This window comes from Hyperolius riggenbachi, chromosome 1 (genome assembly GCF_040937935.1).
Source record: "Hyperolius riggenbachi isolate aHypRig1 chromosome 1, aHypRig1.pri, whole genome shotgun sequence".
NCBI classification, from domain to species: domain Eukaryota; kingdom Metazoa; phylum Chordata; class Amphibia; order Anura; family Hyperoliidae; genus Hyperolius; species Hyperolius riggenbachi.
Genome location: NC_090646.1, coordinates 179,742,106 through 179,810,583, shown reverse-complemented (window position 1 = coordinate 179,810,583; position 68,478 = coordinate 179,742,106). Strand labels below are relative to the sequence as shown.

The 68,478-nt window shown below is 44.7% G+C and overlaps 1 protein-coding gene across 1 annotated transcript; it reads left to right on the top strand.

Moving 5' to 3' along the window:
- Positions 1–13,057: 13,057 nt before the first annotated feature.
- LRAT (lecithin retinol acyltransferase) lies at positions 13,058–61,540 on the top strand. The gene is made up of 2 exons (XM_068269540.1): positions 13,058–13,640; positions 61,213–61,540. Exons 1-2 carry the CDS (start codon positions 13,107–13,109, stop codon positions 61,363–61,365), a joined length of 687 nt encoding a protein of 228 aa, XP_068125641.1. The 5' UTR covers positions 13,058–13,106; the 3' UTR covers positions 61,366–61,540.
- Positions 61,541–68,478: the final 6,938 nt, after the last annotated feature.

Below are 68,478 nucleotides of genomic sequence, written 5' to 3'. Positions count from 1 at the left end.
TTAGTCCTTGGTCCTACAGATAACACTCAAATGTGCATGTCAAGCCTGACTTTTCTACTCCTGTCCTGAATAAAGCTTTATGCTTCCTGACAGCCATTTTATCATGGATGACCAACAGGTATCATTATTTTTACTTAGATATAAGAGAACTAATCGCCCCCTATTCTTTGAACATCTAGCATCTGAAAAGAAGAATCCATTTTCATATCCGCACAGAGACACGGTCTTCGAGTCATCTCTGACTCTGCACTCTACTTCACTCCAGACATCAACAACATCTGTAGTGCCTGCTACTGTTACCTCTGCTATATTCCCAAAATAGGTCCTTCCTATCTCACCAACTCACAAAGTCCCTGGTAGAGGCTACCATTATCTTATACCTTTATTTCAACAGCTTCACACCTGCACCTCTCCAATCTATCATACATGCTGCAGTTGGACTTAGCTGGCTCACTACTCCTTAACTGCTGCTCCTCTCTGCAAATATCTTCTCCTCAATCAAATTCAAGCTACCATGCTTTGTCTTTTTATCACTACACTGCTCCTTTCCCACTTACATATATCTGAATCCATATATAAATACACCCCTACCTGCCCTTGAGGTTTCACCAATGATCTACTAATAACCTTTAATCTCTTCCCATGTGCTGCTAGTGTGGCGCCAGGCCTTGGACTAGCCCACTTTGAGGCATTGATCTACAGAGTGGAAGGGGGGGGGGGGGCAGCTAGACACAGACTTCTTCTTTAGATTGTAGTCCCTTATAAACTAGTTGAGCTATAGCTTCAAATTATGCACTAATGACTAGGCATCCTCTTTCTTGTCCTGCGTTTGTGCTTATTTCTGTTATGGCAAGTATGCCAGGCCCTTCTGCAACAAACCTTCCCTACACCTTCACACCACCACCACCATGTTTTTATTGTGATAATCTGTGTTAACTTTATGCCAAATGTAACAGGACCCGTTCTTCCAAAAAGTTCCACGATTGACTCCACAGAACATTATTCAAAAATGTTTTAATGGTAATCAAGGGAGGAGGCTATATATAAAAATGAAAGGTCTGGATGTTGCTTTGTAAATAACATGTACCAATCATTCTGAATAATTATGTATTTTAAACACATTAGTATATACACCAAAAAGAAAAATATTGATAGTTCAGGTGAAATATTGGCATTTTTCTGGCAAACGATTTGTTTGCCCCTTTATAAACTTCTCACTAAATGTTATGAATACGAAAAATGTATGACAAATACTTTTAATGCAATCAACGCTATAAATCGCAGGGCCACATGTACTGTAAACTATTGAGAAAAATATTGAAACCCCGACATAGGCATGCTTTATTAATTAAACCTTTTTCGTTAAATAAAAGCCTCCTGATCTTCTGATGTCGATTGAAGTCTTCAGAAGCCTGACTGAAGACTCTTCTTCCATAAGAATGATTCCTGGCATCTGTGTTGATTATAGTCTCTTCTCGCTCGCTTAGAGACCAAGTAGTGTAGGGGGCTAAAAAGCCATTTGGTTTGACCACTCTACCACCTCAAATTACCAAAAGGACTATAAAGATGAGTCATAGCTACTACATTACCTATGACCCCATTTAATATTAATCCATCTTTGCTCACATGGCACTGCTTCTTTGCATCTTATGGAGTCTTCTTTGCTTGATGCAAGTCTTCATTGATGTGATTTGCTCAAAAATACTTCAAAACTACTCCTAACAAAGTCAGGGGAGCAATTGCAAAATCACTAGGTGAAATAAAGCCCTATTGACAAACTACCTTTTTTATTTTTACAAAAATACTTAAGCTGCAATTGAAGATCTAAGGTCTTCAGCATAAAAATGTTGTCTTAATGCACAATCTCCATCTTCCTTCTTAAAATTTCACAGCAAGCTGACGACTCAATGGACCCATACACATAATTACCTATTTACCTGCCAACACCACTGGGTCAGTGGTATACATGAAGAGATCTTATGCCCATCAGCAAAAGGCATACTTCATTACCAGGGCAAACCGTAAAAAAGTTAGCCACTGACTTTTAGACAAAGCATCCCCCAGATTGTTGAAGGAAGGTGTTGGTGAAAGGCTTGAGGAGGACAGTTTAACCATTTGTCACCACCCTCTAATTTTGGGCATAAATTGATGTTCATTTGATAATATGTTGATGTTCAGTTCTTTTTTAATTGATTTACAAGAAGAAAGACCCTTTGAACTTTCCTGCAGTAAAACCTTAAACAAACCAGAAACAGTGAGACAGGTTGAGATAAGTGCTTCAGAAAACAGCACTGTAGCTGACCAAGCTTGGTCGGAGAGCTCAGAAAAGCTCTTTTGCATAGATAACAACTGATGTTTCTTAACTCTTGCTGTACTGGAAACAATATAAGATTCATATTTTTGCTACTAATGTTCTATTTCTAAGCTGTACTACACAGCTTAGTACACAGCTTAGGGGGGTGGGGACAGTGTAAAGATTAAGGAGGTTGGTAAAACTTCAAGTAGCCCATTTTATGTAAACAAAATTGGTAAATGTGGTGGTAAAAATAGAAAGTGCATGATAACCAATGCTCGGAGCCTTGCAAATAAAATGGACAAACTAGAGTTCATTCTGAATGACAAAGGCTATGACATTGTGGGAATAACCGAGACATAGATGAATGAAAGCCATGACTGGATAGCTAATTTAAAAGGATACAATGTGTTTAGGAGGGATAGAACAGGGAAAAAAGGTGGAGGGGTTTGAGTCTTTGTTAAGAATTCTTTTACAGCTGTCCTCAACGATGAGATGGAGGAAGATTGCGAAGATGTGGAGTCCGTTTGGGTAAATATTCATGGTGGAAATAAAAGTTGCCAATTGCTTAGTGGGGTATGCTACAGGCCACCTCATATTAATAAAGCTGCAGAACTGCAATTACTACAGCAGATTGAAAAAGCTGCAAGTAAAAATGAGGTCATTGTTATGGGCGACTTCAACTTTCCAGACATTGACTGGAGTATTGAGGCTACCCATTCTGGTAAAAGCAGCAGATTTCTGGCAGCACTACAGGACAATTACTTGACTCAAATGGTAACGGAACCAACTAGGGGGAATGCGTTACTGGATCTGATCATTTCTAATAGACCAGATAATTGTGAGAAAACGCGGAAAAGCCGCCGCGGGTACTCAGAGCAGGACGGCTGTTTCCGCGTCCAATGCGGCGGATTCCGCATCTGACGCGGTGGTTTGCACGCATAGGCCTACATGTGTCAGCGTGGCTGAACGCGGAGAAACCGTCGCATGCTCGGATGGCGGTGCGGCTGGTTCCGCGCCCTGCACAGCGGATACATTGCAAAGCATGTCTGGTGTGGCTGGGACTGATAGTCCACACAGATTCAGAAGGACGCGCGCGCGTGGAGAGGCAGAACTTTTATGACAGCCAGAAGGGTGTCAGCTGACCAAGCCGGTCAGCTGACAATTCAACCATTTCTGATTGGTCCAGCACTTAGGGGAGGCGCTGGAGAGCGCTATAGTATATATACTGGGTGCTGGTCATTGTGTCAGTTGTGTCTTTATTGTGCAGAGGGGGGTCATAGAGTACAGAATTGCCCTAAGAAGTCTGGAAACGCTACTGCCTAGGAGTAGTTGGGGGTAATACCCTAGGCGTACAACTTTTACCCCTAGAGGATAAAAGATTGCTTCTTCCGTGTACGATTGCATGTGAAGATAAATCTGAAGTCACTGAGGCCTTCGTTGATTCGGGCTCAGCGGATAATTTTATGGATTACGAATTTGCTAAAAAATTAGGTATTCCACTCACCCCGGTAACACCACCTATCCAGGTTACGGCAGTGGATGAATCCCCCCTGCAACGTAGCCGTCCTCTGTCTCAGACACTAGAGGTGGTAGTCACTATAGGGGTGCTGCATAGGGAGAAGTTGCATTTTTTTGTGTTACACATGACAACCTCCACTATCATCCTTGGTTGCACCTTCACTCCCCTCAGATTAATTGGGCCACTGGTCAGTTAACAAGCTGGTCAGCCCATTGCTTTCATCATTGTTTAGTGAAGGTGACCTTGGGTCAGACCAGGATTCATGTGGAGGGAGTACCGGAACAATATTCTGAATTTTCAGATGTGTTTTGTCCCAAAGCTGCAGATAAACTACCTCCACATCGCCCCTTCGATTGCCCCATCGATCTCCGATCTGGTTGTATGCCCCCTAGAGGTCATCTCTACAATTTGTCTGGGCCAGAAAAGGTGGCCATGCGAGACTACATTTGTGAAAACTTAGCTAAGGGTTTCATTCGCCCTTCCCGGTCGCCTGCCGGAGCAGGTTTCTTTTTTGTAAAGAAAAAAGACGGAGGCCTTCGGCCATGCATTGATTACCGGGGCCTGAATAAAATCACAGTAAAAAATCGCTATCCATTGCCTTTGATAGACGATTTATTCACTCAGGTCACCAATGCTAAGATTTTCTCGAAATTGGATTTGCGGGGTGCATACAACCTGGTGCGGATCAGAGAGGGCGATGAGTGGAAGACAGCCTTTAACACACCCGATGGGCATTACGAGTACCTGGTGATGCCCTTCGGGTTGTGTAACGCCCCGGCCGTCTTTCAGGAACTCATTAACGAAGTATTCAGGGAGGTGTTGGGTAAATTTGTCCTGGTATATCTGGATGATATACTAATCTTCTCAGATAACCTCTCTGAGCACAGGGCTCATGTCAAATTTGTGCTGCACAAGTTAAGACAGAACATGCTTTATGCTAAATTGGAGAAATGCATTTTTGAGGTAACATCTGTCACTTTTCTGGGGTACATAATTTCCACCTCGGGCCTTTCTATGGATCCTGCCAAAGTCTCTGCTGTTCTGGAATGGCCTCAGCCAGTGGGACTAAAATCTCTCCAGAGATTTTTAGGATTCGCTAATTACTATAGAAGGTTCATAAAGGGGTACTCCACAGTCATCGCACCCCTCACCAGTCTCACAAAGAAAGGGGCAGATACCAACCACTGGTCTCCCGAAGTTCTAGCTGCTTTCTCCACTTTAAAAGAAATGATTTGCTCTGCACCCATTTTGAGACACGTCGACACCTCCTATCCCTTTATTGTGGAGGTGGACGCCTCGGAGGTCAGGGTAGGGGCTGTGCTGTCTCAGCGTTCTGGGTTGCAGGGAAGATTACACCCGTGTGCCTATTTCTCTCGTAGATTTTCACCAGCAGAGAAAAACTACGATATAGGCAACAGGGAGCTCCTAGCCATTAAATTGGCCTTCGAAGAATGGCGTCATTGGCTAGAAGGAGCAGAACATATGATTACCATTTACACTGATCACAAAAATTTGGAATACATTGAGGGGGCTAAGAGAATGAGTCCCCGTCAGGCTAGGTGGTCACTGTTTTTCTCGAGATTCAGATTTGTAATTACGTACACCCCGGGTAGTAAAAACGTTAAAGCAGACGCTTTGTCCAGATGCTTTGAGCCAGAGACAGCACAGCCCTCAGACCCAGAGACTATTATCCCACAGAGAGTAGTGTTGGCAGCCACAGAGACCTGGAAAGACTGGATGGAGACTTTAAGTCCCTTCCAGCAGGATGTCCCTGAAGGAAAGCCTGAAGGGGTGATGTTTGTACCACTGCCATTTCATCTCCAGATACTGCAGATGTTTCACTCCCACAAAAACGTTGGACATCCTGGGGCCACCAGAACACAGGACCTTGTTGCTAGGTGTGCTTGGTGGCCTTCATTGGCAACTGACTGCAAGGAGTATGTTAGAGAGTGTGCAATTTGGAGGGCATTTTGTCATCAAATGGGCATGGAACTGTCATTTTCGTCGGGCTACCACCCACAGACCAATGGTCAGACCGAGAGAGTCAATCAGTCACTGGAACAGTTTCTAAGGTGTTATGTTGCGGACGCGCAAAATGATTGGGTCAAGTTCCTGCCGTTTGCAGAGTTTGCGCACAATAATTTGAAAAGCTCTTCCTCTGGATTCTCTCCTTTTCAGGTGGTAACTGGAAAGCTGCCTAAGTTTTCCCCACTGCCAGTAGCTTCCACTCCGTTTCCAGCTTTGGAGGCTTGGCAAGAGTCATTTAAGAACATCTGGGGAATCGTGAAAGGGAATCTAGAGAAGGCCTTTCAGAGTCAGAAAGGTCAGGCTGACAAGAAACGTTCCATAGAGTGGAAGTTCCGGCCAGGAGACCTGGTTTGGGTGTCCACCCGTCATTTGACTCTAAAACAGCCTTCGCCCAAGCTAGGACCCAGATTTGTGGGCCCTTTCTCAGTAACCAGGAAGATCAACAATGTTACTTATGCCATTGATCTTCCTGCCAGCATGCGTGGTGCAGGTCATTCCATGTATCCCTGCTTAAGCCAGCAGTGCATGTGGGTTCCACTCCTCCTCCTGTGATGGTGGATGACCAACCTGAGTATGAAGTAGAAAAGATTTTAGACTCACGGATTGTACAGAACTCAGTACAGTACTTAGTTCACTGGAAGGGTTATGGCATTGAGGAAAGAACATGGGTACCTGATTGTCGCATGCATGCGGATAAGTTAAAGAAGGAATTTCACGCCCTACATCCTGAGAAGCCGGGTAGGAGCTGTCCGGAGTCCACTCCTCAGGGGGTGGGTACTGTGAGAAAACGCGGAAAAGCCACCGCGGGTACTCAGAGCAGGGCAACTGTTTCCATGTCCAATGCGGAGGATTCCGCATCTGACGCGGCGGTTTGCACGCATAGGCCTACATGTGTCAGCGTGGCTGAACGCGGAGAAACCGCCGCATGCTCGGATGGCGGTGCAGCTGGTTCCGCGCCCTGCACGGCGGATACATTGCAAAGCATGTCTGGTGTGGCTGGGACTGATAGTCCACACAGATTCAGAAGGACGCGCGCGCGCGTGGAGAGGCAGAACTTTTATGACAGCCAGAAGGGTGTCAGCTGACCAAGCCGGTCAGCTGACAATTCAACCATTTCTGATTGGTCCAGCACTTAGGGGAGGCGCTAGAGAGCGCTATAGTATATATACTGGGTGCTGGTCATTTCTATGGTGTCTGGCGTTGGGATCACTACGTGGTAGCACTCAGACCTTGTCAGTATCTGTGATATTTTCTGTGTTATTACTTCAGACTAGTTCCAGGGTGTTGATGATCAAGGAACTCACACCCAAGATTAGGGAACTGTATTACCATTCTGTTATACTTCAGACTAGTTCCAGGGTGTTGATGATCAAGGAACTCACACCCAAGATTAGGGAACTGTATTACCATTCTGTTATACTTCAGACTAGTTCCAGGGTGTTGATGATCAAGGAACTCACACCCAAGACTAGGGAACTGTATTATCTCTCTGTTATATATCAGACTAGTTCCAGGGTGTTGAAGATCACGGAACTCACACCTAAGATTAGGCATTGTTATTATCTGTTATGACTTTCTGCTTTCCTGACCACTCTCTTGATCTCTGATTTGGTACTTCACTATAACTGTTACTCTGTTGCTGAACCCTGCTTGTCTTTAGATTCCGTATCTGTCTCCTGTCTCTGTTTCTGATCTGTTTGTCTGTTGCCGACCTGGCCTGTCCGACCTCGAGAACTATCTTCCCTGTTTGGAGATAGTTCACAGACCTGTCAGTGACACTTCACCATTGGTGTCACACATACTCTGGTCCTTCCCACTTTCAGCCTGGCTCCGCCCCTTGGGGAGCATCAGACCATTGGAAGGAACCTGTTCTCTGAGCAGTATCTCTTACTGCCTGGCACCCGCTATACGGGTGCTCCCCTCAAAGTATTACTGTTGCACAAACACTTATATTTCTCAGGTGTCCAGAGGTTAGAAATATATCTGATTATCGGTGATACTGCAGATCATCAATAATCGGGTATATATCTGTATTCTCGGTGATACTGCAGATCACCGATGATCAGATCCTCTCTGTGTTACACCGATCGTTACAATAATGTATCAAATGTGCAGGTTCAAGAACATTTGGGAAATAGTGATCACAACATGATAACGTTTGATCTGGTGACTGATAGGCCACGGGGCAGCGGGACCACTAAAACTATGAATTTTAGAAAAGTAAAGTTCAATCAAATTAGGCAGGCACTAAGTTTGGTGAACTGGGATAATGTACTACAAGGGGAGGACACTGAAGGGAAATGGCAAGCTTTTAAACGTATTCTCAATCAATATTGTAGTATGTATATCCCATATGGAAACAAAATGTCTAGGAATAAAAAAAGGCCTCTATGGATGAATAGAAAGGTTAGAGATAAAATGAAGAGGAAAAAGCATGCCTATAAGGTCCTAAAACAGGAGGGGACCGAGGCTGCACTAAGCAATTATAAGGAGTGCAATAAAAATTGTAAAAAAGAAATTAGGCTGGCAAAGATCGAAGCTGAAAATCAAATTGCTAGGAATATCAAATCTAACCCAAAAAAGTTTTACAAGTACATCAACTCTAAAAAAAGAAAGGTTGACTGTATAGGACTCCTAAAGGATGAGGGTGGGAACTCAATGGTGGATGACCAAGGTAAGGCAGAGTTATTAGACAAAAAAGTGTTCCTTGCGCTTTCGCTCCAGGCAACCTTGACCAATCGGATCCAATAAGTCACTAGTCCACACAAGGCAATCGCAAACAGTGCTGCTCCGAGTCTGGGAGTGTGCAAAAAACATCTAAAAAGGAAGGAGCGCTCTCAGTGCGTTACCAATGATGGGACTTTTATTGCACATAAAAATAAATACTTACAAGATGGTAGAATTAAAAGCGCTTATCAGCGGGTAAGCGACCCGCTACACCCCTCTGCGGCAAGGTTGCACGCGCTGTGGCCAGCAGCAGCGTGTCCGATGGAACCAGGGAGCTCGTCTTGCGAGGCGGTGGGCGGGGCCTATGGTCGTGGTGCGTGTGACGTCAGATGAAGGCGCAGAGCGCCGAAACGCGTCATGACGTCACGCACCACGACCATAGGCCCCGCCCACCGCCTCGCAAGACGAGCTCCCTGGTTCCATCGGACACGCTGCTGCTGGCCACAGCGCGTGCAACCTTGCCGCAGAAGGGTGTAGCGGGTCGCTTACCCGCTGATAAGCGCTTTTAATTCTACCATCTTGTAAGTATTTATTTTTATGTGCAATAAAAGTCCCATCATTGGTAACGCACTGAGAGCGCTCCTTCCTTTTTAGATGTTAAAAGGCAGAGTTATTAAATGCTTTCTTTGCTTCTGTCTTCACAAAGGAAACAGCACTGTTGCAAATTACAGAGGCAGAAGAGTCTCAATCTTCTAACTATAGTATTAAATACTTAACGCAGGAAGAAGTGAAGGCAGGACTAAATAAATTAAAAATAGACAAGGCACCTGGCCCGGATGGCATGCATCCTCGGGTCCTAAGGGAATTAAGTTCAGTTATAGATAAACCCCTTTATCTTATCTTTTGTGACTCTATTTCAACTGGCAGAGTCCCAGTGGATTGGCGTACAGCCCACGTTTTCCCATTATTTAAGAAGGGCAAAAAATCAGATCCAGGAAATTAAAGACCTGTAAACTTAACATCAGTTGTATGCAAACTATTTGAGGGGTTACTAAGAGATACTATACATGACTTCATAGTAGAAAATAATCTTATTTCTCAGCATCAACATGGGTTTACTAAAGACAGGTCCTGTTTGACTAACATGCTCAGCCTTTATGAGGTAGTGAATGCTAATATGGAATTTGGGAATGCTGTAGATGTGATATACTTGGACTTTGCAAAGGCCTTCGACACTGTTCCCCCCAAAAGTCTGGTGCAAAAGTTGAGGATGCAAGGACTGGGGAAGAGTCTGTGTGCATGGATAGGGAACTGGCTAATGGACAGAAAATAAAGAGTTGTGATCAATGGATCGTACTCAAAATGGGAGACTGTTAAAAGTGGGGTCCCACAGGGGTCTGTACTGGGTCCAGTGCTCTTCAATTTATTTATTAATGACCTGGTAGATGCAGTAGTGAGCAATGTTGCTATTTTTGCAGATGATACAAAATTGTGCAGAATCATCAACTCTCAGGAAGATAATGTAATATTGCAACAGGATCTGGATAGGATGGCTATATGGGCACATAAATGGCAGATGAAATTCAATGTTGAAAAATGTAAAGTCATGCATTTTGGTCGTACCAATGGTCTAGCACCATACAAAATAAATGGGATACAGTTGGGGACATCAAACTTGGAGAAGGACTTAGGAGTACTCATCAACAACAAGTTAAATAATCGTACTCAATGCCAAGCCGCTGCAGCTAAAGCTAACAAAATTTTGGGATGCATTAAAAGGGAAATAAAAACTCGAGATGCTAGCATAATATTGCCCCTGTTTAACTCTCTAGTAAGGCCACATCTGGAATATGGAATTCAGTTCTGGGCACCACATTACAAAAAAGATATTGCAGTTTTAGAGCAGGTGCAGAGACGAGCAACAAAATTGATACGTGGGATGGAAGGTCTCGCTTACCAAGAAAGGTTAGATAAACTGGGTTTATTTAGTCTAGAGAAAAGACGCCTTAGAGGAGATCTAATTAACATGTATAAATACATCAGAGGGCAATATAATAGCTTGGCAGATGAGCTTTTTGTCCCTAGGCCTTCTCAAAGGACTAGAGGACATGATCTGCGCATGTAGGAAAAACAGTTTAGCCATTTATTTAGGAAAGGGTTCTTTACAGTAAGAGTGATTAAGATGTGGAATGCATTGCCACAGGAAGTCGTTATGGCAAACTCTATACCTGCATTTAAAGAGGGCTTAGATGCTTTCCTTGCGTTGAAAGACATCCATGGCTACAATTACTAGGTAATGCCTAATGATGTTGATCCAGGGATTTTATCTGAATGCCATCTGGAGTCGGGAAGGAATTTTTCCCTTTTGGGGCTAATTGGACCATGCCTTGTAAGGGTTTTTTCGCCTTCCTCTGGATCAACAGGGATATGTGAGGGAGCAGGCTGGAGTTGTACTTTGTACTGGTTGAACTCGATGGACGTATGTCTTTTTTCAACCAAAATAACTATGTAACTATGTAACATACAAAATAGTTATTTCATAACTTGATTTTTACTTCAGGTTCCCTTTAAAGCACACCTGAACTGAGAGGGATCTGAAAGCTGATATATATATTTCCTTTTAAATAAAACTTATTGTTTATACTTTTAGCTTTTGACCCTGAATGAGCATGCAGATTAGGTGCTCTGATGTCTAACTGGATGCTTGTTTTAGGGGTGTGAGCTAAACACCACTGCAGCCAAAGAGATCGGCAGGACTGCCAGCCAACTTACACTTATGTTGTTTAAAAAGAAATAAATATGTCAGCCACCATATCCCTCTCAGTTCAGTTGTACTTTAAAGCACTGCTTGGCTATGTAGTATTTGTTAAAGGGGTTCTTTTGATAGTAAAAAGAAACAAAAACAGACACTTACCTGAGGTTTCTATCAGCCCCCTGTAGCTGTTATGTTCCACGCCGTCCTCCTCTGATCACCCGTTCCCCGCCGCCGGTCCCGGTCTGATTATCCCTGTTGCGAAACTGCGGCTGCACGGCCATGGCCACGCGCGTGTTCGCTCCTGCTCGCGTCTGCGGGAGCTCACTGCGCAGGCGCAGTACTAGGGGGAGCACACACTATTCGTCTTGTTAAATGAATAATTAACCGGTGCAGTGGCGGAGAACGGAGGATCGTAGGAGGACGGCGCAGGACATGACAGCTACAGGGGGCAGAAGAAGAAATTGAAGCCCCAGGTAAGTATCTGTTTGGTTTTTACTATCCACAAAATCCTTTTACCTCTTTGATGCATGGACTAAAGTTCATGATTAAAGCAAGAAACACTCTGTCAGCAGCTGTAGTGACTAATAATATAGTTTGTGTGATTTTGCACGCCAGCTTTGTGCACAAAGGTATACATCTAAAAAACTTTGCAAAATGAACGCAGATGATATTGAATCACAGAATAATTATGCAACAAAAATGCATGCCTTAAAGGGATACTGTAGGGGGTCGGGGGAAAATGAGTTAAAGTTACCCGGGGCTTCTAATGGTCCCCCGCAGACATCCTGTGCCCGCGCAGCCACTCACCGATGCTCCGGCCCCGCCTCCAGTCCACTTCTGGAATTTCAGACTTAAAAGTCTGAAAACCACTGCGCCTGCGTTGCCGTGTCCTCACTGCCGCTGATGTCACCAGGAGCGTACTGCGCAGGCCCATTATGGTCTGTGCCTGCGCCGTACGCTCCTGGTGCCATCAGCGGAAGCGAGGACACGGCAACGCAAGTGCAGTGGTTTTCAGACTTTAAAGTCTGAAATTCCAGAAGTGGACCAGAGGTGGGGCCGGAGCATCGGTGAGTGGCTGCGTGGGCACAGGATGTCTGCGGGGGATAATTAGAAGCCCCGGGTAAGTTCAACTCATTTTCCCCCGACCCCCCTACAGTATCCCTTTAACACAAAAACAATTTTTATTAGTAATGTAAAGGTTGCAAACAACATTTTGCTGAAAGTATTACATATTCATATGGGTTTTTTTATATATATATATTTTTTATTTTTATTTTTTTTTTTTTTCATATTTAAATGACTGGAAAAGGATTAAAAATCTACTACTCTGTTAAACAATTTATATTTAGATTGAGAGAACATCAGGGAGAATGCATGTGCATTTTGTGCTATTACCACCACAATTACAATGTATGATTCAGTAAAAAAAAAAAAAAAAGGGATGCAAAAAGGAAATGGAAATAATTTTTAAGCCCTCCAGGTTTGTTCCTATGAAGCCTTCAAAAGCCTGGTTCATGAATCAGCCTGTTATACACTGTGGAAAATCCCTGGTTTGGGATAGGGAGTGCCTGTTCTGTGCATACACGTCTCAATTTAGAGCTATGGGAGAATTGCTACTGTGGGCTCTGTTTACATCTACAGGCTTTCTTCCAATGAAACATAAACAAATAAGTTTGGCTGCCTCCAAATTCCTCCCAGCCAATTGTAGCCACCGTGCAATGATGTCACTCCATAACACACAAACCTTATAAATATTCCTCAAACTCAGCACCAGGCAGCATTATACCCTCAGCACTAATTCTGGTTTGAATTACAGCAGCCAGACGGCCAAGAGCAAGACGATGAAGAGCTCACTGCTAGATCTGTTATTCTATGTCCTAGATAAGATATCATTAGTTGCCAGCTTCAAGCTCTTTAGCATGTCAGAGGAAAGTGAAGGAGAATCCCATTATCAGGACATATCCTACTTTGAACGGGGAGATTTGTTAGAAGTCCCCAGGACTCTTTTTGTCCACTATGGCATTTATTTAGGAAATAACAAAGTGGCCCATCTGATGCCCGATATCCTTCCTGTTCTTACAGACGACAAGTGTCTGACTGGCCGAGTTGTGACAAACAAGAGGCTGATTTTGGGTGTCCTGGCCAAGGTGGCCAGTATTAGGGTGGACACTGTGCAGGACTTTGCCTATGGTGGAGCTATAATTGTTAATCACATGGACAGCAGCTTCAGCACCAAACCGCTCTGTAATGAGGAAGTGGCCCAAAGGGCTGAACAATTAATTGGGGCCACACCATACAGCTTGCTGTGGGATAACTGTGAGCATTTTGTCACTTACTGCAGATATGGATATCCTGTGAGCTTTCAGACTGACAAGGTAATGCATGTTATTCCACATAGATCCTCCTTTTTATCCATCCATTCTTACATACAAATGGCTGAAATGTTATCATTATAAATCTACCTGTGTTTTGTTTTTTGTTTTTTTAAGCTATGATAGAACAGGAAAATATTACAAAATCAGCGCAGATCATAAGTGAATCCACTGTTTCACAATCAGCTGTATTTCACCAAAGTAGTCATCCAGTTTATACATCCAAGTGGCAGACCATCACCCAAAGGATTAGAAGGAGCTTACCAACAGTGGATTCACTTATGATCTGCGCTGATTTTTTAATAGTTTTATCTGTGTGGACTTTTGGATATTGTCTTTCTTCAGCAGTGATCAATTACCTGATTCCCCCGGTGCTGATTTTTTTTTGTCTACAGGAAAATATTACAAATGTATCAGTTTTTTTGTTTGTTCTCTGTGTTCCAGACAATGGTGTTGTCCCTAGCTTACATTCCAGTCTGGCTTATCATAAAATTAAAAACATGTCTCTCAACTCTTTATTGACTATATAGTTACCCTACCTGCCTTTGGACTAAAGTAATGCAGACTATGTGAAAATAAAAATGTTCCTGATCACATCTGTCTAGTAGTGGAAGCTGCCATCTTGAATGGTAATGTCCTATCTAATTCAGTCTGTAAGCACTACCCTGCTATTTTCAGACTTCCATTTTTCATGCTGTCTGTCTGTGTAGCTTGCATACAGAAGTTACAAATAAACGTTTGTTCTTATGCTTGTTTGAGCCGAGGGGATCTTTTGACTGTAGTTCAGATGTAACGAAAATGCTACTTTGACTATAACACTTGTCACTAAGAACATGTCCCAGGTGGTAGCTTCATCTCCCTCTGCTGTTCTAATGACAGTTGTACAGTTTGGGAATTTAGCTCATTATGAACAACATTTGCAAAGAAAATGTATCTTAAAATCAACCTAAAGTAAAAAAAACAAACAAAAAAACAGTTTAACATACCTGGGGCTTCTACAAGCCCCCTTCAGCCATCTTGTGCTGTGCCATCACATCGAGGACACTGGCGGCCAGGGCTGCTCATAAGCATTGGCTGTTGACTCACCCGGCTGAAGGAGGGGTGCTGGGGAAGACTGGAGCATTGTGCAGTGAAGGTGCGGGTACAGGACAGCTCATAGAAGCCCCAGGTAGGTGAAACAGTTTTTTTGTTTGTTTGTTTTGTTTTTGGTTACCTTTAATGCCATGATAACATCATTTACCTGTAATTTATTTAGTGCTGGAGTGAAAATGAAATAAGGAATCTGGTAAGCATCAGTTTGGTACAGTTTTTAACATGAGGCAATTTTGTTGCTGCATCATTTGTCACAGTGATGCAGCAAATAAGGGAAAGGGCCCTTTCGCACCGGGGCGAGGCGGTGCGGCATTTTTACCACACCCCACCACTGTGCAATGAAAGTCTATGGAAACTTTCATACTGCAATGTTACGGCGTGACAGAAGTAACGTTTTCGCCACATCCTCAACGCAGGCCCAAAATGACATTACCGCGCGGCTTCTGTGTACACTTGTGTCGATCTGCATCAGCCCGGAAGTCATGTTAGTCTATGGCAACACGAGGATTTAAAAAAAATTACCTACGCCACGTCACAGCGCGCATTTGTAAAAGCGTATTTAAACAATACGCTTCTGCATACCTGAAGCAGGAAGTGACGGCAAGTGCGCATCACTTCCTGCTTGGCCGGTGACCAGACAGGGAACACCGCACAATAGAGCGGTGTTCCCTGAAGGCCTGTGTTAGACTCGGGTGCGATGCACCACATCACCAATGCTGGTTTACAGTGTGAAACCAGCCTGAAGCTCTTCCACACGGACACAGACAATAAAAAAACCTGTTAATTCATCAATGGTTCTAAACATTTTAAGCTCTGTTCGAAATGTAAAAAAAAAAATATTGCTAGATCTTCATGTTAGTAAAAAGTGTTTGTTAAAGTGGATCCGAGATCAAATACTAACCATAACAAGTAACTTGTCTATATATCTTATCTAAAGTTTAGGTAGTTTACACAGCAAATCTAGCTGCAAACAGCTTCAACTGTTTTATTTATTTATGTGATACAACATGATTATTTATTCCTGTGATACAATGAGGGCAGCCATGTTCTATTCGTCACATTACACACAGGCAAGCTGATCTGTATCTCCAGCCCTCAGCCTGTGAAAACTTCACTCCCCTCTCCTCCTCCCTCCTTCCCTCTGCCTCTGAAATCTCTGGCTAGTAACCACCTCCTCTTTTTGCCCAGACTGAGCTCCCATAAGCCCTTGCTACTAAGGCTCAGAGTACCAATGCTCTCTGGAGAAGCTGTGGGCAAGGCTTGTTTAGTTCAAAGGGAATTAAGAGTATTAAAACAAAACGAAAAAAGTATTTGGCTTGAGGAATGCCCTATAAACTCTATGAAAGCAACACAAAATGCAATGAGTACAAGCTTATCTCGGATCCACTTTAAGCAAACTCTAGCTCCTGCAACCCTTGCAGTTTTGGGGGGCACCATGGGCTATGGAGGCCCGCTCCTCCTCCCTTGCAGAGTAAACTTAGTAGAGCTGTGTGAAAATATTCAACTGCTCCTGTTGTGTTGGCTCCTACTGGCGACCACTTGCTCTATGCTGCCCTCCTCTGGTTCCTGATCAATTGACATGCATCAGGAGTCATAGGGAGAAAGAGAAGAATTGACACAACTGTACTAGTAGGTAAATAACTTTACACAGCCCCACTGCGCTTTCTCTGCAAGGGGAAAGGAAGGAGGAGCGAGCCCCTGTAGCTCTGGACCCCCTGGGAGGGGCGGGGGGAATGGGGGATGCTGCAGGGGGTCCCATGATCATTGTGTTTGCTAGGCGGTATTGTTGTGCCTCTGCTAGAGACTATAGTATTGACAAATGTTCTGGCCTTCCGCACATTTGGAAAGTGTAACGATTGTGGAATTCTTCCCGTGGTCAGCGCACAGGATGCGCGCTGACACTGCGGAAATCCTCCACAAGCGTATAATCTGAGAGAACCCAGCAATGGTGCTATGCACCTGTAGAGGGGAATTCCTGCCGGCAGATGGAGCTGTGGAGTGCAGAGGAACAGATCCTCTGCCCAGCCACAGATGCCAGATAGGAATTGTACGAGGGGAAGAAATGCAGGGCAAGATAGCCCTTAAAGAGAGAGAGCACAGAGACAGGGTGTATGTGTGTCCACCAATCTAGTCGCCAGAGCGACGATGAACACACAACCGTGAAGACCAGGTGGGTAAGCAATCGCAAGAGATGGCGATTGCTAACAGCTACACAAGACTGAATAAGCACAGAGAAGCATTGTATGTATGTCCACCAATCTACTCGCCAACCAGCGATGGCGAACACACAACAGTGGAAACCAAGTGAGAACGCTATTGCAAGAGATGTGATTGCCAATGAGAATGAGCACAGGGACAGAATGTATGTGTGTGCACCAATCTAGTCGCCAACCAGCGACGGTGAACACACAACAGCAGAAACAAAGTAGGTACGCAATTGCAAGAGTGGCGATTGCCAATAGTGACACAAGACAGAACAAAGGTTAAACACAGAAGCAGAGAGAAAGGCACAGCATATCATACAATGAGAATGTCAACGAAAATAACAAACGCAATACCTAAGCACGGTCACCGCACGTTAGGCGCAACAGCGACAAGCGCGTTAACGGCACAGTCTCCGCACGTTAAGCGCAACAGAGACAAGCACGCCACCCTGACTAACGAATGAACACAAATGGACAAATAACAGGAATGCTTGCTAAACGGCTGCCTTACCGCAGACAACCGCAAGCGTTTGCTTCAGACAGACAGACGAACGGAAAACAGGAATAGGTCAGATAAGATCCACCGCTCTTCCGCCAGAGCGAGTGCGATCCGGGTTCAGGGATAGGACAGGAAGGATCCACTGCTCTTTCTGCCAGAGCGAGTGTGAACCAAGTAGAGAAACAAAGCTAGCAGAATCCACTGCTCTTTACCACCAGAGCAAGTGTGATCCAAGTACAGAAACGGAGCTAGTAGGATCCATTGCTCTTTTCCACCAGAGCAAGTGTGATCCAAGTACAGAAACAGGCCTAGCAGGATCCACTGCTCTTTCTGCCAGAGCGAGTGCGATCCACACGGCAAGACAGACAGAAGGAGTGTTTTAGTAGTAACAAACCACCATGACCCGCAAAGAATTGTGGGATCACATGGTATTTATGCTGCAAGCCTTCAAGGGAGGCGGCTATGCAATTTGCATGACAAATGTATGCAAATTCCTCAGCAGCAGGGCAGGTCTGAAACTTGCAAAGTGAAGACAGGTCTCTCTTCCAGAGACCTGCAGCCCACAGACTTGAGGAATGGTCAAACAGCTGCCTACAGATCACAAGTCATCCTAGAAAACTAGCCTGAATTTATTTAAAACTAGCTGCTATTAGATGCCATGGATCGGTGACGTTCACCTGGGTCATGACAGATCCTAACACGAGCCTCTGAAAGGATAATGAGTTATGGTTTATTTCCAGCTGTGCTGGCATGAATCTGCAGCATTTCTCTGCAGGTTTGAGGGGTGGGAAAATGCTGCCTATCTAACATTGCAATGTGGTGCAAATCTGGACGGCTTGCTGCAGTTTTATGCAGCATGCAGTCTCATCAGTATAGGTGTGCATGGCATGGCTTAAAGATTAGGGCTGCGGCTGCACAGCTGCAGAACGGGAGCCACGGCAGAATTGGAAACGATTGTGGCTAGTCATGGAAACCGGCCCTTAGCAGTTGTGCCATTGCAGTTATACCTGTGCCTGTACACATGCTGATAACTTTGTTTTGATGAAAAGCAGGTCAAATTTGTAGGCCCTAGTCAAACAAGACAATGTCTGCTTTTCCACCTTCTGTAATTACTTGGAATATTTTAGGGCAGGGGTCAGGAACCTTTTTGGCTGAGAGAGACATAAATGCCACATATTTTAAAATGTAATTCCGTGAGAGACATACAATATGTTTCAAACTGAGACAGTAGGGCTCACGTCCCTGTTGCCATGGTGATGTGTATACAGTTACCATATATACTCGCATACAAGCCGAATTTTTGACCCCCAAAAAGTGGCCCAAAAGTGGGGAGCTCGGCTTATATGCGAGCCATCACTACTGAGAGGTGCATGCAGATGAGCGGGCTGTGGGCCGCCAGCCTTCCGAGCACCCCCGCAATCCCCAGGAGCAGAGCGGCAGTGAGACCTTGCCGCTTCTCTCTCACCTATTAACCACTTAAGGACTGCAGTCATAAAACCCCTTAAAGAGAATCTGTATTGTTAAAATCGCACAAAAGTAAACATACCAGTGCGTTAGGGGACATCTCCTATTACCCTCTGTCACAATTTCGCCGCTCCTTGCCGCATTAAAAGTGGTTAAAAACAGTTTTAAAAAGTTTGTTTATAAACAAACAAAATGGCCACCAAAACAGGAAGTAGATTGATGTACAGTATGTCCACACATAGAAAATACATCCATACACAAGCAGGCTGTATACAGCCTTCCTTTTGAATCTCAAGAGATCATTTGTGTGTTTCTTTCCCCCTGCAGCTATCTTCCACTGAAGTGTCAGGCTGTTTCTTCCTGCAGAGTGCAGACAGCTCTGCCTGTATGTAATTCCTCAGTATGTGAAAGCCCAGCCAGCTCAGAGGAGGATTTATCCAGCTTGTAAAAGATAAGTGAGAAGAGAGAAGCTGCCCTAATCTAAATAATACACAGGCAGTGTGCAGAGAGGGGCCTGGAGGGGGGAGATGCATCACAGAACCACAACACTGAAGAACTTGGCAGCCTTCCAGACACAGGCCTGACAAGTCTGACAAGAGAGAGATAAGTTGATTTATTACAGAGATGGTGATAGTAGAACGTGCTGCAGTAAGCCAGAACACATTAGAATAGCTTTTGGAACTTGTAGGATGATAAAAAACAGGATGCAATTTTTTTTACGGAGTCTCTTTAAGGACCAGAGCCTTTTTTTCCATTCAGACCACTGCAGCTTTAACGGTTTATTGCTCGGTCATACAACCTACCATCTAAATGAATTTTACCTCCTTTTCTTGTCAATAATACAGCTTTCTTTTGGTGCTATTTGATTGCTGCTGCGATTTTTACTTTTTATTATATTCATCAAAAAAGACATGAATTTTGTCAAAAAAATGACTTTTTTTACTTTCTGTGCTGACATTTTTCAAATAAAGTAAAATTTCCTATACATTTGAGCGTGAAAGTTATTCTGCTACATGTCTTTGATAAAAAAAAAAAAAACCATTCAGTGTATATTTATTGGTTTGGGTAAAAGTTATAGCGTTTACAAACTATGGTGCAAAAAGTGAATTTTCCCATTTTGAAGCATCTCCGACTTTTCTGAGCACCTGTCATGTTTCATGAGGTGCTAAAATTCCAGGATAGTATAAATACCCCCCAAATGACCCCATTTTGGAAAGAAGACATCCCAAAGTATTCACTGAGAGGCATGGTGAGTTCATAGAAGATTTTATTTTTTGTCACAAGTTAGCGGAAAATGACACTTTGTGACTAAAAAAAATGAAAAAAAAAATATTCCATTTCTTTCTTACTTGCGACAAAAAAAAAATGAAATCTGCCACGGACTCACTATGCTCCTCTCTGAATACCTTGAGGTGTCTACTTTCCAAAATGGGGTCATTTGTGGGGTGTGTTTACTGTCCTGGCATTTTGGAGGGTGCTAAATTGTAAGCACCCCTGTAAAGCCTAAAGGTGCTCATTGGACTTAGGGCCCCTTAGCGCAGTTAGGCTGCAAAAAAGTGCCACACATGTGGTATTGACGTACTCAGGAGAAGTAGTATAATGTGTTTTGGGGTGTATTTTTACACATACCCATGCTGGGTGGGAGAAATATCTCTGTAAATGACAATTTTTTTATTTTTTTTACACACAATTGTCCATTTACAGAGATATTTCTCCCACTCAGCATGGGTATGTGTAAAAAATACACCCCAAAACACATTATACTACTTCTCCTGAGTACGGCGATACCACATGTGTGGCACTTTTTTGCACCCTAACTGCGCTAAGGGGCCCAAAGTCCAATCAGTACCTTTAGGATTTCACAGGTCATTTTGCGACATTTGGTTTCAAGACTACTCCTCACGGTTTAGAGCCCCTAAAATGCCAGGGCAGTATAGGAACCCCACAAATGACCCCATTTTAGAAGGAAGACACCACAAGGTATTCTGTTAGGAGTATGGTGAGTTCATAGAACATTTTATTTTTTGTCACAAGTTAGCGGAAAATGACACTTTGTGAAAAAAAACAATTCAAATCAATTTCCGCTTACTTGTGACAAAAAATAAAATCTTCTATGAACTCACCATACTCCTAACGGAATACCTTGAGGTGTCTTTTTTCTAAAAAGGGGTCACTTGTGGAGTTCCTATACTGCCCTGGCATTTTACAGGCCCAAAACCGTGAGTAGTCTGGAAACCAAATGTCTCAAAATGACTGTTCAGGGGTATAAGCATCTGCAAATTTTGATGGCAGGTGGTCTATGAGGGGGCGAATTTTATGGAACCGGTCATAAGCAGGGTGGCCTCTTACATGACAGGTTGTATTGGGCCTGATCTGATGGATAGGAGTGCTAGGGGGGTGACAGGAGGTGATTGATGGGTGTCTCAGGGGGTGGTTAGAGGGAAAAATAGATGCAATCAATGCACTGGGGAGGTGATCGGAAGGGGATCTGAGGGTTTGGCCGAGTGATCAGGAGCCCACACGGGGCAAATTAGGGCCTGATTTGATGGGTAGGTGTGCTAGAGGGTGACAGGTGGTGACAGGAGGTGATTGATGGGTGTCTTAAGGTGTGATTAGTGGGGGGAATAGATGCAACCAATGCACTGGCGAGGTGATCAGGGCTGGGGTCTGAGGGCGTTCTGAGGGTGTGGGCGGGTGATTGGGTGCCCTAGGGGCAGATAGGGGTCTAATCTGATGGGTAGCAGTGACAGGTGGTGACAGGGGGTGATTGATGGGTGTTTAGAGGAGAGAACAGATGTAAACAGTACACTTGGGAGGTGATCAGAAGGGGGTCTGAGGGGGATCTGAGGGTTTGGCCGAGTGATCAGGAGCCAACACGGGGCAAATTAGGGCCTGATTTGATGGGTAGGTGTGCTAGGGGGTGACAGGTGGTGACAGGAGGTGATTGATGGGTGTCTCAAGGTGTGATTAGTGGGGGGAATAGATGCAAGCAATGCACTGGCGAGGTGATATGGGCTGGGGTCTGAGGGTGTGGGCGGGTGATTGGGTGCCCTAGGGGCAGATAGGAATCTAATCTGATGAGTAGCAGTGACAGGGGGTGATTGATGGGTAATTAGTGGGTGTTTAGAGGAGAGAACAGATGTAAACAGTGCACTTGGGAGGTGATCTGACGTCGGGTCTGCAGGCGATCTAATGGTGTGGGTGGGTGATCAGATTGTCCGCAAGGGGCAGGTTAGGGGCTGATTGATGGGTGGCAGCGACAGGGGTGATTGATGGGTGGCAGTGACAGGGGGTGATCGATAGGTGATTGACAGGTGATCAGTGGGTTATTACAGGGAAGAACAGATGTAAATAATGCACTGGCGAATTGATAAGGGGGGGTCTGAGGGAAATCTGAGCGCGTGGGCAGGTGATTGGGTGCCTGAAGGGGCAGATTAGGGTCTAATCTGATGGGTAACAGTGACAGGTGGTGATAGGGGGTGATTGATGGGTAATTAGTGGGTGTTTGGAGGAGAGAACAGATGTAAACAGTGCACTTGGGAGGTGATCTGACGTCGGGTCTGCAGGCGATCTAATGGTGTGGGTGGGTGATCAGATTGCCCGCATGGGGCAGGTTAGGGGCTGATTGATGGGTGGCAGTGACAGGGCGTGATTGATGGGTAATTGACAGGTGATCAGGGGGGATAGATGCATATAGTACACGGGGGGGGGGGGGTCTGGGGAGAATCTGAGGGGTAGGGGGGTGATCAGGAGTCCCCAGGGGGCAGTTTAGGGACTTAAAAAAAAATAGCGTTGACAGATAGTGACAGGGAGTGATTGATGGGTGATTAGGGGGGTGATTGGGTGCAAACAGTGGTCTGGGGGGTGGGAAGGGGGGGTCTGAGGGGTGCTGTGGGCGATCAGGGGGCAGGGGGGGCAGATCAGTGTGATTGGGTACAGACTAGGGTGGCTGCAGCCTACCCTGGTGGTCCCTCGGACACTAGGACCACCAGGGCAGGAGGCAGCCTGTATAATACACTTTGTAAACATTACAAAGTGTATTATATGCTTCCTATGTGGCGATCGTCGGGTTAACAACCCGCCGGCGCTTCTGATTGGCCGGCGCATTGACGTCGCGGGTGGGCGGAGCCTTTTGCCGGCGGATGCGCATGCATCTTAGCGCGCGATCCCCGGCAAAACAGTGTCCCAGGACCCGATGCCATTTTGCGTTACGTGGTCCTGGGGCTGCCACTTTGCCGCCGCCAATCTGCAGTAGGCGGTCGGCAAGTGGTTAAATGCTGCTGCCTTGGTCTTCCCCAGGATTCTCCTATGGTGGTTTTCCTCCTCAGACTCCCTCACACTGCTCTCCCCTGCTCCGTCAGCTGCCCGGACACTGCGTGATGCCAGGCATCCTCTTCGTGCTGTAATTGGCTGTCATCGCTAAACTTCCTCTCGATGGCCCGGATTACCTAGTTGCCGTGGAGACACATCCCCTCCACCGCTCGGGGCACGTGGGTAACTCCAGCGCTTGCACGCACATCCGCCCTGCCAGACCAATCCTTCCAACATCCAGGCAACTGACAGAGTGACAGAGCGTGGGAGAGCTGCGCGAAGGGATGTCAATGTCGTGTGTTCTGGGCAGCGAACAGCGCAAGGGGGTCACAACAGAAGAATACAGGGGAAGACTCGGGAGAGCGGCGCGAGAGGATGCCAGTGTCCTGTGTCCTGGGCAGCCAACAGCGCGAGGGGGTCAGAGGAGGATACAACAGAACAATACACTGGAAGACTCAGACAGCAGCATTTAACAACTGGCAGCACGAAGCCTGGCAGTGTCCTGTGGCAGACAAGAGTGCGGAGAGAATGGGCAGAGGAGGAAGAGAGATGCCAAGGGAAAAGCCACATTTAGGAAGAGGCCCAGGCAGCAGCAGTTAACAGGTGAGAGCAACATGGCTAGGCCTCACCTCACTCAGTACATGTTATTATCTGCACATCAGTAGCACATTACAAGTCAGCCATACATGCCATTTTGCTCTGGGGGTAGGACAGTGACACACAACCCCCTCATCTGCATGCACAACTTCACCACAGCAGTCACTGCAGCTGGCTGGCACAAGTTGGTAATCCCTCTGTTATTTATTCTGACAATGGAAACTCACCAGTAGCCGCTGCATTTCCTACCCCTGTCTTATATGCAAGTCAATTATTTTTTCCACTTTTTTAAGATAAAAGTTTGGGGGTCGGCTTGTATGCGTGTCAGCTTATATGCGAGTATATATGGGAATCCTCTGAGCAGCGGAAGTGTCAGACACATCTTCAGCTTCTCTAGGGTTTCAGCAACATCAGCAATTTCCCCGAAAGCCAGACTGGAGAAATACCAGCTAACAGCTTGTACAATTAGCTGGCTGACTTGGGAGTTGATTCACTTTGGAACAACAGGCTGCCTGTCAAGTGACAGGCAGCCTATTAAGCCAATCAAAGTCCGGGCATCTCATTCTACAAAGTTGCTGGACCTGACTGGGTCCAGAGTGGGAAAATTGGAGCAGCTGTTCGTTTTGCGGTAGCGCAAGTAAGTTAGTAGTGGTCTGCTCTGCTTTGAAAATGTTACTTGCGCTGCCACACTAAGCTGCACTGCTTGAGTGAATCAACCCCTACTGATTTGTCTTTGAGCCAGATGTAGCCAACAAAAGAGCCACATCTGGCTCCCGAGCCATAGGTTCACTACCCCTGTTTTAGGGGATACTGTGCAGAAAAACGTTATTAGTTAGTGTGAAGAGTATACATTTCCTGAACAACAGCTTCTAATGTAAGGTACTGATTTTGACGCTATGGTGCTGAATTACCCATGAGTGTAATACTTGCATTATGTATGAGCATATACTAGTGCTTCCATATACATATCCAAAAGGGGTTGTATTAGTATCATGTTAAAGCAATAGAAAATTCATGTTCTGACAAGGCAGAATTCCTGACTTAAACTATGACGGAAGAACAGTTCAGGTGGGGAAGCAGGCTAACAAATGAGCAGCATGGAAGTGTAGTATAAAGCACTCTTGCCTAACAGGGCTGGGTCCCCATTTCGAAACTGAGTGAGGACATAATCTGCATGCAGTTTGTATGTTCTCCCTATGTTTGCATGGGTTTCTATCGGGTACCCCAGCTTTCTACCACATCAAAAACATACAGATAATTTATTTGGCTTCCCCCAAAATTCGATTTAGACTATGATAGACGTGACTATGGTAGGTTTTAGATTGTGAGCCCCCTCTGAGGTACAGCTAGTGACAAGACAAAAGCACAAGGAAAGATGTCAGATACATACAAAGGAAATAAAAACATCTCTGCACTGAAGCTGTTCTGTAAAGGAGCCCATTAATGGTACAATATTTAGAGAACAATACAGTGGCTTGCAAAAGTATTCGGCCCCCTTGAAGTTTTCCGCATTTTGTCACATTACTGCCACAAACATGCATCAATTTTATTGGAATTCCACGTGAAAGACCAATACAAAGTGGTGTACATGTGGGAAGTGGATCGAAAATCATACATCATTCCAAACATTTTTTACAAATCAATAACTGCAAAGTGGGGTGTGCGTAATTATTCAGCCCCCTGAGTCAATACTTTTGTAGAACCACCTTTTGCTGCAATTACAGCTGCCAGTCTTTTAGGGTATGTCTCTACCAGCTTTGCACATCTAGAGACTGAAATCATTGCCCATTCTTCTTTGCAAAACAGCTCCAGCTCAGTCAGATTAGATGGACAGTGTTTGTGAACAGCAGTTTTCAGATCTTGCCACAGATTCTCGATTGGATTTAGATCTGGACTGGGCCATTCTAACACATAGATATGTTTTGTTTTAAACCATTCCATTGTTGCCCTGGCTTTATGTTTAGGGTTTATGTCCTGCTGGAAGGTGATCCTCTGCCCCAGTCTCAAGTCTTTTGCAGACTCCAAGAGGTTTTCTTCCAAGATTGCCCTGTATTCGGCTCCATCCATCCTCCTATCAACTTTGAACAGCTTCCCTGTTCCTGCTGAAGAGAAGCAACCCCAGAGCATGATGCTGCCACCACCATATTTGACAGTTGGGATGGTGTGTTCTGAGTGATGTGCAGTGTTAGTTTTCTGCCAGACATAGCGTTTTGCATTTTGGCCAAAAAGTTCCATTTTGATCTCATCCGACCAGAGCACCTTCTTCCACATGTTTGCTGTGTCCCCCACATGGCTTGCGGCAAACTGCAAACGGGACTTCTTATGCTTTTCTGTTAACAATGGCTTTCTTCTTGTCACTCTTACATAAGAGCCAACTTTGTGCACTGCACGACTAACAGTTGTCCTATGGACAGATTCCCCCACCTGAGCTGTAGATCTCTGCAGCTCGTCCGGAGTCACCATGGGCCTCTTGACTGCATTTCTGATTAGCGCACTCCTTGTTCGGCCTGTGAGTTTAGGTGGACGGCCTTGTCTTGGTAGGTTTACAGTTGTGCCATACTCCTTCCATTTCTGAATGATCGCTTGAACAGTGCTCCGTGGGATGTTTAAGGCTTTGGAAATCTTTTTGTAGCCTAAGCCTGCTTCAAATGTCTCAATAACTTTATCCCTGACCTGTCTGGTATGTTCTTTGGACTTCATGGTGTTGTTGCTCCCAAGATTCTCTTAGACAACCTCTAGGGCCATCACAGAGCAGCTGTATTTGTACTGACATTAGATTACACACAGGTGCACTCTATTTAGTCATTAGCAATCATCAGACAATGTCTATGAGTAACTGACTGCACTCAGACCAAAGGGGGCCGAATAATTACGCACACTCCACTTTCAATTAATGATTTGTGAAAAATGTTTGGAATCATGTATGATTTTCATAGTTACATATAGTACATAGTTATTTTGGTTGAAAAAAGACATACGTCCATCGAGTTCAACCAGAGAACAAAGTACAACACCAGCCTGCTCCCTCACATATCCCTTTTGATCCAGAGGAAGGCGAAAACACCCTTACAAGGCATGGTCCAATTAGCCCCAAAAGGGAAAAATTCCTTCCCGACTCCGGATGGCAATCAGATAAAATCCCTGGATCAACATCATTAGGCATTACCTAGTAATTGTAGCCATGGATGTCTTTCAACGCAAGGAAAGCATCTAAGCCCCCTCTAAATGCAGGTATAGAGTTTGCCATAACGACTTCCTGTGGCAATGCATTCCACATCTTAATCACTCTTACTGTAAAGAACCCTTTCCTAAATAAATGGCTAAAACGTTTTTCCTGCATGCGCAGATCATGTCCTCTAGTCCTTTGAGAAGGGACACACTAGGGACAATAAGCTCATCCGCCAAGCTATTATATTGCCCTCTGATGTATTTATACATGTTAATTAGATCCCCTCTAAGACGTCTTTTCTCTAAACTAAATAAACCCAGTTTATCTAACCTTTCTTGGTAAGCGAGACCTTCCATCCCACGTATCAATTTTGTTGCTCGTCTCTACACCTGCCCTAAAACTGCAATATCTTTTTTGTAATGTGGTGCCCAGAACTGAATTCCATATTCCAGATGTGGCCTTACTAGAGAGTTAAACAGGGGCAATATTATGCTAGCATCTCGAGTTTTTATTTCCCTTTTAATGCATCCCAAAATTTTGTTAGCTTTAGCTGCAGCGGCTTGGCATTGAGTACGATTATTTAAATTGTTGTCGATGAGTACTCCTAAGTCCTTCTCCAAGTTTGATGTTCCCAACTTTATCCCATTTATTTTGTATGGTGATAGACCATTGGTACAATCAAAATGCATGACTTTACATTTTTCAACATTGAATTTCATCTGCCATGTATTTGCCCATATAGCCATCCTATCCAGATCCTGTTGCAATATGACACTATCTTCCTGAGAGTTGATGATTCTGCACAATTTTGTATCATCTGCAAAAATAGCAACATTGCTCACTACTGCATCTACTAGGTCAGTGGTTCCCAACCTTTTCCAGGTCGTGACACATCACGACAAACATTCAGATATCCGGGACACGTCACATCATGCCAAACATTCAGATATACATGACACGTCCCGTATGATAGAAAAGAGGGGCTCAGTAACAATCTGATGATGCTGCAGGCACAATGAGGGGCTCAGTAGCAATCTGCTGATACTGTAGGCACATTGAGGGGCTCAGTAACAATCTGCGGATGCTGCAGGCACAATGAGGGGCTCAGTAACAATCTGCTGATACTGCAGGCACAATGAGGGGCTCAGTAACAATGTGCTGATGCTGCAGGCACAATGAGGGGCTCAGTAACAATGTGCTGATGCTGCAGGCACAATGAGGGGCTCAGTAACAATGTGCTGATGCTGTAGGCAAAATGAGGGGCTCAGTAACAATCTGCTGATGCTGCAGGCACAATGAGGGGCTCAGTAACAATCTGCGGATGCTGCAGGCACAATGAGGGGCTCAGTAACAATCTGCTGATGCTGCAGGCACAATGAGGGGCTCAGTGACAATCTGCTGATGCTGCAGGCACAATGAGGGGCTCAGTAACAATCTGCTGGTGCTGCAGGCACAATGAGGGGCTCAGTGACAATCTGCTGATGCTGCAGGCACAATGAGGGGCTCAATAACAATGTGCTGATGCTGCAGGCACAATGAGGGGCTCAGTGACAATCTGATGATGCTGCAGGCACAATGAGGGGCTCAGTGACAATCTGCTGGTGCTGCAGGCACAATGAGGGGCTCAGTGACAATATGCTGATGCTGCAGGCACAATGAGGGGCTCAGTAACAATCTGCTGGTGCTGCAGGTACAATGAGGGGCTCAGTGACAATCTACTGATGCTGCAGGCACAACGAGGGGCTCAGTGACAATCTGCTGGTGCTGCAGGCACAACGAGGGGCTCAGTAACAATCTGCTAATGCTGCAGGTACAATGAGGGGCTCAGTAACAATCTGCTAATGCTGCAGGCACAATGAGGGGCTCAGAAACAATCTGCTGATGCTGCAGTGCCCCAGTATAGCTAGTATAGTGCCCCAGTATAGTGCCCCAGTATAGCCAGAATAGTGCCCCAGTATAGCCAGAATAGAGTATAGCCAGAATAGTGCCCCAGTATAGTGCCCTAGGATAGCCAGTATAGTGCCCCAGGATAGCCAGTATAGTGCCCCAGGATAGCAAGTATAGTGCCCCAGGATAGCAAGTATAGTGCCCCAGGATAGCTAGTATAGTGCCCCAGGATAGCTAGTATAGTGCCCCAGTATAGCCAGAATAGTGCCCCAGTATAGCCAGAATAGTGCCCCAGTATAGCCAGAATAGAGTATAGCCAGAATAGTGCCCCAGTATAGTGCCCCAGGATAGCCAGTATAGTGCCCCAGGATAGCCAGTATAGTGCCCCAGAATAGCCAGTATAGTGCCCCAGGATAGCCAGTATAGTGCCCCAGGATAGCCAGTATAGTGCCCCAGGATAGCCAGTATAGTGCCCCAGTATAGCCAGTATATTTAGTACATATGAGGCGGTCACATATTGCCGAGCAGTGAAGCTTAATAGACGGAGTTGCTTTCTAAAAGGTGCAGGGACCAATTTCTACCCCCACTACTGAGTGCCAGGCACATCTACTTCTGTTATAGCCAGTATATTGCCCCAGGATAGCTAGTATAGTGCCCCAGTATAGCCAGTATATTTAGTACATATGAGGCGGTCACATATTGCCGAGCAGTGAAGCTTAATAGACGGAGTTGCTTTCTAAAAGGTGCAGGGACCAATTTCTACCCCCACTACTGAGTGCCAGGCACATCTACTTCTGTTATAGCCAGTATATTGCCCCAGGATAGCTAGTATAGTGCCCCAGGATAGCTAGTATAGTGCCCCAGTATAGCCAGTATAGTGCCCCAGGATAGCTAGTATAGTGCCCCAGTATAGCCAGTACAGTGCCCCAGGATAGCTAGTATAGTGCCCCAGTATAGTGCCCCAGGATAGCCAGTATAGTGCCCCAGGATAGCTAGTATAGTGCCCCAGTATAGCGCCCCAGGAAGGGAAGAGGACAGTCCTGCGGCCCAACTGGGAGCGTCCCGCGGACCACAGGCAGGTTGAGGATCCCCGCCCTAACTCACCCCTCCATAGCGACCACTCCGCCCCTTCTTCTCCTCCCTGAGCTACTCATTCGCACCGTGGCTCCGTCCTCGATGCGCTGCCTCCGCCCTCTGCCTGTAGTTAGTGCAGATCTACAAGAAAATGGCCGCCGCATGTCTGCAAATGTGAACGGCGGCGGCCATTTTCTTGTAGCCCTGAGAAAGGCGCTCTGCGGGGGAGACGAGCAGGGGGAGCAGAGAGCGGCGACACATAGCTGGTGCTGCCGCGACACATGAATGTGTCGCGGCACACCGGTTGGGAACCTCTGTACTAGGTCATTAATAAATAAATTGAAGAGCACTGGACCCAGAACAGACCCCTGTGGTACCCCACTGCTAACAGTCTCCCATTTTGAGTACGATCCATTGACCACAACTCTTTGTTTTCTGTCCATTAGCCAGTTCCCTATCCATGCACAAAGACTCTTCCCCAGTCCTTGCATCCTCAACTTTTGCACCAGACTTTTGGGGGGAACAGTGTCGAAGGCCTTTGCAAAGTCCAAGTATATCACATCTACAGCATTCCCAAATTCCATATTAGCATTCACTACCTCATAAAAGCTGAGCATGTTAGTCAAACAGGACCTGTCTTTAGTAAACCCATGTTGATGCTGAGAAATAAGATTATTTTCTACTATGAAGTCATGTATAGTATCTCTTAGTAACCCCTCAAATAGTTTGCATACAACTGATGTTAAGCTTACAGGTCTATAATTTCCTGGATCTGATTTTTTGCCCTTCTTAAATAATGGGAAAACGTGGGCTGTACGCCAATCCACTGGGACTCTGCCAGTTGAAAGAGAGTCACAAAATATAAGATAAAGGGGTTTATCTATAACTGAACTTAATTCCCTTAGGACCCGAGGATGCATGCCATCCTGGCCAGGTGCCTTGTCTATTTTTAATTTATTTAGTCTTGCCTTCACTTCTTCCTGCGTTAAGTATTTAATATTATAGTTAGAAGATTGAGACTCTTCTGCCTCTGTAATTTGCAACAGTGCTGTTTCCTTTGTGAAGACAGAAGCAAAGAAAGCATTTAATAACTCTGCCTTACCTTGGTCATCCACCATTGGGTTCCCACCCTCATCCTTCAGGAGTCCTATACAGTCAACCTTTCTTTTTTTAGAGTTGATGTACTTGTAAAACTTTTTTGGGTTAGATTTGATATCCCTAGCGATTTGATTTTCAGCTTCGATCTTTGCCAGCCTAATTTCTTTTTTACAATTTTTATTGCACTCCTTATAATTGCTTAGTGCAGCCTCGGTCCCCTCCTGTTTTAGGACCTTACAGGCATTCTTTTTCCTCTTCATTTTATCTTTAACCTTTCTATTCATCCATAGAGGCCTTTTTTTATTCTTCGATATTTTGTTTCCATATGGGATATACATACTACAATATTGATTGAGTATAAGCTTGCCATTTCCCTTCAGTGTCCTCCTCTTGTAGTACATTATCCCAGTTCACCAAACTTAGTGCCTGCCTAATTTGATTGAACTTTGCTTTTCTAAAATTCATAGTTTTAGTGGTCCTGCTGCCCCGTGGCCTATCAGTCACCAGATCAAACGTTATCATGTTGTGATCACTATTTCCCAAATGTTCTTGAACCTGCACATTTGACACATTATCTGGTCTATTAGAAATGATCAGATCCAGTAACGCATTCCCCCTAGTTGGTTCCGTTACCATTTGAGTCAAGTAATTGTCCTGTAGTGCTACCAGAAATCTGCTGCTTTTACCAGAATGGGTAGCCTCAATACTCCAGTCAATGTCTGGAAAGTTGAAGTCGCCCATAACAATGACCTCATTTTTACTTGCAGCTTTTTCAATCTGCTGTAGTAATTGCAGTTCTGCAGCTTTATTAATATGAGGTGGCCTGTAGCATACCCCACTAAGCAATTGGCAACTTTTATTTCCACCATGAATATTTACCCAAACGGACTCCACATCTTCGCACTCTTCCTCCATCTCATCGTTGTGGACAGCTGTAAAAGAATTCTTAACAAAGACACAAACCCCTCCACCTTTTTTCCCTGTTCTATCCTTCCTAAACACATTGTATCCTTTTAAATTAGCTATCCAGTTATGGCTTTCATCCATCCATGTCTCGGTTATTCCCACAATGTCATAACCTTTGTCATACAGAATGAACTCTAGTTCGTCTATTTTATTTGCAAGGCTCTGAGCATTGGTTATCATGCACTTTATATTTTTACCACCACATTTACCAATTTTGTTTACATGAAATGGGCTACTTGAAGTTTTACCAACCTCCTTAATCTTTACACTGTCCCCACCCCCCTCTCCACCCCCCATAATGTTAGGCTCCCACTGTCTTTTTACCTTATCTTGTCTACGTATTGAGACTTTATCCTCCCGCCTCCCCCCAGATCCTTGTTTAAAATCTCCTCCAACTGTTTAGCCATCTTCTCCCCCAATGCTGCTGCACCTTCTCCATTAAGGTGCAGCCCATCCCTGCTGTAGAACCTGTAGCCGACTGCAAAGTCTGCCCAGTTCTCCAGGAACCCAAACCCCTCCTTCCTACACCAATTTCTCAGCCACTTATTTAATTCCCTAAGCTCCCTCTGTCTCTCAGATGTAGCACGTGGCACTGGCAGTATTTCAGAGAACACCACCTTGGAGGTCCTTGCTTTACGTTTATCTCTGAGTACCTGAAAATCATTTTTAAGGACCTTCCATCTCCCACTAACTTTGTCATTGGTGCCAATGTGTACCATGACAGCCGGGTCTTCCCCAGCCCCACCCAGTAATCTGTCAATTCTTTCCGCTACATGCCGAACCCGAGCACCCGGGAGGCAACAGACTGTGCGGCATTCACAGTTTCTTCGACAGATTACCCTATCTGTGCGCCTAATAATTGAATCCCTTACCACCAGTACCTGTCTAGCCTTAGCTGCACTCCTATTCCCTTTCTCGTTGCAGCAGTCTGCCCCTTGGTTGCTTAGGAGCACATCCTGCTGCAGCATTGCTACTCCAGAATCATCCTCCCCAATTTAATGCAAACAAGCATACTTATTAGTGAGGGACAACTCGGGATTAGCCTCCCTGCCACTTTTTCCCCTACCCCTTCTAACTGTGACCCAACTAGCGGCTACCTCTACTTCTTGCTCCAACTGTACTCCACTCACCTCATCTTCAATGGTTCCATCCAGCGTCTGGATCGTGAGATCCAAGCTCTTCTCCATGTTGTGTATGCGTCTCAGTGTTGCGAGATGCTTATTTAGCTCTGCAACTTCCGCCTCTAACTGAGCAACACGCACACACCCAGGGCAACAGTAAACACCCTCAATCCGCTGTTCAAGGCATGCATACATGTCGCAGGATGTACACTGTACAGCATAGTCCTACATGATGACTATTGTGTGGGGAAAAATTATGTAATGTAAACTGTGGTGGTAAAAGATGAAACGGGAGAGTGAGTGTAGCTGGGGAGGAGGAAAGGGAGAGTAAGTGAAGTTAGGGAGTGAGTGAAATTGGGGTGGAGGAGGGGGAGGGGTGGAAGAGCGGTGGAGGGGGAGTGAGTGAAGCTGGGGTGGAGTCCTCAAAACTTAAAGACTACACCACAACTTTCCTAGCACATTCTAACCAATGCAAAAAAACGCAATATTGGTTGAAGGTTTTTTTTTTTTTTTTCTTAGTCCTTACCTGCTTCCTCTCTCCTCTCTGTTTGTGCCTGTGTTTTAATGCCTATGCCACTTGTGTCGAAGCCACTTAGTGAGCAAGCCACAGACTGAGCAAGCTCAGGTACTGAGTCCTGAAGCTGACCAAATACCTCCTGTTGCAGCTAATCCCTCCCCCTAGCTAATTGCCTACCTGCCGCTGAGCAAACTACAGGGAAAAGAAAAAAAATGTACTTTTAAAAACTGACACTTGCTGCTAGATATCAGATGAACCACAATGCACAAACCACCAGATATCACAGCAGCAAAACACAATTTACAAACAACACCAATGTAATATTTCCACTTCTCACGTGTACACTAGTGATGGGCCGAACCTCCGATTTTAGGTTCACGAACCAGGTTCGCGAACTTCCACGGAAGGTTCGGTTCGCGGAAAAGTTTGCGAACCGCAATAGACTTCAATGGGGAGGCGAACTTTGAAAAATAGAAAGAATTATGCTGGCCCCAAAAGTGATGGAAAAGATGTTTCAAGGGGTCTAACACCTGGAGGGGGGCATGGAGGAGTGGGATACATGCCAAAAGTCCCGGGGAAAAATCTGGATGTGAAACAAAACAGCATTTTAAGGGCAGAAATCACATTGAATGCTAAATTGCAGGCCTAACGTGCTTTTAAACATCTTGCATGTGTATACCTCAGTCAGGTAGTGTAATTAGAGTTCTGCTTCACACTGACACACCAAACTAACTGTGTAATGCACCGCAAGTTACCAGCTGTTTGTGTAGTGACGGCCATGCTGGACTACTGCGCAACATGGCGAGATTGCTCTTCCTCACTCAATGATGTCAGGTAATGTGTGACTGCCTTCTCAACTTTCCATGGCATTGTTAAAAAGCTTACGTTTTGTTTTTAAATTACATTTTCTACTTGTAGCGGTACTTGTTCAGTACCGCTACAATGAGAATCCTATGGAGGCGGGCAAGTCTGGCATTGTGACCCCGGGTAATGGCCGGGAAATGAGGGATGGAATCCGGTGTGGAGCCTGAGCAACGGCTACCACTACACATCCAAGGAGGGCAGCAGTCAGGCATGCACGCCCGCCCCAAGGTAGTGACCAAAAATAACAATACAGAAGGACTATTGAGGGCTTGCTGTATTTGAAATGAATGTACTTTAAATCATTTAACAAGAACCAGTTATGGCGGGCAAAGATGACACCACATTCCTTTCACGAGAATCATATGGAGGCGGGCAAGTCTGCCATTTGTGACCCCGGGTAATGGCCGGGGAATGAGGGATGGAATCCGGTGTGGAGCCTGAGCAACGGCTACCACTACACAGGCAAGGAGGGCAGCAGGCAGGCATGCACGCCCGCCCCGAGGTAGTGACCAAAAATAACAATACAGGAGGACTATCGAGGGCTTGCTGTATTTGAAATGAATGTACTTTAAATCCTTTAACGAGAACCAGTTATGGCGGGCAAAGATGACACCATATTCCTTTCACGAGAATCATATGGAGGCGGGCAAGTCTGACATTGTCACTACGGGTAATGGGCGGGGAATGAAGGTTGGACTCCGGCCCGAAGTGGGAGCCTGCTGAGACCCATGCTGTAGCTGCCCTGACCGTGCTTTGCAGACCAGGCATCTGTGATCAGATGGACCCTTGACCCAGCGGAAGACGAAACCAAGTCGAAAGCATTTGCCAAGAATGTTTTACGGAGGGCACGTTTTTTGCCTTTTTTTTCAATTGTTTGAAACTGTAGATGGTTGTATTTTTAAATTGTTTGAAAATGTAGATGGTTGTATTTTTAAATTGTTTTAAAATGTAGATGGTTGTATTTTTAAATTGTTTTAAAATGTAGATGGTTGTATTTTTAAATTGTTTGAAAATGTAGATGGTTGTATTTTTCAATTGTTTAAAACTGTATCCATTCAAGTGCAAGTTATGCACTGACTGCCAGGTATAATGTGCAGTCACAGATGCAGTGAAAGGTATGCAGTGACTGCAAACAGCCATTTGTGTAGTGACGGGCGTGCTGGACTGGTGCGCACCATGACGAGAGTGCAGGTGATGGTGGCTTTTCAGCCCATATGGTCGCCCGGCTGATGTAGCTGAATGACAGAACAGTGACTGTCCAGCTGATCAAATTTGGTCTGACCACAATGAAACAACGACCTTATTATCTTTGGTGTGCCACCCCCACCCGAGACACTCATATAGCCGGCGGTCATTGCTTCATTGTGATACGCAAGCCCCTTCACCGCGGCAAGGTAATGATCACGAAGGGGGATGGGCACATGTACATGCCTTTTGTTTTTTTGTTGCAGCCGCCTGCAGTTCAACCAGAAAAATTAGGCAGGCATGTGCACGCCCCAGAAAAATTAGTATAGCGGCCGCTGCTAGCAGCGGCCTTAAAAATTCTGGAATCCGCCTAGAGTCCTGGACCCTGGTGGTGGTGGCGGAGAAGGCAGTCAAGCGGCCTGCAGGCAGAGATGCTGTGTGTGGGGACTAACTTAGTCTTCGGTCGTGCAATAGCCCTCAGGGATCCATGCCTTGTTCATTTTGATAAAGGTCAGGTACTGAACACTGTCATGACTTAGGCGACTTCTCTTCTCAGTGACAATGCCTCCAGCTGCACTGAAGGTCCTTTCTGACAGGACGCTTGCGGCAGGGCAAGAGAGAAGTTGTATGGCAAATTGGGACAGCTCTGGCCACAGGTCAAGTATGCGCAACCAGTAGAGCAAGGGTTCATCGTCGCTGCTCGCAGTCGCAGTGTGTACATCCACACTTAAGGCCAGGTAGTCGGCTACCTGCCTGTCCAGGCGTTGGTGGAGGGTGGATCCTGAAGGGCTACTGCGAGGCCTTGGACTAAAGAATGTCCGCATGTCCGACATCACCCCGAGATCGCTGTAGCGTCCTGTCCTTGCCTGCGTGGACTGGTGAGGAGGAGGAGGAATACTGCCAGTGGTACCTTTATTGCGTTGTACTGTCACATCACCCTTAAATGCATTGTAAAGCATCATTGACAGCTTGTTGCTGCAAGTGCTGCATCCTTTCCGCCTTGTGTTGAGTTGCTAACAGGTCTGCCACTTTGTGCCTGTACCGAGGGTCTAGTAGCGTGGCCACCCAGTACAGGTCATTCGCCTTGAGTTTTTTGATACGGGGGTCCTTCAACAGGCTGGACAACATGAAAGAGGCCATCTGCACAAAGTCGGATCCAGACGTACTCTCCATCTCCTCTTGCTCTTCCACAGTGACGTCACGCAACTCCTCTTCCTCCCCCCAGCCACGAACAATACCACAGGAATGTGGAGCAGCAGAAGCCCCCTGTGACGGCTGCTGCGGTTGTTCTTCTGCCGCTGCCGCCTCTTCCTCCTCCACAGAAACACCTTCCTCATAATCATCCGAGTCTGGCTCCTCTCCTTCCCCACACGACTCCTCTTCTTCCTCCTCCTCCCCCCTCTGTGGTGCCGCAGGTGTTGAGGAAACCTGTGGTTCGGCTGAAAATTGGTCCCACGACTCCTCCTGCCGTAGCTGTTCCTGTTCCCGCTCCTCCACAGCTTCATCCACCACTCTACGCACGGCACGCTCCAGGAAGTAAGCGTAAGGGATCAAGTCGCTTATGGTGCCTTCAGCGCGACTCACCAGGTTGGTCACCTCCTCAAACGGCCGCATGGTCCTGCATGCATTTCGCATCAGTGTCCAGCTGTTGGGCCACAACATCCCCATCTTCCCAGATTGCGTCCTTCTACTGTAGTTGTACAGGTACTGGGTAACGGCTTTCTCCTAGTCTAGCAGGCGAGAGAACATGAGCAGGGTGGAATTCCAGCGAGTCGGGCTATCGCATATCAAACGTCTCACCGGCAAGTTGTTTTTCCGCTGAATGTCCGCAAAGCGTGCCATGGCCGTATAAGACCGCCTGAAATGCCCACAAAACTTCCTGGTCTGCTTCAGGACGTCCTCTAAGCCTGGGTACTTTGAGACAAATCTTTGCACGACCAGATTCAGCACATGTGCCATGCAGGGTACATGTGTCAGCTTTCCCAAATTCAAAGCGGAAAGGAGATTGCTGCAGTTGTCACACACCACGTTGCCGATCTCCAGCTGGTGCGGGGTCAGCCATTGCTCCACCTGTTTGTTAAGAGCAGCCAGGAGAGCTGCTCCAGTGTGACTCTCCGCTTTAAGGCAAGACATGTCTAAAATTGTGTGACACCGTCGTACCTGGCATGCAGCGTAGGCTCTGGGGAGATGGGGCTGTGTAGTTGGAGAGGAAGAGGAGATGGCAGCACCGCTAGAGTTCAACTGACACTCAGCTGAGGAGGAGGAGGTTGACAGCGAAGAGGATGTAGCTGGAGGAGAAGGAGAGGAGGTGGCAGGTGGCCTGCTTGCAAGCCGTGGAGGTGTGACAAGTCGGTCCGCTGAACAGCCACGTACTCCCTGCTTGCTGCCATCGGTCACCAGGTTGACCCAATGGGCTGTGTACGTAATGTAGCGGCCCTGCCCGTGCTTGGCAGACCAGGCATCCGTGGTCAGGTGGACCCTTGACCCAACGCTCTTCGCAAGAGATGACACCACTTGTCTCTGAACTGCACGGTACAGTTTGGGTATGGCCTTTCGTGAAAAATAAGTGCGGCCTGGTATCTTCCACTGCGGTGTCCCAATGGCCACAAATTTACGGAAAGCCTCTGACTCCACCAGCTTGTATGGTAATAGATGGCGAGCTAATAGTTCCGCCACACCAGCTGTCAGACGCCGGGCGAGAGGGTGACTGGCCGAAATTGGCTTCTTCCGCTCAAAGACTTCCTTCACGGACACCTGGCTACTGCTGTGGGCAGAGGAGCAGGAACCGCTCAAGGGCAGAGGCGGTGTGAAGGAGGGTGGCTGTGAAGGTTCAAGGGAGAAAGCGGATGAAGACGATGCACCTGAAGGAGGAAGAGGAGAAGGAGGGTGGCTTGTCTTTTGAGGGGTGCTGCTTTTCCTCAGGTGTTCTTCCCATAGCTGTTTGTGCCTTCTCTCCAGGTGCCTTCGTAGGGCACTTGTCCCTACGTGAGAGTTGGCCTTTCCACGGCTCAATTTTTGCTGGCAGAGACAACAGATGGCTTTGCTCCGATCTGAGACACACACGTTAAAAAATTTCCAAACCGCTGAGCCCCCCTGGGGTGATGGCGCTACGATGGCATCAGCAGCTGACGTTGAAGGGCATGTTGGCTGGCTGGCCATAGCTGGTGATACATGGCGCCGGACACTGCCCCCAGCTGTTTCTGAGGACGAGCTCCCTCTGCTTCTATCATGGAGTCGTCTCCTCCTACTCCTCTCTGGCTCCCCCTCTGAACTGTCCCCCTGGTCATCTCCTCTATTGGGAACATACGTGGCATCCGTATAATCGTCATCATAATCCTCCTGCCCAGCTTCGCTTTCCTCAGACAACTCCACAACTGCACCAACTTCAGGTGGTTCATCATGCCTCTCCTCACACATTACGTCCATACTATCGCCACCTAACTCAGACGTATGAGGTGGTGTACCTGCGCCTTCTTCTTGTTGTTGCAGTAGTGGCTGTGAATCAGTGATTTCACCACCACCACCACCAAATAGCTCCTGCAAAGTGTCAAATGCAGCGGATGTGGTGCTTGTACTAGCGCTGGTAGCACTGGCTGCGGGAGATGAGGTCTTCTGTGTTAAATACTCAAGCACGTCCTCACAATTTTGGGAAGTGATGGTACGTGCCTTTTTCTGAGCACTGTACTTTGGTCCAGGTCCGCACAAAATCACAGCAACACCACCTCGCACAGACCTGCCAGTGCCAGGTGGCCTTCCTCTGGGTCTTCCTCTACCTCTTCCTCTACCTGGTTTGTCCATTTTGTCCATCTCGGGGGAAAGCTAGGTATATGCAGTGAGGTGAGTTCACTCAACAGAAAAGGTAGATATGCAGTAAGGTGAGTTCACTCAACCCAAAGGTAGCTATATATGCAGTGAGGTGAGTTCACTCAACCCAAAGGTAGTTATATATGCAGTGAGGTGAGTTCACTGAACACAAAAGGTAGCTATGTGCAGTTAGGTGAGTTCACTCAACCCAAAGGTAGTTATATATGCAGTGAGGTGAGTTCACTCAACCCAAAGGTAGTTATATATGCAGTGAGGTGAGTTCACTGAACACAAAAGGTAGCTATGTGCAGTGAGGTGAGTTCACTCAACCCAAAGGTAGTTTTATATGCAGTGAGGTGAGTTCACTGAACACAACAGGTAGTTAGATGCAGTCAGCTGAGTTCACTCAACACAAACGTAGTTATATGCAGTGAGGTGAGTTCACTTAACAGAAAAGGTAGATATGCAGTGAGGTGAGTTCACTCAACCCAAAGGTAGTTATATATGCAGTGAGGTGAGTTCACTCAACAGAAAAGGTAGATATGCAGTGAGGTGAGTTCACTCAACCCAAAGGTAGTTATATATGCAGTGAGGTGAGTTCACTGAACACAACAGGTAGCTATGTGCAGTGAGGTGAGTTCACTCAACCCAAAGGTAGTTATATATGCAGTGAGGTGAGTTCACTGCACACAACAGGTAGTTAGATGCAGTCAGCTGAGTTCACTCAACACAAAGGTAGTTATATGCAGTGAGGTGAGTTCACTCTACAGAAAAGGTAGATATGCAGTGAGGTGAGTTCACTCAACTTAAAAGGTAGTTATATGCTGTGACGCAAGTTCACTCAACACAAAAGGTAGTTATGTGCAGCGAGGTGGGTTCACTCAACACAAACGTAGGTGTATGCAGTGATGAGGTGGGTTAACTAAACACAACAGGTAATAGTAGTAGGTAAATGCAGTACTGGGTAGGTAGTACAATGTGCAGCTCCCTGTCACACACACAGATGTCACTGAATGTGCTGCTGAATGCTGGTGGGCTGCTGGCAGTGGGACACCCACATTATGAATTAGCAATGCTGTCTAAGCAACACAAGTGTCTCACACACACAGGTAGTAGTCACTGAATGTGCTGCTGCTGCTGGCAGTGGGACACACAGTATGAATTAGCAATGCTGTCTAAAAAACACAAGTGTCAGTTTCAAACACAGAAAAAAAAATTGATCACACGAGCAGGATGAGCTCTGAAAAGAGCTTTTCTGGGGCGCTATTATAGCAATAAGATTCAGCTAAGCAAGCTAAGAAGGCAAGAGCCTGACTAATCTGTCCCTAGGAGAACAAGTCTGCAGCAGCTGTCCCTATTCTATCTCTAGCAGGCACACGAGTGAGGCTAATGGCCGCCGGAGCCTGCCTTATATAAGGGGGGTGGGGCTTCAGGGCTTAGTATAGCCGGATTGGCTACAATGCGCCTGCTGACTGTGATGCAGAGGGTCAAAGTTGACCCTCATAGAGCATTATGGGGCGAATCGAACTTCCGGGAAAGTTCGCCTTGGCCAGCGAAGGCGAACCACCCGATGTTCGCCTGGAACCATTCGGCCCATCTCTAGTGTACACCACTTTGTATTGGTCTTTCACGTGAAATTCCAATAGAATTGATTCATGTTTGTGGCAGTAATGTGACAAAATGTGGAAAACTTCAAGGGGGCAGAATACTTTTGCAAGCCACTGTATTTGCAAGTGCTGTAAAATGACTTGAAGGTACGGGTAGGATAAAAATTTGAGGGGAACTAATAGTTATTTTCACGGACCCTGAGGAACCCAAATACAGGGGACCGACTTCCTGTACCCCTGTACTCTAATAAGTAATTTAGAACCTAGGTTCTCAACATGTGGTATGCATACCCCAGGGGGTACTTCTGTTGGTTCCAGTGGGTACTCAGGCTTGATATACTTCAACAAGAATAACAAATTTAGAGTTTTAGACAATGATAAATCTTATTTAAACAACACCAAATCTGTTTTAGCTAATTAAAGGCAATAGTAAATAGAATAGAAGTGATTCATGTTTGTGGCAGTAATGTGACAAAATGTGGAAAACTTCAAGGGGGGCGAATACTTTTGCAAGCCACTGTATATACAGTATATTTCAATCAGTGTTTTCAAACAGATTATTCAGATGCGTACATGCAAAAAGGGCGCCAGGGAATTTTGGCCACTGGAAATAGCCACTAGTAGAGTATCAGTGAAATCACAGATATTCCACTATTGTACAGGGGTAGTTCCCATAGTAAAACATTGGTCAATTTTACCGATATTTTACTAACACTAAACCTAACCTTATTCTCACTTGAGCCTTCCTCCCACTAACCATAACTAACCCCCCCACCAATGCCTAACCCTAACCAACCACCTACCAATGCCTAACCTAAGCCTACCCCCCCCCCCCCCCTTCCACCACCAATGGGTATGATCTCTACTTGCAATATAACAATTGGAAGTCACTACAGTTGGCTCAGCTTGCAAGAGATTGAGAAAGATTGCGACACTGAGAAAGGTATGTTACTTACCTAGAATCACTCCCTGCAAGGTTTTGTGTATAAAGGAGTGGGAGGAAAAACCATTAGACCACCAGGGAACGCTGAATAGAGATGGGGGGAAACAAATAGACTATCATGGAATGCTGTATAGGGGAGAGGGGCCACTAGATTACCAGGGAACACTGTATAGGGGAATATGGAAAAAATAGACTATCAGGGAATGGTAAATGGGTGGGTCACTTAACAACCAGTTGATGCTGTATGTTATAATGCTATATAATCGCTTGTAGTAGCTACCTTCCCCTGCTATACAATCACGTGCAGCATGTAGTAGCTTCTGTACTCTCCTCTATAATCACTTCTAGTAGTTACCATCCCCTGCTATACAATCGCATGCAGCGTGTAGTAGCTACCGTACTCTGCTCTATAATCACTTCTAGTAGCTACCTTCCCCTGCTATACAATCACGTGCAGCGTGTAGCAGCCTCCATACTCTGCTATATAATCACTTGTAGTAGCTACCTTCCCCTGCTATACAATCATGTGCAGCATGTAGTAGCCTCCAAACTCTGCTATATAATCACTTGTAGTAACTAACTACCTTTCCCTGCTATACAATCACGTGCAGCGTGTATCAGCCTCCATACTCTGCTATATAATCACTTGTAGTAGCTAGCTACCTTCCCCTGCTATACAATAATGTGCAGCTTGTAGTAGCCTCCATACTCTGCTATATAATCACTTGTAGTAGCTACCTGCCCCTGCTATACAATCACATGCAGCATGTAGTAGCTTCCATACTATGCTCTATACTTACTTCTAGCAGATACCTTCCCCTGCTATACAATCACGTGCAGCATGTAGTAGCCTCCATACTCTGCTATATAATCACTTGTAGTAACTAACTACCTTTCCCTGCTATACAATCACGTGCAGAGTGTAGTAGCCTCCATACTCTGCTCTACAGGGAGTGCAGAATTATTAGGCAAGTTGTATTTTTGAGGAATAATTTTATTATTGAACAACAACCATGTTCTCAATGAACCCAAAAAACTCATTAATATCAAAGCTGAATATTTTTGAAAGTAGTTTTTAGTTTGTTTTTAGTTTTAGCTATTGTAGGGGAATATCGGTGTGTGCAGGTGACTATTACTGTGCATAATTATTAGGCAACTTAACAAAAAACAAATATATACCCATTTCAATTATTTATTTTTACCAGTGAAACCAATATAACGTCTCAACATTCACAAATATACATTTCTGATATTCAAAAACAAAACAAAAACAAATCAGTGACCAATATAGCCACCTTTCTTTGCAAGGACACTCAAAAGCCTGCCATCCATGGATTCTGTCAGTGTTTTGATCTGTTCACCATCAACATTGCATGCAGCAGCAACCACAGCCTCCCAGACACTGTTCAGAGAGGTGTACTGTCTTCCTTCCTTGTAAATCTCACATTTTATGATGGACCACAGGTTCTCAATGGGGTTCAGATCTGGTGAACAAGGAGGCCATGTCATTAGTTTTTCTTCTTTTATACCCTTTCTTGCCAGCCACGCTCTGGAGTACTTGGACGCGTGTGATGGAGCATTGTCCTGCATGAAAATCATGTTTTTCTTGAAGAATGCAGACTTCTTCCTGTACCACTGCTTGAAGAAGCGGCCCCCGAAACAATTGTTGGATTTCTTGTGGAAACGGGCACAATAAAGTGCGTTTCATAACCTTTGGTGTGCTGGTAATATCTGCGAACTGCTTGAAGAAGGTGACTTCCAGAAACTGGCAGTAGGACTGGGAGTTGAGCTTGACTCCATCCTCAACCCGAAAAGGCCCCACAAGCTCATCTTTGATGATACCAGCCCAAATCAGTACTCCACCTCCACCTTGCTGGCGTCTGAGTCGGACTGGAGCTCTCTGCCCTTTACCAATCCAGCCACGGGCCCATCCATCTGGCCCATCAAGACTCACTCTCATTTCATCAGTCCATAAAACCTTAGAAAAATCAGTCTTGAGATATTTCTTGGCCCAGTCTTGACGTTTCAGCTTGTGTGTCTTGTTCAGTGATGGTCGTCTTTCAGCCTTTCTTACCTTGGCCATGTTTCTGAGTATTGCACACCTTGTGCTTTTGGGCACTCCAGTGATGTTGCAGCTCTGAAATATGGCCAAACTGGTGGCAAGTGGCATCTTGGCAGCTGCACGCTTGACTTTTCTCAGTTCATGGGCAGTTATTTTGCGCCTTGGTTTTTCCACACGCTTCTTGCTACCCTGTTGACTATTTTGAATGAAACGCTTGATTGTTCGATGATCACGCTTCAGAAGTTTTGCAATTTTAAGAGTGCTGCATCCTTCTGCAAGATATCTCACTATTTTTGACTTTTCTGATTCCATGCCCATACAGATGATCTTTTCTTCTTGTTACCATGTAGTTATTCTGCATCTGATGGGACACTTATTATGGTGTTATATTTACAATTTAGACTCAGCTGTTACTGTGTGTGGGCCAAGAAATATCTCAAGACTGATTTTTCTAAGGTTTTATGGACTGATGAAATGAGAGTGAGTCTTGATGGGCCCGTGGCTGGATTGGTAAAGGGCAGAGAGCTCCAGTCCGACTCAGACGCCATCAAGGTGGAGGTGGAGTACTGGTTTAGGCTGATATCATCAAAGATGAGCTTGTGGGGCTTTTTCGGGTTGAGGATGGAGTCAAGCTCAACTCCCAGTCCTACTGCCAGTTTCTGGAAGACACCTTCTTCAAGAAGTGGTACAGGAAGAGGTCTGAATCCTTCAAGAAAAACATGATTTTCATGCAGGACAATGCTCCATCACATGCGTCCAAGTACTCCACAGCGTGGCTGGCAAGAAAGGGTATAAAAGAAGAAAAACTAATGACATGGCCTTCTTGTTCACCTGATCTGAACCCCATTGAGAACCTGTGGTCCATCATAAAATGTGAGATTTACAAGGAGGGAAAACAGTACCCCTCTCTGAACAGTGTCTGGGAGGCTGTGGTTGCTGCTACACGCAATGTTGATGGTGAACAGATCAAAACACTGACAGAATCCATGGATGGCAGGCTTTTGAGTGTCCTTGCAAAGAAAGGTGGCTATATTGGTCACTGATTTGTTTTTGTTTTGTTTTTGAATGTCAGAAATGTATATTTGTGAATGTTGAGATGTTATATTGGTTTTACTGGTAAAAATAAATAATTGAAATGGGTATATATTTGTTTTTTGTTAAGTTGCCCAATAATTATGCACAGTAATAGTCACCTGCACACACAGATATCCCCCTAAAATAGCTAAAACTAAAAACAAACTAAAAACTGCTTTCAAAAATATTCAGCTTTGATATTAATGAGTTTTTTGGGTTCATTGAGAACATGGTTGTTGTTCAATAATAAAATTATTCCTCAAAAATACCACTTGCCTAATAATTCTGCACTCCCTGTATAATCACGTGCAGCGTGTAGCAGCCTCCATACTCTGCTATATAATCACTTGCAGTAGCTACCTTCTCCTGCTATACAATCACGTGCAGCATGTAGCAGCCTCCATACTCTGCTCTATAATCACTTGCAGTAGCTACCTTACCCTGCTATATTTAATCATTTGTGGTTTGTAGTAGCCATGACATCTGCGGATCTTCATTCACTTTGACTGATGACTGTGCTGACATCAGCGACCTAATGAATGACTACCACAGTCCGCAGCAGGGCAAGAAAATAAAGCACCACAAGACCTACTTGTTACAGCTGTCAGATAAATTTAGGAAGATTTGATTGCCCTCAGCCACCCTCCCTAATGCTTAATTGTTCAAAGGAAACCTGATCTGAGAGGCATACGAATAGCTAACTCATTTTTGGAAATGCTGCTTGCCTGACTTTTGTGCTGATTCTCTGCTTCTGCTCTGAAGCCGACAGATTTACCAAACTCAAAAGATCAGTTTAACATCTAGTCAGCTGGTATTTTTTTTAAAGGAAAGATGGCAGCCTCCATATCCTCTTTTTTGTAGAGCAGACTTAGGATTTGATTTTGAAGTGTTGTTATAGTCAAATTGTATGTTTTTTTTTCCATCAGTGTTTATAACCATTCAGCCCCAGGTAAGTTCAGAAATTCATTTTTCAGGTCAGTTCAGTTTTCCTTTAAATATTATACTCAGAATAACAGAGCAGGAGCTTTAAAGGCTCAAAGAATAAAGTGGCTCAGAACTAAAGCCAGGATCCCATATACAGCAGAATCCCTTTATGGTAAATGCCAAGGGACGAGGAAATTACTCTATCAGAATTGGTCATGGTCATACATTGTATTTTTATACAGATGCATTTGCTGGGACCTAAGTTTACTACTGTATATCCATAGCTTCACTATATCAGTTTACTATAATGAGATTCTACTGTATATACAGCACATACATATCATCCACAGCATATTGTGGGCACATTTACTGTATTTTTCGGACCATAAGACGCACCGGACCATAAGAAGCACCTAGGTTTAGAGGGCAAAAATTAGAGAAATAAAAATATACTAAACCTGGTGCGTTCATGGTGCAGGGGCGTCTTGTGGAGCTTCTCCCCCATACTCCTGAGACTAGTGATGTGAGGCATGGGTGCTTCCAAATAAGATGAAAGGTCTTAGGGTAAATATAAGGGCACAGTACCTGAGTAGCGGGTGACGAGTGGCTTAAAAGGTGGTCCCCAGTAGTTTTGCCTTCTGTGTATGATACCTTTCAAATTCATTTTAAAGGAATAATTAAACAGACTTGCTGGATGCCACACATAGGAAGAGCAAGATACATATAAAGGCAAAAAGACCATTTCTACAGGCAAGTTGATTGAGAGTAGATTGCTGGACTGATGCTTAAAGAGAGCCTGAAGTCTCTAAAAAAATCAGTTTTTTATTACAAAATCCACTTTACTATATTAGTCCTACCTAAACCGCCGCATCCCTGCAGCTCTGATCTAAATAAATCCCCCCAAACTCCCCGGGGGGCAATCCGGGCAGTGCTTCCGTGAGAGGCAGACCTATGAGCCGCAGCTCTGCCTCTCAGCGCGTCTGTCAGCCCGGATCGCCGCCTCTCTCCCGCCCCTCTCAATCTTCCTTTACTGAGAGGGCGGGGTAGAGACGGAGATCCGCCACTGACAGACGCGTGTGAGGCAGGGCTGCAGCTCATAGCTCTGCCTCACATGGAAGAGTAGAGGGCAGCAAAATCCACGACCAAGAAAGTCGTGGATTTTGCAGGGGAGAGGGAGGGTGAGTTAGGAGGGATTTAGATAGATTACAGCCGCGGGGATGTGATGGTTTAGTAAGGGCTTTTGTTATAAAAAAAAAAGTATTTTTAAGAGACTTCAGTGTCTCTTTAAACACATACCTGAATTCTCCTCTACCAACCCTAGTCTAGTGGGTAGAATACTTCTTTAATCACATATCATATATACTGCTATCTAGCACATAAGAAAAGTTAACAATGGAAAGCATTAACAGTACCAGCCGCTACAAAACTCTTCTGAGATACCCAGTGTGCCTAGTTGCAGAGCTCTGTCTTGATGTATTGGTACTCCCGCTGCAGTGCGGTGTCGCCTTCCTTGTGAGCCACTCGTCACCCGATGGTCACCCTCGGCATTCAGACAGCTTCCCGCAGTGTCTGTAATTGTCTGATGGGCTCCTCTCTTCCCTCCACTAGCACGGGCTGCTCTACCTGACTAGCGGCACCAAGCGCTGCAAAACCTAGACCGATCCTCGTAGTTACAGGACACTGGCAATACGATGTAAATCTCCAGCGTGAGATGCTCATCACCCACCAACTTCCGGTATAATACTACTAGAGTGAAAGGTACATGGAGGTTACCATATTTTTGTCAGGCCATATATATAGTTGCCAGGCAACTGGTATTGTTTAAAAGTAAACAACTATGGCAGCCTCCATATTCTTCTCCCTACAGTTGTCCTTGAAGTCACTGGCCCAGAATGAGTATGCAGATCAGATTCTCTGACTCTGGCCTGACTCCACTTGCTGCACGTGAAAACAAGTAAAGCCAAAAGCTCAGCAGGACAGCCAAGTTACTGGCATTGTTATAAGACAATGAAGATGGCAGCCCCATATTCCTCTCACTTCAGGTTCCCTTTAGGGACCTATAAGTTTTGAAGTAGCAGATTCTTCCTAGCATAAAAATCAGTACATTTCCATGCTACTGTTCACAGTATGCCTCGCTTAGCAATCTTTTATTGACACCAACTTTCCTGCAGTTAGCTGCACGGTGCAGGAAGCATTGCATACCAGGTGAAGTAATCGCCTGAAATAACCAGCAGTCAAAGCCAGGGCTTTTTAACCTTTTTATTAACTGTACCACTTTTATAGCCTGAAAAATGTCAAGTACCACCAATGTGCCTGGGCTGTAGATTGGACCCGAGCAGGCTCGGGTATTTCTAACGGAGCCCGAGCGGAGACACGCTACTGTGCATGCACTCACGCTGACAAGGAGCTCTTCGAGGGGTCACAGTGCTGATTACCCTCTACTGAGAAGGAAGGGAAAGCCCCTTTAGGATCCGGAGGCTTGCCCCTCTTGAGGTAAGTACCCCCCAGGGGCACTTTTTTCTTACAGGTACACTTTAAGTAAAGGGGAGGGCATATGGGAGGGGGATAGCAGGAGGCATTGGAGAGAAAAGGATTTAAATTAGATTGCTAGCCTACAGATTGCCATTATTGCCTATACAGGTTGCCTTTCCAGTTCCTCCCTCCCTCTACTGCTTCAATATAGATAGCCTCTCCCCACCACCAGAGAGCTGGGCAGCGACTCACTACAAAGTTTGGTTCCCCTTTGCTCGCTCCTCGTTGTTCTGCTTTGTGGCATACTTCAGACCTCGGATCAGCGGTAAGGAGACAGCCAGGGGAACGGTGCACAGTGACGGCACATATACTTTAAATACAGGAAGTGAGCAGTGATGTCACTTCCTGTATTTCAAGTATACCCATCGTCACTGTGCCCCTTAAGCATTGATGTTCAATGTGATCATACAAGGGTCACATGGATGTTATGCTGATTTCTCATTTGTCTCTCAGTTGCCTGTCCCCCACGCATAGACACACATACGCTCATATGCACTTGTCTGTGACAGTTAGCGCTAACTATCATTTTGCACCGGCACATCCTCTGAAGGCTGCTCCACTTTTTTTCAAAAAGTGGCTACAGAGACTGTCCACATATGGGCACCATTATTTCATAGCTTCTAATTAAACTAGTACACTGACTGTCTGTCTGGGCTATTTAATCTACTCTTATTTTTCTTGGAAGTTACCTTGCTAACTAAGCAAGCACATTTATTCACACCGGAATTCACACTATGAAATAACAATCTGTTCTAGTGTAAAATGGTATTTTGGACCCAAAATTATTAAAATATAGTAAATGAATCTGTGCTGCAAGAACAAAGCTCGCATTTATGCTATTCAGGCAGCCATGCCTAGAATATTAACTCTGTGGTAAAAAATGCAAAATACACATAAACTGCATTAACACCCCCACCCCCCTTTAACAAAACAACAACATAATAAAGATAATCTGGCACCATTTTTTCCCTAAAATACACTACAATAAACTGGCAGCATTAAAATCATCAAATAAACACACCAGGCAGCGTGCATTCCCCCCAAAGCAGGTGGTTTGAGCGCCAGGCACCCCATAGCAGCAATGTTATACTGCGCGGGGTGCATAAGAGTAATTCGGGGCTCCGGGATCGCTGAATCTCGAACTACACCTTCCTCTGAGTTGTGAAGACTCGAGTATAGTATGTAACGCCGCCGGAGAGTTTAGTGGCAGCAGGGAGAGCAGTCATTCCGCTCTCCCTGCTCCCAACTCACCTGCAGCGTACTAATACGTATGCCCCCCCCCCCCCATAACAAAACACATAAGGCGGAGTTCCTCCATTAATAGAACAAGCATTCCCCTCATATCCCTGGTGTCAGTCTTGGCTGTACAGAGTATGTTGGCTTGTCATTTAACTGTCCCTCAGAGAGGCTCACAATCTAATCTCTACCAAATTCATTTGTCTGTATCGTGTAGTGTATGCATACCTCTCAACATTTTGTGATAAAAAAAAGGGGCAGTTAAGCCACGCCCCTAATCATGCCCCCAACAAACCCCTAGGCCCACATACCATAAGAAAAATATGTTGTTTTATAATTCAAACCACACTGGCCCTTTCTATCATGGGTGAATTTCCTTCATGTTAACATTTAAAAATAAGAAATATATCAATTTAAAAGATGGGAATAAAGTTTACAGTCAATAAAACACATTTTTCAGTAGAAAAATACATATATTTACACAGATCTGTACACCAGTCCTGAAAGAGGGACAATACAGGGATATGTGAGGGAGCAGGCTGGAGTTGTACTTTATACTGGTTGAACTCGATGGACGTATGTCTTTTTTCAACCAAAATAACTATGTAACTATAAGGAAAAAAGAGGGACAGAGGGATTGGGTTCTCAAAGAGGGACTGTCCCTCCAAAAGAGGGACAGTTGAGAGCTATGTGTATGTGTTGTAGTCTAGGGCCAATGTATGGGGAAGCCAATTAACTCCAGAGTGCCCAGAGGAAACCCAGGCAGGCACAGGGAGAACATACAAATTCCATGCAGATAGTGCCCTGGCTGGGATTCAAATTGGGGAGCCAGCACTACAAGGCGAGAGTGCTAACCACTATGCCACCAAGCTGCAGATAATGCAATGTACATCAATCCCGGGCTGCATTTTCTTGAGCTTGTGCTCATCTTGGCCAGTGGCAAAACCTCACAGGGCCACCACTCTGTAGCTTATACTGTAATTTATATTCGAATGAGGAGGTGAGCACTCTAAATGTTATGGACAAACTTGCCCTTCCTGTGGTGTGGAAGGACACATTTGTTCCTACCTTGTAGTGTGCTCATCTATTTCCACATAAAATACAACGTTTTGAAGCCATTGTTGATGTGCTACCTTCCTATTTGAATATAAATGACAAATAGATTAGCGCTCTGCCACTAAAGATATGCACTAATGACAGTAAAACACAAGTAGAGCGCTACCCTGCTCTGTGCAAGCTGTATAAACATAAAATAAATAAAAAGGGTTTCAAAAGCGCTGCATACATAAATTACATAAACACAATCTAGTCAATGCAAGCAGTTCATTTGTATTGTGAACACAGTTTGTGTAAGTTCATCCAAGCGTGGTAAATCAACCAGTGAGTCACACAATACAGTTCATCTGAAGTTGTGAATTTCAAAAGTTCACTCTCCCCTTCAGTTCCCCACTCACCAGATCTTGCGGCCTGTATGGGCCCGTTTAAGCATCTGGGGTATTGGCCACCCCACAGCCTCTCGATCTGACAGTCCTCTTCAATATATGGGCTTGACAGGATTGGCTCCAATCCACTCAGAAGTTAGTTGTAGTAGCAAGAAAAAGAAAACAAAAACGCTCACATAGCGTAAAAATATCCTCCATTTATTGATAAAAGTTCATCCATAAAAAGTGTACATCCAGCACAATCTCAAAAGATAAAATTTTGCAATAAAACCAGCAGTAAACTTGGTTGGCCTTTGACCGGGTTTGACACAGAAAAAGCGCTGACAACCGCGCAAAAAACGCACCATAAATGTCCCCAGTATAAGAAAAAAGGGTGGGTAATGGGGTTAAGACAGGTTTCTCCGCTTTGACGCACGTCACAAGCGGTACCTGTACCTATGCCCCTCAAGCTGTAACCACCCTTTTTTCTTATACTGGGGACATTTATGGTGCGTTTTTTGCGCGGTTGTCAGCGCTTTTTCTGTGTCAAACCCGGTCAAAGGCCAACCAAGTTTACTGCTGGTTTTATTGCAAAATTTTATCTTTTGAGATTGTGCTGGATGTACACTTTTTATGGATGAACTTTTATCAATAAATGGAGGATATTTTTACGCTATGTGAGCGTTTTTGTTTTCTTTTTCTTGCTACTACAACTAACTTCTGAGTGGATTGGAGCCAATCCTGTCAAGCCCATATATTGAAGAGGACTGTCAGATCGAGAGGCTGTGGGGTGGCCAATACCCCAGATGCTTAAACGGGCCCATACAGGCCGCAAGATCTGGTGAGTGGGGAACTGAAGGGGAGAGTGAACTTTTGAAATTCACAACTTCAGATGAACTGTATTGTGTGACTCACTAGTTGATTTACCACGCTTGGATGAACTTACACAAACTGTGTTCACAATACAAATGAACTGCTTGCATTGACTAGATTGTGTTTATGTAATTTATGTATGCAGCGCTTTTGAAACCCTTTTTATTTATTTTATTCCTATTTGAATAAACATTTTGGATACACATAAAATGGTATTTAGATTTTTTTTGTGATTGAGCTGCTATACAAAACTCTGGTAAACTGTGCTAGCCTGAAATCATTGGAAGCATGGCTGGCCATGCACTGCACAGCACTGGCGTTTCTATGTGATTTTTGCCGATACCTATTCATTAAAATGAGTGTGTTTGCAATGCATTTGCTTATTTTCATCGTAAATTCTGCAGTGAATCGCAACACATGGATGGGGACATCAAACAGTGCAGTCAATGTACTTCAGATGTGTCTGCGTATCACGTTGCCTCTCAGTCTGGAAAACGTGGCCAAAAATCGCAGTATGTGGTAGTATTTCATGCATTTGTTTGCAATGGTTCACTGTTAAAGATATAAATGTAATAATTGTTTGTGACAGTTTAAAACAGTAAGGGCTTGTTCACACTATGAGCGTTTGTGTGTTTTTTTAAGTGCTGGCGATTTTAGAAATCGCCCTAAAAGCGCTTGTACAATGATTCCCTATGGGAGTGTTCACATATGAGTGGTATCCGCTTCGAAAAGCTCTGCCTGTACCATTTTCTGAGCGCTTTGGCTCAATGGAAGGTATAGCGAAATCGCAAAGTGCTTGAAAAAGCGCCTTGTATAGCGATTTCCCAAGCACTTTCATGAATAAATACATTGGGGTTGATTCGCTATAACAAAAAGCGTGCCTTATCAGAGTTAGCACGCTTTATCAGAGTTAGTGTGCCTTATCAGAGTAGCATAGCGAGCGCTACGAACTTATGCCTGCTAATTGGCAATGACGAGAGCTCCACTTGTCCTGTCCTGAGCCCCTGCGGCTCCAATCGCTTTCAAAGGACATTATCCCCCCACTTTGATAAGGTGTGTTAACTCTTATTAGGCATGCTATTTATTATAGTGAATCAACCCCATTGTATTCATTTATTCCCGGGTGAAAGAGTTCACTTCCTGACTGACTGACGTCAGGAAGTGAAAAACAGAATCGCTCTGCAAAATCACTTGGAAAATCGCTTAAAAAGCGCAGGGAAAAAAAGTCACTCAGCGATTGCTATAGCGCTGGCCATTTATAATGTGAACACAGTCTTATTCTCTGCTTAGGGTCCTTTAGTGTAAACACGTCTCTCAGTGGAGCTAAGAGAAAGTATACCCTCTAGTATCTGGAGCCAGTGGCACTTAGAAGAACATTGCAGAGATGAGACCAGGGGAGGAAGGATTGGCCCAGGTGTTATTTTAACAGGAATTACAAATTAGGAATGAGAATGAGTAAAAACACATAATGAGGTTAATGGAGGTCTCTTTGCTGGAAAGAGTGCAGCAATGCTTCCCTGCTGGCCACCTCCTGGGCAGAGTTAGCAAATCACAGAAAACAAAGCCTCTGTTTGTGCAATGCCCAGGGCCAAACTCTGACTGGCTTTGTTTGTCTCTGACTGGCCACTTCTAGCTAAGAAAAGAAACTAATTAATTAATTACTGCTTTCTGAGACAGCCATGATGGAGGAGCTGCTACTCCAATATAGCTGATCTCTGTGTTGATGTTTATCTTTATTTTATTTTGTGCATAATACTTTGAAACGTGCTAGTTTTGAAAGGGGAATAACATTTTTGCAGCCTTTTGAGTCTGCTAAGACATGATTATTCGGCTGCATGGGTATATCTCTGCGTTATTCTAATGCTGGGAATACACGTTTCGTTTTTGCCTTCGTTTTAGCCTTCGATTCGTTCGGTAAACGAATCGAGTGTTGAAAACGTATGTGAAAATAGTCATAATCTCATTATAGTTTCGATTAATAGACCCCAAAAACGAACGACTAGTGATCGAACATGTTTGATATTATCTCTCTTTATCCATCTAATCGAGCCATTGGTAGGCTTGATGGCTGTTCAGATCGATTATATATTCGTTTATGCCGACCGTCCCTGTACTACGTTTCGTTTCTTTGCAGCCTTCGATCATTGGAAAAACGAAACCATCAGAATCGAAAAAAAAAACTAAACCGTGGGTGGTAATATTAACCGTACGGTCGATTATTTCGGGATCGAAAAGGACAAAAGGCACAATCGAAACGAAGGTTGAAACGAAGGCAAAAACGAAACGTGTATTCCCAGCATAAAGCACTTTGGATAATGTGTGATAATGTACGTGGAAATGTGCACACTACACATCAATTGTTCCTGCTATGTAAATAATGTGCATGTTTTAACATGCAGAGTGTGCAGTCCAGATTTAAGCGACAATCATCATCTGGGTCGATTGTTCCTCTTCTTACCTTGCCTGTAGAAGCTGCTCCGTTATTAGTGGTGCCATCATCTTCATTCTTCATATTACTATTATTTAATATCTATATAGTGTCTGACATCTTTCGCAACGTTGTACGGAGCATCTAGTCTTTTACCTTGAGACTGTGTTCCCACTTGAGCCAGACTGTAGTGTCTGCTCCGATGGTCCGGCTGTAGCCCAAAGCAGATACGTTACCCTCATAGGCTATATGGGGGATATGGGGCTATATGGGGGAACACATCCGCCTGCCCATGATTACTGCAGACTGCACAGAGGTGCGGCCCGCTTACGGCAACAGATCCTGTTGATCCGTCGCAGAGTGACAAGTATGAACAGCTCCTATTTATGAAATAGCAACCATTCACTGTCCGTTTAGCTGTGAGCGGAGAACGGACAAAAGATGTCCGTTCTCTGCTCAAGTGGGAACACAGCCTAACTGTCCCTCAGAAGGTCTCACAATCTAATCCCTACCATAGTCATAATATCTCCATCATAGTCTAGGGCCAATTTAAGTGGAAGCCAAATAACTAATCTGTTTGATTTTGGGATGTGGGAAGACGAAACTGGGGTGCCTGGAGAAAACCAACCAGACACCAAGGAAACAGCACTGCAAGGCAAGAGTGTTATCCACTTTGACACCGTGCTGCCCAAAGGCACAGCATGTGTTGCTCAGTTATTTTCTAGTGACACATCTGTACAGCAAGTTCAATCCTCGCAGGCAACACCAACTGAGGGGAAACTGTGCAGGTGTATGTACTTTTTCTCTAAAGAGTCATAGTATCCATAGGGAGTCACATACAGCAACAGATAAACATGGGGAAGAATAAGCTGGAGGCAGTTTAACACCACTGCCTGCATGTAGTTTATAGGTAGACACCAGCAAAGGCAAAACAGCATGTTGTAGCAGTCACTGTTATAATTAGAATGTACTTTTGCAGACTTGGTGGGAGTGAGCCAATGTTCCTTTTCATGTTGTATGTGGATGATGACACATCTCTCCATCTCCATGTCCTTAGGTAAAAACAACTTGCATGTGCCAAATAAGAAGATTACCTCACCACAGCTGGCTGGCATTCAAAGAGGGTTCCCTCTGCCTCCCCACATTGAATGTAGGAATCTCAGAGGCTTTCAGTATCAAAACAACATTATACGTCTTAAACATTATTTTGCTCAGACTTTGCCCATAACCTCACAAAGGGCTGCATTTAGTCAGTGACTTTCCCAAACCAGCAGCTTTATTTCAGAACATGATACCAGAATTTGGTGAAGTCCTAAAACCTACAAGTACTATGATTAAGGATGAACTTTAGCAAAAAGGGGAATATAAATAGATCAATACATTCCAAGTGAGAAGATAAAAAATAGAACAGAGATCAAGTAATGATTGATAATTGCCATGTAACTTGTTCATGTTGTTTGATCCACCATCAGCCTGCATATAATCACCTTTACTACTGGCAGACATGAAAAAAAGAAACAGACAGCGCCAATTGACATTATTTTTACCACACCCTTTAACAATGTGATGCTAAAAGGTTGTTTTTTTATAGATATACATATGCACAGAGGAAGATAGTGGTTGCTTGGCAGTTGGAAACAACTGTTATTTACCACAATGCAACAAAGCTCACAGACAGAACCTAGGTCCTGACCAGGGGCGTAGCACTAAGGGGTGCAGAGGTTGCAACTGCATAGGGGCCCTTGGGCCAGAGGGGCCCCAAGGGGCCCTCCCTCAATTGCAGTATTAACTCTCTATTGGTCCTGTGCTCATAATAATCACTTCTATAGATACCTTAAATATTGGTAATCATTAACAAACTGCTCCCCATCCCCTTCTTGCACCTCTGACACTGTGGTTGTCATTGATTGGTTTTGGTGCGCCATATCAATTGTTATGTATAGTGTGCTTGGGGGGGACCCAATGAAAAACTTGCATCGGGGCCCACAGCTCCTTAGCTACGCCACTGGTCCTGACATCACACTGTGGGAGGGGTTTCACCACAATATCAGCCACACAGACCCCCCCTAATGATCCATTTGAGAAAAGGTAAATATTTGTCCTGGGAAGGGGGTATTAGCTACTGATTGGAATGAATTTCAATCCTTGTTTACAGTTCCTCTTTAAAAAGTAAAGCTGAACTACCTTTGACTAGGTAAATGACTGTTAACTATTGGCAACAAGCCCACTAATCCTGTCACCAATATCACATGATGATAGTTGGCCAATAGTAGCAGCTTAGTGATGGAAGAAGGAACACACAATCTATGACTTATGGTGCCCATACATGGTACAATAAAAGCGTTTGATTTTCCCCTTTATTTGAACAAAATGATCGAATCGAATGAACGTTTTAAATTTTTTTTTTTGATCAAGAACACAACAAACGATTATCCTGTTTTTTTTATAAAAATCAGACCAGTCATGCTGGAAAAATCTTAATATTCGATCCAACGGAATAATCGAACGAAATTATCTAATCGAAAAAAAAAAAAATAGTACCATGTATGGGCAGCATTAGGCTGAGATCTCATACACTTATAAAATTAAAGTTAACTTGAAAACAAAAAATAATAAAAATCATCAGGCCAAACACAGAGCAATTACAACATAGCAACTTGTATAATGTTTCAAGATGATTGCTTGACTTTACACGATCTGAAGATAAAGAAAGCGCAGAAATATTGGAATCAAAAAGCTTTGCTCACAAAAGACCTCTTGTCTTGAGGCCAACTTGAAACTTGCAGTAAGCTCATGCTGTCCAAGTTCTAAATAGCTGACGCCTGCCATCGTCATTCATACAGAACTTTGCTGCTTGTGATTAGCACATTGCTTATGTAATTGTATTATTTCACCAACTGTACTTTCTTACTTAGTCTTGGCTCAATGACACACTTCCTATTACTCAACCAAAACTGAACCTTACCCTGAAACGTCTGTATCTTAGCGCAAAAGATGAATGCTAATTAGAAAACGTCTTACAGAACTTGAAAAAGATAATCACCTCTGTATAGGTACCTCTACCTTTTACATTCCTGGTCATTTAATGAGCACTGACATGAACCTTTGTGCAAAATATTACAGAAAACTTCAAATAATTTATTTTACTGTGAAAAAATAGCCAAAAATAAAAGGTATGTGTCAAACAATTCTCCACAAGTTCTTATAGCCATGGCCATCAATATATATGTGGTTTACTATATGGTTATAACTGCAGCAGCACTTTCCACTTTGCCCTTGTTGGTTTCAGGCAGAGGTCGGCAACCTGTCAATCTTGGTTATGTGAAGGGTAAATCGTGTTGCTAAACATCTGACTACTTCCTCATCTGCAGAGCAGCATGGAAAAACAGTGGAGAAGCATAGTTACCGGCATACCATACAAAAGTCCCAAAATTTCAAAAGGCGCAAACACTAAAGTTAGTTTCCAAAGTGGATCACATTTATTGTTTTACAAAAGGTCCGTACACACGCTGGACTGCAGGCAACGACGGGTCCGTCATTACCTCCCGCTGGGCGGGCGTTCCAGCGACGGTCCGGCGTGTGTACAGTCTGTTTGCAGACTGATACGGCTGTTTCTAAGTGATCCACCTGGCGGATCGCTCAGAAACAGTCTTATCAGTCCGCCGACAGTCTGTACACACGCCGGACTGTCTGCTGAAAACCCGCCCAGCGGGAGGTGACGACGGACCCGTCGTTGCCTGCAGTCCGGCGTGTGTACGGACCTAAATTCTCCCAGCCTCATACAACATGAGAAATAGCATGTAGCTCCTCATGCAGAATCCAAAGATTGCCTGATACGTTTGTCTGATGGCCTGAGTCACAGCCAAAAGCTGCTTCTTCAGAGACATTTGAAATAATACATACAATTGATTCCAAAGAGATAAAACATTTCATGAATCTGTAATGCTGACTGTGAAGACCCTCCACACCGAGTGTACGAACCAAGTAAAAAGAGCGCTATTTACAGTGGCTTGCAAAAGTATTCGGCCCCCTTGAAGTTTTCCACATTTTGTCAAATTACTGCCACAAACATGAATCAATTTTATTGGAATTCCACATGAAAGACCAATACAAAGTGGGGTACACATGAGAAGTGGAACGAAAATCATACATGATTCCAAACATTTTTTACAAATAAATAACTGCAAAGTGGTGTGTGCATAATTATTCGGCCCCCTTTGATCTGAGTGCAGTCAGTTGCCTATAGACATTGCCTGATGAGTGCTAATGACTAAATAGAGTGCACCTGTGTGTAATCTAATGTCAGTGCAAATACAGCTGCTCTGTGAGGGCCTCAGAGGTTGTCTAAGAGAATATTAGGAGCAACAACACTGTGAAGTCCAAAGAACACACAAGACAGGTCAGGGATCAAGTTATTGAGAAATTTAAAGCAGGCTTAGCCTACAAAAAGATTTTTGCAAGCCACTGTATAGCTGCAATTTTCATAGTGGGTAGTTTGGGGTGCCCAAATTTGCAGCCATTGCCATTAATCGTTGCTTTGTGGCACGGGGTGGGTTATGGAATAGGAACCACAGGAGGGGAGGGGGTCTTAAGGGCTAGGCACCACCAGGAAGGGTTGAGGGTTAGGCATTGGTCGAGGGAGGGCTAAGGGTTAGTCATTAAGTAGTACAATATCTGCAATTTCACAGATATTCTACCACTGGCAATATCCATTTTTTCTAGTTACTTTATTACATGTATGGCCTAGTGCGTCCCTCATCGATGCCTGACTATGCATATCGAGCTATGTGCTATTTCTTGTGTTGTATGAAGCTGGAAGGATTTGTAAAAAATAAGTGTGATGCACTTTGGAAACACATTTCGGAGTGTTTGTTCCGTTTGAAACCCCTATTTTGGGACTTTGATTTGGTTTATTGTTAAAAAGGGGGAAGAGCATACAGTATATTTTGCGCTTTATACCTGCCTACCATGTTGGTGATCCTCTTCCAGATAATGGCCAGGCCACCTCCTGGGTCCCTCGGGTCATGTTACTTTGTACCTGCTGTGTAGCCAGGCCAGCAGAAACAAACATGCAGGATATAGCGGGATCTAGGAGGAGGAGACATGGATGGTCACTTGATCAGGAGTAGAGGATTGCAGAGACCAGTGTAGTATGCAGATAACTGTAAAGGGATATTCACTGAGAGACGAAAAATTGTGCAGGCAGTGCACAGCAATTTTACAGCTATGACATTTACGTAGCACACATTGCTTCATTAGTAAGCTTCAGGTACCTAGGTAACTAGAGTTGCTAGTGCAACGTACTATGCAAGTTGCAATAACTGGGCAATGTGCACTACATTAATGGTGTAAGTACCAGTAAAATTGTAGTGTGCCTGCCTAGGCATACCAATTTTACCAGCTTTTAGCAAATACCAGTAAGCCCCTGATTCTCAAAAGAATCACATGCCTCAATCATTTGTGAGTCCCCAAAAAAATGTTCACATTGTACTTTTTGAGAAAATCGATTTTAAGAAAATCAAAGAAAAAAATGGCTTTTAAACTTGTATAAACAGGTACAAAGGGCAGAGGTGACACAGAGGGGGACACCGGAGGCACAGGGAGCACAGAGGAGGTACAGAGGACAGAGATGGCACAATGTTCCACTTAAGAACAAGCCTACAGTCCCAATCTCGTTCGTTAACCGGGGACAACCTGTATTTTACATTTTTATCGTGATAGTGATCCTTTAACTATCAACTGGCCTCAGTGTGTCCTCTCCATGCATTATAACTGTCTTTTAGTTATATAGATCTCCCTATGCCTCTTAGGTAAGGAGGAATGAATTTGTCTATTTTTGCAAATAATTACGACAAGGTGAATCTTGCACTGAAGTCTGTGGCGCTGACTTTCACAGTTAGGGTTCTTTTGCAATGTGCACATTGTAATACCAGCGCAACAGTGCCGAAAAGTCGTACATCCCATTAGAAGTGGTGCAGCTATACAGTGAAGCATATAGTACAATGAAACGATGCTTCACTGCCATTGTAAATTGGGGACTGCCTGTATTTCAATCTTTCTACACAAGAGCCCATAGCCAATAGGCTCCAACTAACACTACGGACCACACCTCAGTTTGGCAATTTTGATATGGACTTATGTACAGGGTGTACTATAGGCCAGCATCATTAGGCTGGCGTGCCATGACCAGAGATAAGTAGTCTTTACTGGCATTATGAAAGCCAGATGCCATCACTGTGTCCAATACGATGTATGACCTGTGTGTAGCGATCATCTTGTTCCCTGTCTGTTCCCCCTTTCTGATTGCGCTATTTATGATAAAACAGCATGGAAGATGAAGGGACCTTTGAGGCACTTGTCACCCGTGTGTACCGAGGCCCTCAGCAGCTGAATGGAGCGTTAGAAGCATAATGATGTCCTTGGTGTGACCTAAGAAAAACGATTTAATTGTATTTGCGGTTAAGAAGTACTTTCACAAATGTAACGTGACAGTATTATAATGCAGCGTGTTAAGAAGCCCTGTTTCTCAAGTAAATAACTGTGGGAAAACTATTCAAATAGTTGCGTTTTCCGCAACAGATTGTCCTGTAATCACACTAACAAATATTTGCTTTGTATTCTAGTTTTGTGAAACCGTCAAGAGGATTATCAGAGACCAAAGGAGCGTATTTCTTTCTGCTGCGCTGGGACTTGTGCTAATACTGTGCCTGGGACTGGAGCCCTCCACCACCATCCCCAGTCTCCTGATTACCTTCACTCTCTGGATAGCAAGCTAGAAGAAGCCATCATCCCACATCTTGTACATTATACCGCATGTAATATAGTGTATTTATTACTGTGCAAATGACAGAGCTAACAATGTCATATAGACTCACAGCACAATACTTATGCAAAGTTTGCATGAATCGGCTTTTTTTTTTCTTTTACAAATAAACAATGATCCTCACTAAAGATGAAGTCTGACCTTTTTTTTTAATCACCTGGTTTTTGGTTTGCCGTGAACAAGCACTGAATCAGTAAGTTTTTAGGAGGGTTGGATTTAGTACTCAGAGGCCTGTAGGCATAGGTGTTCTGGTGCCCTAAACTCCACCTCTGAACACTGGCCACACCCCCAAGAAATAAACCACCTCACCTACTTTTAAATACCATGCCTCTTGCAAAATAAATGCAGGGGTTCCTCTGGATCAAAAAATTGTTTGCAGGGGTTCTTTGAGATCCAAAAGTTATTTCCAGGGTTCCTCCAGGGGAAAAAGGTTGAGAAAGGCTGCCTAAGAATCATAACACTCTAATCGCTGTCTCATACCAAGACAAGGATTAGGGTGTAAGCTCCTGAGGTCAGTGATCTGAGGAGGGGTGCCTACAGTGCTTTAAGGAAAATCAGACTATGGTTTTTAGTCAGGGCCCGGGCCTTGGGGGGCTGTAGGCCAAGGGGGCCCCTGGACATGAAAGAGGGGTTACTACATATGAAAGAGGAGGATGAAAATGAAGCACATGAATGGGAAACTGGTGCTTAAGGGAGCTGTACATGAAAGAAAGTGGCTGCTGTACATGGAGGATACACATGGAAGGGCTGCACATGGAATCGGAGGGGTGCTGCTGTACATGGATGATACACCTGGAAGACTGGGCTGCATATGGAATGGGAGGGGCACTGCAGCACAAAAAAGGGGAGCCCTAACATACTTGGCCTAGGGGCACAAAAAGTATAAATCCGTCCTTGTTGTTAGTAACTCTTTTTATGGTCTCATATGACCCAGCCAAAGGTTGCAAAGTTTTACCACATTTTTTCTTAACAATCCAGGCCAGATTTGCATTATCACACCATTCTTCCATGACATCCAGCCCACAAGATCCTTCGCCTGCTGTTAAGAAAATGGATGTAGATCCTCCTTAAAGCCTCACTCCGGTATAAAAAGTTAAGGAGTCAACTGACAGTAAAGTAGCCGTTAAGAGGTTAGCTTTTAAAGAAAACCTGAACTGAAAATTAAAAGTCAAAATAAGCATACACAAGTCATACTTACCTTCCATGTAGTCTACTCCTCAGTGTCTTTCTCCTGTCCTGCATCCTGTTTGTTCACTGTAATCAAGGGAATTTTCCGTCCTCCATTTTGAAAATGGCCGTTACCCCATAACAGCTTCCTGGTCAGCACACAGTTAAACTGTAACATCGCCCACTTGAGCCATAGGGAAACATAGACATTACCTGGTACATCAGTTTTCCTCTCAGCTATAACTGAGAGCAACCAATATTTTATTGACAGCAACTGATATATTTAAAATCTGACAAAATATTGTCAGAACGGGAAGGGATTATTATCAGAAGAACATGGTGAGCTTCTGAGAGGAACTGATGGCAAGGTAACTATGTAATGTTCATTTGAAGTTACCTCATGTGTTAATTTTAAATATTTTTACTCAGTACAGGTTCTCTTTAAGGCAATATTTCCTCCTGAATTTTGAATGAAAAATAGTTGTAACATGTTCTTTTCATTACAATTAGGGCCCTTTTACACTTCCCATGTTGTGTTGAGGTACTCTCTTCTACCGCAGCTCGTTGCAATGGCCATTACAGGCAATGGAACATGACTGCCTGTGATGCGACAGAAGTGCTCCGGGTAATGCAGTGCGTCATCATGCCACTTCCATGGTACTCCCAACAGTGCACTGGAAGTTACTTGTTAATTTTCATTGGCTGCACCACGGCTATAACGTGTACGTAATGTGGTGTGACTTTTCAGCTTTGGTGCAGTGCAATGCGATTGTTCTAAATCCCACCGAACCAGTCTAAAAGGACCCTCAATGTTATTATTGTGGGCGAACCCTTGATCCCCTGTGACTTATAAATCCACAGCTCAAATCTCTCTTCATGGTGAGCAGCTGCATTAGTGTAAGGGCTCGTTTCCACTATCGCGAATCCGCATGCGTCCAACGCATGCGGATTCGCACATGTAATGCAAGTGGATGGGCCTGTTTCCACTGTAGCGTTGTTGAGGTGCGTTTTTTTCAGCGGTAAAAAAACGCACAAAAGAGCCAACGAATTCACCTGCGAGTGGAATGCATGCGAATCGCCGCTAATGTATTTAATAGGAAATTCGCATGCGGCTATGGTATGCGAATTTTCATGCGAATTCGCAAGCGAATTCGCGTAGGTACCAATGTAACTTCAAACAGGCAGTGACATGGTTAAATTCGCATATACCCTCACCTATGCGAATTCGCATGCGAATTCGCGGCAAAAAACGCGAAAAAAATCGCATCCGCATGCTATTTCATCAGCGGTGGAATCCAGGCGATTCTGCACCGCAATAGTGGAAACGAGCCCTAATAGAATGGTTTCCAATAACAGTCAAGTCTAACCCACATCAAGACACCAGAAACTGACGGCTCCTCCCTCCTCAAAGCTTATAAAGGGGCAGGGCTACCTACTATTCCAGATTCTGCATGAGCCTCCTGCAGAATGAATTGTGGTCAGAGAGTTCAGCATTAAGCCTCTCACGCACGTACTAAGCATGTCGTCTAGTGGGGATCGGTACTCGATCTATATAGTAACATTGCAGGGCCCAGGCTGTACAGATGTGTTGGAAGCCTCCAGGCTAGAGCTGTTTTGTGTTGCTATGCAAGGGGGCGGAGGCCTGGTGGAGCAGCAAGAAAAGTGTCTTGCTTTACTGATACGGTAAACAAGTCTCTGACATCATGCTGGGAATACACCATGAGTATTTTTTGGCAGCTAGATGCCTCAATAGATAATTTCCGATAGGTCCGATCTGATTTTTATCGTTTTTCTGATCGATTTTCTCATAGAAGTGAATGGAAATCGAACAGAAAAATCATCTTAAAATCGATCCGCCAGTAAATCTGCTAAAAAAATTCACCGCGTTCACACAGGGACTCAGCTGCGAGGAGGGAGGCCCAATTTCTCCTTCCCTCTCCTCGGGGCCCCCCCTCCGTGCTTCCCCCTACACTACAGAGTAAGTGGGAAGCTTGGTAGAAAAAACTCACCTCCTTCTGGGATTCATGTGACGATCACTTGCAGTCAGGCTTCTCTGTCTGCAGCCACTTACTCTTACTACTTCCTGCACAATTTGTACACCCTCGCCCAGATCTGCAGCTGCAGACAGAGGAGCCAGACAGCAAGTGATCGTTGCATGGAGCCCAAGAGAGGTGAGTTGTTTCTAACAGGCTTCCCATTGCGCTTACTCTGTAGGGAGAAGTCCCAGTGGCTGATTCCCAGTGTAGCTGCAGTTGCCCCTTCCATCACCTATACTGGGGCACCTTTGCCTATCTACCTATACTGGGGGCACCTATACTGGGGGCAGACAAACAGGTAGTGTACTTTTTAATCCAGAACTGAATATCTTTTAAAGCAAATTTGCCTGAAAATGCTTAACAAAATCATTGTTCAAAGTGCTTTTAAATTGATTTGCGATTTTCCTATACCTTTCATTGAAGCGCAATTGCCCAGAAAAAATGGCGCAGGACCTGCGTTTGGGATTGGAAAGAAAGCTCATTGTTCATGTGAGAACACTCACATAGGATTTCAGTGCACAAGCTTTTCCAGTGCTTTTAAAAATGCTAGCGACTAAAAAAGAAAAACAAAACAAAGCTCATAGTGTGAACCAGCCACTTACTGGCTGTAACAGTCATCATTCAAGTTTAGAATAGGTACCCACATGATGATGATATGGGGATCAGTGGCGACCAGAGATCATTCCCCAGTCCATCTTCACTACCGCGGTAACGACGGTGAGAAAAATCATTATCAAAACGATCATTAAAATGATTGTGCTAAAATTATCACGGCGGGTAATGGGAGCATGAGAAATCAGTTTCTCATCGATCCATCATGGAAAATAAAATAACGATAAACTGTACCCTCCCCGGTATATAATTTCTATAACTTCATAGCAAATGAGGACCTCTATATGACTATGTACTTTGGATAGGTTCAGTATTGAACCCCCCTAGTACTGAACCCAGGTTCAAGAAAGTGCATGTATTAGTGTCCTAGATTAGAACATATAGGCGGTGGCTGAATGTGTTAATGAAAATGATCGTTTGTCCTGAAAAAAGTCGCCTATTGAGAAAAAAGAAAGGGTTGTTTGACCTCTGTACTCGACAGAGGGAGCGATCTTGGCAATACCGATGTAAAGTATGGACAAAGTATGTTAGTTAGTTGGTGCTGCTCCTTTAAAAGCCACTCTGGGTGGTGAAGATATCTGTAAAGGACAAGGGGGGAAAAAAGGGGGAGAGCGCACTCAATAGACAATTTGAGAAAACTGGTTAGCCAACCGTGGAATAATCTCACCTGAGATTCTTGCCGATTAGCCCATATGGGTTGGTCGGCTGAAGAGCTTTTGTCCCACTCAGAACCGGAGACCAGGTCTTTCCAGCGATCTTCCTCCACAAGATGTACTGGCACATATGCTCCTCCGTCCACTGAACTTCAGTCCTGCATCAGATGTATTTCCACTCCTCGCAGATGCTACCTACCGCTATAGGCGGCCGCATTTATGCATAGGAGAGTCTGCACAGAGGTGTCTTGGACAAGCAAGCAGCAGGCACCTGGAGGTAAGTTTGTGAGCTGACAAGCAAGTGCGCGGTAGAAAGGATAAAAGGCGGCTGCCGTGTAGTGTAGTTAAAAGTATTTATTCTAATAAACAGCAACGCGTTTCCGAGAGTTCAACTCTCTTTCATCAGGCTAAAAGGTTTTTAGCTCTCGGCTCTCTTTTAACTACACTACACGGCAGCCGCCTTTTATCCTTTCTACCACGCACTTGCTTGTCAGCTCACAAACTTACCTCCAGGTGCCTGCTGCTTGCTTGTGCAAGACACACAGAATGGAGTTTCTCTCAGCCATTACTACTCACACAAACAGCCAGTTCCTGGCTTCAAGAGCTCCTGCAGCCTGTGGCTTACAAGTGTAAAGCATACAGAGCTGCGTGGAGTATTATAGGCACAAACCTGATCCCTCCTGCACATCCAAGACACCTCTGTGCAGACACTCCTATGCATAAATTCGGCCGCATATAGCGGTAGGTAGCATCTGCGAGGAGTGGAAATACATCTGATGCAGGACTGAAGTTCAGTGGACGGAGGAGCATATGTGCCAGTACATCTTGTGGAGGAAGATCGCTGGAAAGACCTGGTCCCCGGTTCTGAGTGGGACAAAAGCTCTTCAGCCGACCAACCCATATGGGCTAATCCGCAATAATCTCAGGTGAGATTATTCCACGGTTGGCTAACCAGTTTTCTCAAATTGTCTATTGAGTGCGCTCTCCCCCTTTTTTCCCCCCTTGTCCTTTACAGATATTGAGAAAAAGTCACTGCAAAAATCACTTTTGTTTAAACGATTTTTTTATTTTTATCAGTGAACACTATTACTAGCAGTAATAGTGATCATTGAGGAACTGAAAGGGCACTACATGATTCCTAGGGCCAATCACTGCAGTTACAGGGGTCAAGGCATCACAATCCCTTTGACCAATCAGTAGTGCAATAAGGTCATGTGCACTTGCACACACGTGCGCACACCATCATTACAGGAAGAATTGTACTTCCTGTGTACATTATACAATGGTCACTATTACTCGTTGTAACAGTAATAATTGCGTGTTAACAGGGCACTGATTGGGAAGAGGGACCACATAGTTCTTTGTACTGAACGTTGCTGCTGCAGCCGGCACGATCGTCCGTAGCAGGAGGAGGGGGCTGGTTTGGAGACACAGCTCCTATATCCAGGCGGCATGAGCAACCACCTTTTTGTATGTAAGAGCTATGCTTATAGGGCATAAGTGGTTAATAAATAAAATAATGTCTATCATTGTTAAGAGCATCTGTGTGAAATATTCAACTCGCTCTCAGTTTTGAAAGAGCCTGGCAATTCATGTGCAACCCCCCTAGACTGACTTGTTTAGATGAGCTGTGTATTATTCCCATCACAAAGATGTGAGTCATATAATACATGTCCTGAGGATGTGATGAAGTGTGATGATGCTAGAAAATAATTACATTAGATTCTCTAATCTTTCCATTTATGGAGCTTATAGCTTCTTGCATATTAGGTACTAAAACTGACAAGAATCACATTTCACAAAAGTTAAAGATGTGTGAATAATTCTTCCCGTTCGTTGCTTCTGTCTCCACCAAAGGAATGCCCTTGTATCATAATACAGCTTTGGGTTGTTTCCAGTCTTTCACAAACAACAGTTTACATAAAATCAAGACAGGAAAGGCAACTTGCCTAGATGGCATCCACCCCCGAGTTTTAAAGGAGTTGAGTTCAGTTATCGACAGACCACTTTGCAGGGGAGGACTGGCCCAGGGGGACGGGGGGCAATTGCCCCCCGGGCTGCCCGAATCTTAAAGGGAACCAGAGACGAAGCACCCTTGTGTATTTTACCATGTATATCAGTAAGAACATTAGAGAAAACACTTACCATGCTCTCTGTTTCCTCCTCACTGCTAAAAGTGTCTGTTAACAGCAGTCACAAGAATCCCAGACTGAGCAATTAAATCTGGCTTTGCTGGGAATGATTATAGCTGAGTCATTATAGCAAAGCCACAAGGGGGCAGGCTTGGGCTTGAAATAACACCACAGAATACAGACTTAGCTATAATCTTTCTGTAGCAAAGCTAGACGGAGCAGCCTGACTTCTCAGTCGGGGATTCTTATCAGACGTGATAACAGTCAGATTACACAGAGAACAATGAAACAAAGGGCAGATTAGGTGTTTACTGTCATGTTCCCACTGATTTATAAGGTAAAATACAAGAGGGTGCTTCATCTCTGGTTCTTTAGGCATCAGACACAGACAGGTAGATTGTGCGGAGAAATGGGGTTAGGCATCAGGTACATAGTGTGTGTGTGTGTGTGTGGCTGGGGCTGTTAG

Excerpts from the sequence above, each read along its gene's own strand:
- LRAT (XM_068269540.1), top strand. The coding sequence starts at position 13,107 with ATGAAGAGCTCACTGCTAGATCTGTTATTCTATGTCCTAGATAAGATA. Across the intron at positions 13,641-61,212 it reads TGAGCTTTCAGACTGACAAG|TTTTGTGAAACCGTCAAGAG; the intron begins GTAATGCATGTT and ends TTTGTATTCTAG.